This window comes from Haemaphysalis longicornis, unplaced genomic scaffold, assembly GCF_048455015.1.
Source record: "Haemaphysalis longicornis isolate Haplotype H1 unplaced genomic scaffold, Haemaphysalis longicornis Haplotype H1 scaffold_3, whole genome shotgun sequence".
NCBI classification, from domain to species: domain Eukaryota; kingdom Metazoa; phylum Arthropoda; class Arachnida; order Ixodida; family Ixodidae; genus Haemaphysalis; species Haemaphysalis longicornis.
Window position 1 is genome coordinate 158,222,258 of NW_027526335.1, and position 72,089 is coordinate 158,294,346.

General features: G+C 44.8%; 1 protein-coding gene across 1 annotated transcript; it reads right to left on the minus strand.

Annotated features, from left to right (window-relative positions):
* Positions 1-13,157: 13,157 nt before the first annotated feature.
* LOC144175185 (feruloyl-CoA synthase-like) lies at positions 13,158-45,238 on the minus strand. The gene is made up of 10 exons (XM_077704289.1): positions 45,094-45,238; positions 44,226-44,375; positions 27,746-27,947; positions 26,964-27,067; positions 23,239-23,441; positions 22,459-22,627; positions 19,285-19,569; positions 15,937-16,081; positions 14,537-14,806; positions 13,158-13,362 (listed from the first exon to the last, which is right to left on the minus strand). The coding sequence occupies exons 2-10, from the start codon at positions 44,346-44,348 to the stop codon at positions 13,241-13,243; spliced, it is 1,623 nt and encodes a 540-aa protein (XP_077560415.1). The 5' UTR covers positions 44,349-44,375; positions 45,094-45,238; the 3' UTR covers positions 13,158-13,240.
* Positions 45,239-72,089: the final 26,851 nt, after the last annotated feature.

A 72,089-nucleotide genomic window follows, 5' to 3' on the forward strand; every position in this document is an offset into this window, starting at 1 on the left:
TAAAATTCAAATTCAAGGGTAGGCCGGGTAAGTATGTGGGGTATCAATTAGGGCAATCCTGCTAACAGTCATGAGAGTCATGGAAATGCTTTTCGGTTCCAGTTATGAGATATTTGTGCTGAATCATGGATTGAGTTGAAATTCAAAGTGACGCCACTAGGGCTTGTTGGGTATCAGGTTAGAGGTCTCGATGAGGGAAATCGCGTGGAATAAATAAAGAAATGTGTCCTCCTTATGATCGTGATATATTTATGGCTAGTCATAGAGTGGGGTAAACTTCAAAGTGACGCCGATAGGGCGTGTAGGATATAAAAATATTTTCGCGGTGAAGGTAGGTAATACGAAGCTAAATCGTAATACGAAGCTAAAGGAAGAAAATTTTAGGGTCTCTCGTAAACTAAAAGATGTAATGCAATCAGAACGGGGTACTTTCTACACTGCAAGCGTGAGTAACATAATTAAAGAATCGCCCTCCTAATTTTTGGCGCAGTATGGCCCCTAAACGCTCGGAAACTAGCACGTTCCTAGTAGATAACATTTGTGCCTCAGATTCTAAAGAAATCTCGAATTCATTTAACAAAAAATTCAAATCCGTTATTACAGTTGAAGACTAAATACTCCGTCTTTCGATAAATACAGAATGCTGCCGTGTCTTGAGGATAATATTATTACCGAAACCGGTATACTTATTATACTACTTAACTTAGATGAAAAAATCTCCCGGACCTCATGATGTGCATGTCTAAAAAGATACGCGGAGTGGTGCGCCAAACTTCTTGCTATTATTTTTAATTTTTCTCTTCCAACTGCCGGAAAATTGGAAAGTCCTGCCGGAAGATTAGAAAGTGCCCAAAATTCAGCCCCTATTTAAACAAGAGTATAAAGAGTCAGTTACGAATTATCGTCTTATAGCTTTAAGCAGCATTTTTGTTAAACTATGAGTAAATGTGAATCACAAACACATATCCACTTTCTTACAAATGCATTCGTTTCTCTCTTCAGCACAACATGGTTTTAGGAGCGGCATTTTCACTGTGACCCAAATTGTCGAAACCGTACATAACTTCGCCATCACTATCAATGACCGTAAACAAAAATATGTAATGTTTATAGATTTCGCGAAAGCGTTTGACGAGATATCTGATGCAAAACTAATGATCAAACTACGTGCTATTCTTAAAAATTATAAACTTAGCAGTTCGATACAATTATACAATACTTCACGTTACCAATATGTCATCTTCAGCGACACTTCTTCTAAAATAGTACCTGTCACTTCCGATATGCCCCAGGGTTGGGTTCTATGTTCGTTATTGGGTGCAATGCACTTCTTAAGCGACCCTGAACCTGCGTCCATCGGCGATGTCCGCGCACGTGGAGATGGGCGCGCGCAGCCTGGCCGCTGACATGCCACATACCCACGTGGGGGATTGGCCAGGAATCTCCTCGTCTTCCTTGGCAACGGGGGGAGATGGGCGCGCGCTGCCTGGCCGCTGACATGGCACATACCCACGTGGGGGATTGGCCAAGAATCGGGCGTGAGAAGGGCTAATGCACCTGCTTAAAGGAGTACTGACACGAAATTTCAGCGCTGAGATCCGCTCTAGCAATCAAGTACAACGACAACACAAATAGGTGTCTGTGAATAAATGCATCTTTCTTTCTTTGTAGTTGTGTGTGTGTGTGTGATCTTTCTTTCGCGAACATTACCGAACCGCGCAAATTCAACTCGTGCATTCGCCCTTTCACATTCTTCCCCTCGGGGAAATGCGGGGAATTTTTATTTATTCTTTATGTTAACAATATTTTCGGTGAGAATGACATGAAAATTAGATTGTACGCTGATGATTGTCTGATTTATTCTATTGTGGACTCTTTGGAAGATTGATTAACCTTATTTTAAAACTGAACGATGTCATTAAGTGGTGCAACACATGGAAGATGTCTCTTAATTATGAAGGAAGTGCTGTTATGTCAATCACAAACAAGAAGCAACCCCTTCTTTTCAATTACATAGCCAATAATACCTTGCTAACGCGGGTAACTGAGTATAAATATCTTGGTTTACATATATGTAACAACGTGCACTGGGATAAACCCATTAAAAACGTTGGAAATCAATCAATGTACAAACTTCAAACTTGAAAACGTATCTTAGAAATGCTCCAGCAAGCACAAAATTACTACCCTCTAAGAGCATCGTGTTACGCATCCTCGATTACAGAAATTTAATTTTGGACCCTTTCACTGCGGCTAACTTGTATAAAATAAATGACGTACAAAATAAAGCAGTCCGTTTCATTTTTAGTTGTTATGGCGGCGCCTCCGGTTTCGAACTGACGAATTATGTCGTCGAACAAACTGATATTAAGAAATTTGAAAGCCTACGTTGCTTTTGAACTTTTCTTTCTCGTTTTTCACTTGATATATGCATAACGTGTTCTGACTTCTTGGTGTATATTGTGTGCGACAGGCATTGATATGTACTCTACTTTTGGCAGCGTGTGTTGTTGCGATGCCTGTATCGGTTTATTTTTTTTTTTCCTTTTTGTGCCCTTAGGCAGATCTTATCTACTCGCCACTGCGATTTGAAAATAAGTTCAATCTTGTTTTTTTGCTCATGTTTTGAGTTCTTTTTATCTGATTTGTTGAGAAATGTACACACTCTTCTTTTCACCATGCTACTACTCCTTAACTGAGGTCAGCAGCATTTTACATAAATGAAAAAAACTTCCAGGAGACCTTCTCTCAGCTATTACACCGACCAACCGGACTACGGGAAACTGAATTAGTTGGTTGACAGAACGCCATCAGTCCCACCAAGAAAGCTTTCGCATTAAAATGGCGCTGGTGTTCCAGTGTTCCTGCTGCTGTCTCAAATAACCATTTCACTGCGCTTGCTGCCAGTTTGAAATGGTGCGGTTGAACGAGTTTTAGAGCGGAGCTCTTTAAGGATAAGCTTGGTCAGTCGGCGTGAGCAAAAATGATTCAAAAACTGCACTTCCTGTAAAGGGTGCACCCCCGAAGATAGGTATTATAACAGTGAAGCCGGCTTCGTGCCTTCTTCAGTCTGAGCACAAGGCGCATAAGGTTGTGCGCACCCTTTTATATGCCATTTTAAAAGTTGTCCTCTTTTGCAAGCTAATACAAGGCAAGAAACTTAGCGCAGCTTGTACTAGTCGTGCAAGGCTGGAGAAACAGCGTAGCTGCGGTCGGCCTCGCTTCTTCCGGTTTTGCGAAGTTTTGCTAGGCTTTCATAAGTTTTGTTCGGTTTTGCGGTGTTCTTGTTTGAGGTACCTAGTGGTTAGGGGTGAGGCCAGGTGTAGCCGGAATATACCGGGCCGTTCCGGTCGGTCCCCCACGTTGACAGCAGGAAGAAGCTAGGTCGACCAACAGCTCCGGGGTTTCTCACTCTTTTAACCACTTCTGCACCCTGGGACATTTTTTAAAGCCAAGTAACTCTAACGAATACTGCCTTGACGAACAGAATGTTTATACATATGTTGGCGAGCAACCTGCATGCTACGTTTCCAGTAACGAGAAACGGCAAGTGTTCTAATGGCTCCACGCCACTCGAGATTTTTGGGAGCGGTTCAACTCCACCGCAGCAACCTCAAGTGCAGCGAGATGTTTGTGCTCCCAACGAGTGGTTTTTCAAATGTCCTGCACCCTTTTTGCCAATATATCCAACTATGGGAGCAGACCACTGAATAAATATTTGAAAGGAATTGTTCAAACTTTAATGATTTGGATATTTTGGCTACTTATATCCATCAACATTCGGCTTCTTTTGGGCTCGGCGGGGTTCCCCTGCGAGAACCTGGAATCCGTTATCGTCCGGCGGAAGTTTTTTTAAGAAAGCCTGAGTGGTGGCTCGAGGCAGTCGGATGGAGATCGTACAAGGTGGAAGTCACTGGGGATCGGGAGGAGGGGGGGGGGGGGTTGGGAGGGCGTCTGGGGGTGAAGCAGCCTTAGGGGATGTCCGATGGTATGCTAGCGGTGACGTCATAAGTCTCATATCCTGGACCGAGTTTTCTTCCTTCGTCTTGAACCTCAAGGTCACCCTGACTCCTCCTTCCTGGCCCCAAAATGCGTAACTGACTGCCCCGGCGAGGCTGGTTTATCTTCGCCCCTACCTGTACTCGTTGACCTACAGTTATGTCTAGCCACGCCTAGGGTTGGTATTATTCCTCAACCTAGAGCACGTTTTTATGCATACTCGCCATCCGCCTTCGTATATTGGCTTTTTTTTCTGTGTGATTTTGTAGTTCGCGGCGCGCGCTAGCCGCCCAGCGCGCCCGTCTCTAATTGTATGACCTTCCACGCTTGGGGCCTGCGCTCACGAGTACCTATGTCTGCGTTTTTAGGGGCGAAGCTCCTTAAGTCATGGGTCTGTTCATCCCTTGTGTCTCGTGGTACGTGACCGCCGCATGCTTTCGGAGATGTCGCAAAGTGGGCCGTGTTGCACGCTCAAGAACCGGCTGCAACCGGCAGCGCAAACTCGGCACCGGGAGCGCGAGCTTGTCTGTGTTCGCCAACGGAGGCGCGAGCGCGCGTGCACTGCGAGGGGGAGATCACGCAAGAGATCACGCCACGAACGCAGGCAGTCGTTTTCGGAGATCGAACGAGACGCAAGGACCTTTGCTCGTTTCCTCTCGTCTTGTTCGGGCACAAGTTCGCCCTAAATAAAAGTTCTTTCTTTACCGTTGTGTCCCATCCCACGTGACAAATTGTGGTGGAGGTGCGGGGTAGTCCTCGATGGCGCAGGGTCTTTCACCAGGTCTGGGCCTGGGAGCATTGACCCCGAAAATAAAATTTGATTTGTACAATGTACGCACAGTCTTACGTCTTTCTTAATGATGTAATGGGCGAACTTTCACGGGAGAGTTACGGTTACCGATGATCTCCCCCTCTCGAGCTTCGCCCCACTTATCATCATTCATTCCGTGGATATGGCGTGATTTTTTTTGTTTGGTCAAGCGTTAACTGCCCCTCGGCATTCTCGTATCATGCTGTCGTAGTAAATTCCTTTGTTTAAACGACTTTCTCTATATGTGTGAACTCTATCAATAGCTCCAGAGTTTTAGGCGCACGTACACACGCGCAGGCCACCACCGTGCTAAAATAAATTATTTTCCTGCGTTCTTACCGCGAGCTGGTACGGGGGTTGTGACAATAATTGGAGTCCACGACAGGGCTGGTCTGCCAAATGTCGGGGTTTCTGGGGCCTGAGAGGTTCATATGTAGCGGAGATAATCGACGATTCGCGTGCTTCTTTTGTTAGGATGGCACACGCAAAGTTAGACAGGTCGCTCGTCCTGGAACGATTGTGTGACTTCGAGGGAAAGCACCTACTCTCGTGTTTGGATGGCGAAAAAGCCAGCGACCGCGAGTAACACTATGAGGACTACAGACGAGCATCAAAGAGAGGTTATCCGATAGTCGGATATACTTTTCGAATCAAACAGTAAGGGAGACCGGATGACGGACTTGGGGTGAGGGGTGACAGGGATGTACTTGAGCGAGAAAGGCAGCAATGCGAGCGAAAATACGCAGAGTACTTAACGAGGCAGCGCAATAGAAACAAAGAATTAAGCTGGGGCACACAGGACAGCGGTGGTATTGTGTGCTTCAGCTTACGTCTTTGCTTCTATTGCGCTGTATTGCTAAGATGAATCACCCACTACACTCTGCTTAAATACCCAGAGGAGCTCAGTCAACGGTCTGCACAGATAAAACAAGGACCACAAAAGGAGACGGACGAGGCCGAACTAGACTGCAAACGGAAGGAGCCACAGTTAGAACATGAGGGGTAGATAAGAAATTAAGAGGAGTTTGAACCGGAACTCCAGAGAAAAAACTGCCAGACGCAGTTAGGAAGCCAAAGAGAGTTTGAGCCGAAGGTCAAGAGAAAAGATCTTGAGGCGGAGATAACAAGACAATGAGGCTTTCAGTCTGAGCTCGATAAGAAAGAGTGTGAGGCGCCGATAAGTGAAGGAGGAAACGGAGACGGATACTGAGTTGTGGACGCGAGATGCAGTATCCAAGCGCAGTACCCGAAGATAGTTTAACTCTGCGTACAGGCACTGCAAGAGCGCCCGAGTTTATACCGCCATTGCACGAGCAGTGCAATGAGGCGGGTGCGTGCCTGCTGAATTTAAAGATCGCGGCCGAGAGTCAAAAACGTCGTAGAGGTCATTGGGTGGAGGCCCTGAGCCTTCGTCGTAGTTGTGAGGTGTTAATTGATTTCAGCTCTGTTCCGACAACCGGCGGTTCCGACTATCAGTTGCTACAGGGTAAAAGTTTTTTATTGAGATTTCTGAAAGTCCCAGAGGCCGGCCGAGGGGAGTGGTGTTCGTTATGCGCGAGAAATGTGGTGGCCAGCTGTGGCGGAGTTAAGACTGCCGCGGGAGAGAGAGATAAGCTCGTGTGGTTGTGCGCGGTGCCGGCCATGCCACCACACCTGAGGTTCCGGAATGTTCTGGGTGGTTGTCGCTTTGTACACACTCGAGGAACCTATTTGTCACGCGAACCGTTTCCTCAGAAGGGTTATTTGGTTGAGCACGTTAATACAGCTTGCCTTAGGTAGAGTGTCTTGCATCGTCGGAAACATTTTGTATGTTTGGTTATGCGGTAGTCCTTCTTTCTGTGTGTAATTCAACATGCCACCTCTCAGCACGTGCATGAAGTTTAGTGCAAGTTGAGCCCCTCCTTTGCGTGTGTAACGATTCGGGCGCCCTTAAAGCACGTCGAAGGGGCCTTTTGCGTAGGATGTGTTGTATTTTTCGCTGGTGTCCTCGACAACCAGGTGTGCTGTGTTGTCTCTTCTTTGGGGTTGTTTTCGCGTATGTCTAGTGTGTGTCAGTGGTGAGGACCAACGGCGCGCGAACACCTCGCCCGGTGGCGTGGGCGATGTGGTGGCGCGTGAAGTTGCGAAGTGCGGCCGACGAAAAGTGCGCTGCTGGGACTGTGCTTATGTCCAATTGTGGGTGCTTCAAAGGTGCGTCCGAACTGTGGGAGCAAAGGAACACTGACTCTCGTCACAGACAATTTTCCATTTAACCTGTTTACAGTGTGCGCGCTCAGAGCGTTGAGCTTGTGTGGAGGCCTGCCGTTAGTGGGGTATGGAACATTATCGTATACTACTCCTTAGGGGAGAGCCGTGAAAGCAACGAACGGCCACGTCCTCGATTTAGTTGTTCGGGCGGGCGCCATCGCGGTCTCCGTGCAGGGGACGGACATTTTTTCTCGCTTCTTACTTGCCTCTTACACCCTAATAACCCCATTTTGTTAGTGTTTATTTTTTAGGGACGAAGAACTTTAGGGCCTCGGGCGGTCGGCGTCTTCATTCGTCGTACAGCCTCAGTACAAAACACCGGGACACTCGTTTTCCAACGCCTCGGGCTTGAACATTTAATCTCCAGGGGAAAAGAGGCGTACTAAAGGAACGCACCGGGATACTCGGTTTCGAACGCCTCGGGCTAGAACGCATCGTGCTTCAAAGACACGACACTTTTACAGCAAAGCTAGGTACCACTAACTGAACTCGGCAGGATCTACGACTTGGAAGCGGAGGAGCCTCACCAATACCAGTAGCGTTAGGACGAGAGACAAAAACCAAAGAAATACATTATGCCTATTGACTGGTATTATCTATGCGATGGCTGATTGTATATAATAAATGTACTGTCTGCCACAGAATAAATCGGACCAAGGGAGCGGTGCACAATAACTATCGGCGCGACGCCTCCCGGTTAAGCGCCTGCTTTCGAGGTAGGTGAGGGCGCATGCGTGTTCTAGTGATGTCAATGCATGTCAGTTTTCTGGACCTCGGCCTCACCACTTCGTTTTTCTTAAATGTGGCACCTGATGGCGTCTTTCGCGGTTGTCCGAGTGAGTGGCAGGACTTGTGGCAGCGGTCGAAAGCGTGTAACATCTAAGCGTGTAAGATGAAAGCATGTAACGTGAAAGCGTGTAAGCACGTTACTTTATAGGAACGCCCTGAATAATAAATAAATGAACCCCAGCCATCGGCGAAAGTTCGGCCGCGCCCTGGCGCAACTCAAGCAAAATGCCAAGCGTCTGTCAGAGATCGAGGTCCTGCGGCAAGGCTCATCAGTTCACCATCCACTAGAACGCATGAGATAAAGGCCCACGGAGCACCCGCAAACAGCTCGCCAACCAAATGATGACACCAAGGTTTGATTAAAATCGTTTTATCTCCCCTCCCAGTCTTTATTGTTTATTAGGGAAGAGAATACATTCCCCCATTTGCTTTTTTAGAATCTTCCTCCTCCGGTTTCACAGTCTCTCATTTTCCAGATAGCATAAATACCGGTAAAATATTCGTCATGAAAGTTCTCCCCTTTGCTGTTATTTATTTCCGACGCCGCTTCGTGCACACTCACCGATTAACCAGGGCGTAACTATGGGAACATGCGCATTGGAGCCCCGCTATCAGCTCTGGCAGTTTTGTCTTCAAAAAAATGCCATTTCCCCTGCTTTTATGTTTTTGTTTTTTGGGAGTTCCTACGGCAGTATGCGTTCGAAGGTTGAGTGCAATAAATGCGTTCGAAGGTTGAGTGCCTAATTAGTTTTACGTAGATAAAAAAAGGCACAAGTGTTTCAGATACAATTGATTCAAAGAGTGTTTTGTTGCTTTTATGTAAAAGTTGTGTATTTATTTTATTTTTTTGCACATTGCGGAGTGTGTTTCTTTGCGGTGAAGGTAGCCATTCTAGTCCACGTCATGCGGAGGGTATCTGTACATCTTTACAGTTCTCTACAATGGTACAGTATTGCCTGTCCAGGACATTTACGGAAAGTGGTGCTACTGTGGTAGGGAGTAATGCCTTCTACGGACGTCATTCTTCGCGGGCAGCTCCTCCGCTTTCCTTCACGTTGTATTTTTTCTCCTCCAGATTTAGTACCATAGGAAGCGCTAGTCGAAGATAAAAATATCGCGGGTTTTTCATTTCCAAGTGTCAATGATTGCAAGGATTTTGCCATTCTCTGAATGTTTAGAAAGTGGCCGTATTCAGTCTCAAGATTTTTATTTCTTGACTTCCCAAGAATTTTTTAATGGCGAAGCCCTTTAGGGGATGGTGGTGTCGGCGTCTCATGTCACCGTCAATGTAGTCACTGGTACTAAAACACCGGGACACTCGTTACTCCTCGCGCCAGAACGTACGTCGTCGTCGTCACATATCATCGTCGATGTAGTGATGGTTGTGAAACCCTAGGAAAATCGTTTGCGCTCTGCGCTGGAACGCAACGCTACTAAAAGAACACGCCGAGACACTCGTTTTTCAACACCTCGCGCTGCAACGCTTCGTGCTTCAAAGACAAAGACTTTTACAGCAAGGCAGTATATTTCCATCCCGCGACGGTTTCATCTCAGTTGGCAAAAACGTCAAAGTGACAAGAATACACTTATCCGCTTTCATCTCAGTTGGCAAAAACGTCAAAGTGACAAGAATACACTTATCCTCTGCATGCTTCGCCCCTCCCTAGGTTTCATTTTAGGGGAGGTGGTCCGTAATTTTTGGAAGTTTAAAACAAGTTATGTAGAATTTGACTTCTGTTTGAAAAGGCTCCTGCCGGGTGTGTGTTATCTGAACCCGGCGCGTGGCACTACATTTGCTGAAGCAAATCATGGTGCTCTTATTACCTACGTGTTTGTTTTCTCAATTTTGTTATAATTTCAGATGGCTATTTACATTATTCGGGTATTGAGTGGTGTAGTGTGCCTCCTCGTCCAAACATTTGTAAGCTCTGCACCGCAATATATTTTTTTTATACAACGCCAGTTTGCAGCAAATGGTGAAGTGTATTAACATATTTAGGCCACCTAATTTAGCGCAATATCTCACCAGTGTACTACACGCCGATACATTATATCAATATTTGACACACACACTCCCTTAAAAAAACTGGTTTGTAAACACGGACGAAATAAAAACGACACGGTGGATGCTTCGAACTTTTTACAACGACCAACTCCGCCCAAGGTATTCGCTTACTCCATGCTGGCTGTGCTTAATTTTGTACGGGGTATCATCTCTTCTGAGGCCTCAGTATCATCTAGAATAACCCATCTCAACAGACGGTGGAGTTGGGGTGGGCCTCGGCTCACGCTGGCCTGCCGGGAAACAAACTTGCTCATGTCCTTTCCCGCAATCTCACATTAAGGGCTGGTGTGGGCATCGTCCCCAGCCACGGCGTGTGCTTCTCTAGAAAGCATCTAATCCCGTTCAATGACACTTTGGAGCATTGCCGACTCTATCTTCGTACTTTATCCCCCGCCTATTACTTTCTCACGACTCACTACACCCGTTATTGGCGACTCTTGGAAACAGGCACCTTCAAATGCAGAGTTTGTCTACACCACATTCACACCTCTTAAATCTGGTCTTCCAACTGCCCCGTATGTTCCACTGTCAAACGCTCCACGCGGGCTTGCCCTTACGATCTCTCCCCTCAAATATCTAGCCGCGAGCTAAGGAGAGAGGCGTTGGGTTGCTCTAGCCAGGAGATTCAGGAGGTCCGGGTACGCATAACTACCGAAGTCGCAGCTGGCCTTCTCCCAACCGCTAACAACCCTGAGTAACCCTGGCTGAAATAAGTTTTTCGCTACCTCTCTCTCTCTCTCTCTTTCCCTCTCTCTCAAAAAAACTAAGAATGTGACGGCGAAAGCGTGGTTAGACGTTTGTATTGCCTGCTCTTGCACTTATTGCCGATCTTTAGGGGCCGCGCCCGTCCCCAGTTCACGAGACCCACGTACAGCACCTTGTCAAGCCTGTTCCACTCTTTCACCGATGCTAGAGGCCTCCGTTTAATGTGCTGTTGAATACCATTTTCAACTTTGCGATCGCGCATACTACCACGTGACCAACCTCGGAAGCTTCCTCTGCTCGCTAGCTATCGCCAGTAGTCGCCTGTTGTTCCTTGTCAGCACCTTCACATCTCTAGACAGCTCATTTTGCACGTGCGGAAGCAGCCGGTGCTTATCTCGGGCAGCTGTTTTCTTTTGCCAATGCGCGATGTTCGTACCCTTTGTCCGTACCCTTCTCCGGCTCTCTCCTTCCCGGCACTACAATTTTTCCTCCCTGGCAGGAGAGTTCCGGCTCACGCTTTCTAGGCCCTGCCTCGCGCGGCTTCCTGGCGCAAAATACCCGGCTGAAGATTCCCCTTAAAAGTTACTTGGATTATTGTCGGTACGTCACAAAAATGTTTCGTACTTCAAGCCTTCCATGAAATGTAGGGATATAAGGCTTTCGCACTACTACACAGGCATGGTGGGAGTTTCAGAATGAAGCGATTGGGTGCCCTGTACGTCAGAAAAGTGCACGTTGGGAACATAAGAGCTGTACAAAGCAACCGATACAAGTGAGCAGTTAAGAAAAAACACAAGGCAGTCCTTCCCCGTAGATGTAATGACGAGCAGAGCGTTAAAGTCAATGTCACTTAGTAACAGTGGCCACGATGGCTTTGTTGTCTACGGTATACACTGATCTGCATACTCTACAATTCAGACAGATGCTTGGAGAATGACAAATTCATGCACGTACGCCGCTAGGTGGTTGGTTGGGCCGGACTTCTCTGGCTTTGCATTACCAAACCTGCAGCCAATAATGCTGAACCCGTCATTTTGTACTCCCGGCACATCCACATTCAAATAACTAAGACCACTGTGGTAGTGCCATTGCAACTTACCTAAGGTCCGACAAGACTCAGTACGTCGTAAGTTGGTTGAGGTAAATGAATAATATAGGACAGGACACCTGAGACGCTTTGCCTCCGCCCCGTGTTCCTAAACGGATCCGTCTACAAGCAGGTGTTTGAAACAATTAGTCATGTGATGAATTGCCGCTGTACGGTGTCCCGTGGTTCGACCTGTATCTGCACGATGCGCGGTTTCTCCTACCCTTTCCCTAGTTCCCAGTTGAAGTGCGCACTATGGAACTCCCCGCGCTCTGCAAGTCATCGTTATTAAAAAACGCGTGCGGCCTCAGGCATTTGAAGTGAGGACAGCACAAAATATGTGGTATACCTGGTTTAAGGCAGTGCGCTCTAAAAGGTAAATTAAACAATGATCAACACCCTGCACGGAGACATTCCAGTGTAAGAAAAACAGAAGGCTGCGCGGGTGCGCATTCTATAGTGTTAAGACAATTATCCAGAAAAGTGCAGCAGCGGTTTTGTTGACGCCCGGAAAGTTACAGGTGGGAATCTACAACCGCCTATTCGGGGAACGGACGGTCGTGAAGACTACAGAAGTGGGCACACGGTGTCAACTACTTACTCAGTAAACGGGTGCCGCCATACAGGTGCCCAATAGACTCGTTAACACAAACACATTGCCGGCAGGCTTGTCTGTCATTACAATACCACCCTTAGCCACAGGTAACGCAGTAAGGTTGCTCCAGAAGAAGGAACGCCAGAAGAAGCAGACTGTGGGGTTTTAAGCCGTTTTAATACCGTTGCAATTTTTATTGCCAAGGTTACTACTTTAGCCAGTGTATGTTTCTGCGAAATATGTAATAAAAACATTCAACTACGTCCACTGATCGGCCCTTCGATAGCTCCTGCATGAAATCCAAAGGAAAAACAGTATTAAAATCCTCTCAACGCACGAAGAGCGATCCCAGAGAGACAGATAGGTAACTTCCTACTACGTAGGCGCTCTTGCCTGAACGAAGCATGCTTTATGTATGATTGCATCCAAAACTCAGTTCATAGCCATAGTTACCTTCATTGTTGAGACACATCGACATCAGATATACCGATGCATGCCCCCTTTCTCTCAGATATCAAGCCGAGGTTAGGCTATTGAACATTTTCAAATAATTGGAGGGTGCCTGTCAAGTTCAATGAGGCAGACTTTCCGTATACTTTTAAAGCGTAGCTTCCGCTTTCTGACTGATGCGTCACTAACACCAAAACGCCCTACTCGAAAGCTAACTTACTCTGACGATGATGATGAATGATCAAGTGTGAAGTGAAAGAGAAAAAAAAACGCGTGCAGTGCCAGGAATAGAAGCTGGCTCACTTGCGTTATGAAGCCGGTGTCAGTCTGATTGCTCCATTTTGAAATGGTCGAAGCGCGTTGGGAAGCTCGGATGACAACCAAAGTATCCGTCACGATCAAGGTTCGAATGTGTCCGTAATCAACGCACACAGAAATATGAAGAATACGATGTTGCATTTTCACTACTTCTCATCAGAGGTGCGTACTTATTCACTTCGCGCGTAAGAGAAAACGAGCAAGAGCTGGCCGGTTAACTTTCAAAGATTCGGTTGTGGGGAGTGATTCCAGGAAAAAGACACCACCATACAAGTGCTTGTGCACTGCAAGGTTTTCTGAAACAAAAGAAAATGAAGGATGTAGAACAGCGGCACTTCAAAACATAAAATGTTTGTGGCAACTGGTGAACAAACGGTTCCATAGAAAGATAAAAGTGGTTCCAAAACAGAGAAAGCAAATTGGCGTATTGCAGCAATATCTCGTACCTAATAGCCGCATATACATTGTGGGAAGCAACAATTAGGTATTAGCCCTCCTGAAATATTGCAGGAATAATTAGAATAATAATAAACACTGAGGGTTTTGTGCGCAAATTGTTTTTTTATTACAGTGTTCACTAACACGGCAATATCTTTAAGCAGTGGCTGCAGCAATGGATTACGGACTAATTGAAAGTGTATTTAAACGTTGCATGGAACACGATGGGTTAAGCACACCAGGAAAGCTGTGAGGAATGCAGGAGAGATGTTTAACAACAACACGTCATCCAAGTGTAAAACTCAACAAGCAAGCTAACTTTACTAGAAGATAATCGTAAGCACAAAGTCCGTAACAAGAGAGCTATATAAACAAAACACAATAAAAATACACGTGCAACTTCTACGATAAAACTATTGAGAAGATCTGTCGTCTCTAAGAGACGTGGAGCACTTTGTTCAGTAGTCACTTCATAGGAGTTGGATTACAAATGGGTCAGGGTTTTGCCAATACGTCTCAACTACAGTTGTTGAGACGCAATACTAAGCCATCAAAAATGCAGAAGACATCTGCCAACAAAAGTTTGCTTAGTTGAGTTTGACAGACATACATATAATTTTGCCTAAATGCCAGGTGACACGCCGTATCAGCGCAATAGGAGACCTGCTAATGTTAGGTGTTAATATATGGTTTATTTGGGTTGGAAAGGCAGAAAGGTCACTGTGTTTAAATACTAGACAGCTGCTCTCCGCGCCGTAAGAGATCAGGTTGTGTAGAGTTCGTGTTCACTTTCAACCAACCTTTGTCTGGATATGCAAGGTAACTACGATTGCCTAAAACTGAGCACTACAACTGCAGTATTATACTGCCACTTTATATTCAATGCAGCTTGCACAAATGAAGGAGTCTGCTTGCGGAGCGATTAGCCGGAAATGGCAGCATCGGCTGTCGTTTTAGTGTTGACTTAAGCCCAGTTTAAATTTGAACACAGCGTCGACGCACTCCAGCTAAAAAACTTTCATTGTCTCTCACCTTTTACTGTCACTTTGATCCTCTCTGCGAGGTCAGATCGGTCTAGCTGTCTTCCTTTCTCCGAGAGAACAACTGCTGCTGCTGCAGCCTCGCCGTATTCGGAATGTGGCAGCCCCACCACTGACACTTCGTCGATCTCGTCGTCGTGCTTGCGGAGCAGCAGTTCTTCCAGCTCGGCAGGAACCACCTGGTTGCCCATACACTTAATCATTTGCTTTAGTCGCTCGGAGAAGTACAGTCTGCCGTCTTCGTCGTAGTAGCCTGCGTCACCTATTAAACAGATGAGCATGTCGGAATAAAATGGCCCTTCAGCTTGCATTTTAGATATATAGGTTTAAAATTACTGAAGGCACAAAAACATAATTACGTGTAGGAAGGTAGACCGCGCGTTTTATTGTTACCTGCTCTATTTACGGCTGAGGACATTAGAAACTGAACACTGGCCTAGCGAGTGTCAAACTCGACCAACGCAGCCTAGCTGAAAACTTGTGTCGATTTGTCATCTGAATTAATTGATTTTTGGAAATGCGCTCAAATATTCTAGAAATTGAAGGAATATGCCTTAGTGCTAATGGAAGAGCTCACGTCTTTAACACACCAGTATGCATAAATACACTCGTAATGCTCGTTTACAATGGCTTATAATAGAACACTTTCCATTCATTGCTGGATCAGCTGAGCGACCACGAAATTTAAGCTACATGCGCTGACACTAAAGTATACGAAGTGTGTAAACGTGTATCTAAAGCTTACAGGGTAAAAAAGTGTTGCTCAACCCAAGGAAAAGTACTTGCATTGTGCATGCGAGGCGGCCACTCAGTTAAATGTCCAGAAACCAAGAAACCACATGAGCAGCAGTGCCGTTACTCAGAAACGGTTACAAAACCACACACTGAAGCGTTATAGCACGGTACAGAAGAGGACGGAAGGAAGCACGAAAGAACCCGAGCCCTGATGTTTTTTTTTTCTTGCCGTCGCCCTGCTTGTTACCGCGCTGTATTATTTTCTAATCAATTACCAGGAAGCCCCACTGGTTGGTGCCGCATGCGACGATTTATTATAGGGATGTGATAGGCGCTGAGTGTTAGTAGAACTAGTGAGCTTTGGTTCAGTAGAAAGCCCCTACCTCCTGCATATTATGTGTATGTGTGATCATCCAATCCAACGTGAATACAGGAGTGCACAAAAGACGTTTATCATTGCTCACAGTTGATTATTGCTCCATGGTTCATCTATTTATTCCAAAAATACTTTAATGCTTGGACACGTAGCTTGCAGTATTTCCCAAGGGCAGGTGCTTTTTTGAGGTTGTTGAATGTGCTCAAGTGTACCTCATAAATTGCATTTAAACGGATCTGGAAAGGTCGTATTTGCTCTGTAAATATGTCAATTTCTCTCACCGGATCTCATCCAGCCATCTTGTTCAAAAAGCTCGGCGGTCTCCTTCGGCCTTTTGTAATATCCTCTGACCATGGTAGCGTTGCGGAAGCATATCTCGCCCGTCTCGTGCGGGCCAAGCTTTTCCCGGGTCTCGATATCAACCACCTGTAAAAATTATGCCAGCTGCTTACTGAATACAATAAGTAAGATTAGGAATTACACTGTGTTGAAGAATTAGAAGAAAAGAGTGCGATTCTCCACTGGGCCTCGTCGGTAGTACCGCAAGAGGTGTAAGCTGCAGCCCATTACTCATGATTTGCGCTGCTGCCTGCGGCGCGAGGCCGGCAAACCATTCTGCATTTACCGAAGTTGGAGCGTTCGCTCGCTTGAGACAGTGCTCCTGCATATGGCTTTCTACCGCCTTGCAATGTTTTCCTGCGGTCGACATCACAGGAAAGCGTCATGCAGTAGGTCCGCATCTTTGCATGGTATTTTTAAAATGAAGTGCGCAGTTTTCGCTTCCTACTTATAAAAATCTCTGCATTTCGCCTTTTAAAAGAGAGAATAATTAGGATAGTAACCCGAGGTTCTCGTGGCTACGGACCCGATTTTTGTTTTTGCTTTCTGACATGGAGTGTTTTTTTGGTGAATAGAAAATAGTGGGCCTGAAGATGGGGTATACTAGGCAAAACACTTCGCACTATTACCACGGGGAGCAGCCTTCATTCCCGTCAGGTTTGCTAAGCACATTGTTTAATCATGAAGTTTCTTCGAGAATACACAAGTACTACAAACCAAACGTAGAAAATTATTGTGGTATAGAAAGGCCGCTGAAGAGACGCTAGGTAAAAGAAAACAAAAACAAAAGAAAAAATGAGAAAGGCTGCGTCTTGGTGGTGTCAACGGCACCCGACAAAACCTGAAAAACAAAAACGCGCCATCAGAACTGAAAAAAGGCGTAGAAATAGTGCGACCTACAAGCTGAACAAAAACGAAATAGTGAGAAAAAGTTGCGGTTTTGCGCATTCTTGAGCGCAATAAGACGCAACAAAAAAAGGACATCCAGCTCCGTTCGACGAATTCAAAAAACAAAGATCCGATTAACGCCACCCCATCAGATCGAAAGCAAGTATGACGGAGACCTTTGTCGTACTTGCTTACGTTGTACTTACTTACGACAAAGACCTTTATCGCTATGCATGTCCTTCGAACAGATGAAGCTCTCGCGCTCCAATTTCTTATTCACATGTGCCTAATGATACCTCTGCTTTCAATAAATTGGCCGAACGTGAACATCGCGCTTGATAAGCTTGGTATGTTGGAACCACGCCACTAGTGCTTCTACTTCAGAAAGTTGATCACTATCACCTCGCTTCGCGGAAGAATACAAATCTTTCGTATAGCTGTGGTAGCCGTTTGTCGCGGGAACGTTACGATGTGGTATGTCGATTTCTGATGAATATCAGTATAACTCTATTCTCTTATAAAGGAGTAGTTCAACAACTCATTCGCTGATTTATGTTGTTATCTAGGCTACACGCCAGTGTTGTGAAAAGTCGTTAAATGAATTATCTCTGCTGCCATACATTGTCGTTACTGTTCATTATACGACACTGTTGTGCTGTATAACCTAATGTAGCATGTGCTTTCTTAATACTGTAGCAATAGCGACATGACAAACAATGTTTCTTAAACTGTCCTAGGGCAGAGCAATTTCTACTGATTGATTTTTTCAGACCTAAAAAAACAAATCTTGAAGTTAGCGGAGAGGGCTTGAGCTATGAAATTTAGTTACACTACACAACTCAATATGTTTATACGCTTAAAACAATGTTGGGTTTGCTATCACAGCCCTGATGAATGCGTCTTCTGCGCGGTGTGCTTTCTCTGTCCTGCCAAAAAGGAGGTTATGAACTCATCATCTGCATATGTTCTTCTCATGTACTGATGCAAAATATTTCATGTACCCTTGTGACCAATAACGAAGAAGTTCAGGTTTGAATTTTGGGTTGGAATTTGGAAGAATATTGACAGTATAGGCAAACCGGCGGACGTTTTATCTTCGCGCTAGTTGTCAGAGATAACACCCGCGCGTTTTGTATGATTCGATGGATCATCATGTTGCTGCACAGGTAACGATTGTTTTAGGATAAGGACATCTCCGACGCCCGCGTGGAATTTTCCCCGCAGTTTGCTGGGAATGGCTGCTCGCATTGATGGTTCACAGCATTCAGCTGTTTGGAGTGCGCGTTTACTTTCACCGGCCGCCCATAAATTGAAACGCAGTGCTTCAGTGCCTTCCTCAAACGAAAGAGTAGACAGACCACTGAAATAACTTACTCTTCGCGAATAAACATAACTAACCACAGACATCCAAAACCACTGCGAGTAACAAACAACGAAGGAATGCCGTGTCCAAAACACCGGAATGTCGGAGCAGCCGCCTATTCCATCGAAAGCGGCAATGAAGAAGCCACACACACCCTTGAACTTTTCACTAATCCCCCATCTACAGTTACTGTAAAGACCGGCCCAATAATCACCTGTACTCAGGACCTCTCCTTAGCACCCCCTAACCCTTCAGGATACACCATATACACTAATTCGATGCAACCTATTCGCGCCATTCACACGGGTAGGATTCCTGAAAAACTGCATAAGGATCTACGCAAAGCCTTAACAGAGCTACGTCCCCACACTGTCACACTGGTGTGGATTCCTGGTCACGCTGGAATCCCAGGCAATGAGTTAGTGCACAGCCTCGCCCCCGAACTTCTCCACCGGGCACCTGGGATTCCCTGGCCTTATCCACCGACGTGGGACACGACTCTCAACTAAAATAAAGGAATAAAGCTTCCCTACAACAACATCAGAGAAACTCTTCGTACACTTCCTGTTCCAGACAAAACTCTAACCACCACACAACTACGTGATCTTCAAAGCATACAGTTAAATACCCTCCTTACACCTACTCGTTCCTTTCTCTACCGTCTCCGACACTCCCCAGCATGTCCGAATTGTCCCGAACCTTACGCTCATCTGGAACGCTGCATTTTCGCATGCCCCATTTTAGTTCAATCCCCACATTTTCCCCACCCTCCTCCTTCAATGTGGCGAACTTGGCTAGCCCCCGACCAGCTCACCGACAAGTTGGTGTTGGTGCAACTGGCCCGGGACATTCTCGGCGCTTAATGTTGCGTTTGAATAAAGTTGTTTCCTCCTTCCTCGCCTCCGGATTATAATGCAATATTAAATATTTTATAACGCACGCTACTTGCGAAAGGGATTCAATGATTATTGTCCAGGCAGTTCTGAGCAGTACATAGTCCACAAACCTGCAAATGAGCATAATGACAGAGGGAAGGTACCATAAAGGTGACTCTTGTTGTTGGCAATCCAACGTCGCTTCCACGCTGTGAGATATCTTGATCCGTCGGCTGGGCAGCCACAAGGATGCATGCCTCTGTCATGCCGTACAGCGTTTGCAGTGTACGCAGACCTCCGAAAGTATAACGGGCTGCATCGGCCAGCCAATCTGTGACTACAGATCCACCAATGCTAATGTGTCGCAGCGAAGGCAGCTGACGGCCCATTCGCTGCATTTCACGCACAAAAGATTGCAGCTGGGTAGGGAATGTCACTGTGACAGTGGCCTGCGAAAAAAAAAAAGAATGAGTGTAACAAAATCTTGCATTCTTTAAAAACAGCCATAAGAGGCTTACTTATAGTAAAAATTGTTTGCGGCGGCAGTCACTCTGATAGTGATGTGATTTCACTGCAAGCCTCAAGAACATACCAAGTTTGCTGGCTCTCTCCGCTTCTGACTTGACGACAGCGAGAATTCGAGCTACCATCCTGCCTCTAGAAATATTCCTTCTGTACGACACCCAGTCGCAATAAGATCACGCACATCGGGCGACGCCTTTCATGGCCAACACTACTCGATCAAAGAAAATTCCAGGTCTACTACGGAGCGACCAACAGAAGACGCATGATCTGAAAAAAAAAAAAACGTCCGCCGTCGACTGGCGGTCAGAGAGCGACAACTTAACTGAGAGAAATCTGCAGAAATTCAGCGAATTGTCTGTACATGTGTAGCATTCTTATGCCGCTTGTACAGACTGTGAGTTTTTCAGAGCCATATTTCTGGTTTTTCTAAATTCTGCCCGACCAGTGATCTCCCTTTGCACTAGTGTAATGACTACAGGTTGCACTTCCGCAAAATTTGCGTTTTGGAAGAAATGCAGGGTGTTACATGTTTCACCATCTTCACAATTTTTCTATTTTTATTACTTTTTGAAAATTCTGTCCGACCAATTGTCTCCATTTACAATATTACAACGAATAAAGGTGGAACTTTTGCTAAATCTTCAACTTTGTGGAAATGCCGGTTGTTACGTCTTTGGTAATTACCGCTATTTTTTATTTTATAATTTCTGGCTTTCGAACATTATGTGCGACTAATTATCTCCGCGCTATTAAAACGACTACAGGTGGAACGTCCGCGAAATTAGCATTGTTGGGGATTGCCGGGGGTTACAGCTTTCGCAATTTTGACTGTTTCTATTTTTCTTATTTTTTGTGTTTTAAAATTCTCCTCTACCCTGTTACCTCCATTTTGGTTATTATAGCGATCAGATCTAGTACTTCCGCGAATTCTGCATTATTCTGGAAATGCAGGGCATTACTCCGCTCGATATTTTGCAATTTTGTTTTCTATTTTCTTATTTTGGGGTTTTTCAGAATTATGTCACAGCAATTATTTCCACTTGCGTTATTATAACGATTAAAGGTACAACTGCTGCGAAATCTGCATTTTTGTGGAAATGCAGGGCGTTACACGGTTCGCCATTTTCGCTATGTTTGTTTTCCTACTTCTTCATTTTTCATAATTTTATTCTGCCATTTTTTTCTATATACGCTATTACAACGCCAAAAGCTGGAAGTTCCGCGAAATCTGCATTTTTGTGGAAATGCAGGTCGGTATACGGCCCTGGGAGGAAGGCACTCGCTCAAAAATGCTATGTATTAAAGCGGTCGCTTGTGCAAATGAGTGCGCACCCCAGCCCAGAGTCAGCGGTAGGATTGGCTCTGGTAACGCTGTATTTGTACAGCTTGCAACTTCATTTGTGTGGTATCAAGACGAAGCTCAGAAGACCTAGCCCCTCTCTATATCCGACGTGTCTGTTGTGTCTCTTTGCAACGCCTACCATAACGCTTTTTAGCGTGGTGAAAATGAGTGCACAGCAAAGTTCTGGGCCTATCAGGAAGTAAAAAAGGGAACGTGAATGATGGATCCTAATCGCGATAATGCTGAACTTCAAAAGAAACGCGGCCAGTATAATGGTGTGCAGAGACTTTATGCAAAGCACAGTTAGCAATGTCCGCCGAAGCCTTGCGAAAAATGCCTTCTTAAGGGCTCCCAATCTCAAAACGGGGGAAGGCGTGGACAACAAGGTGCACCCCAATTTGCCTCGCAAGAGAGATGACTTCCCGGGCATTTTCTATGTATTTTGTGTTGATCATCCTTGAACATTTTTAATGGGAGCAAATCCACATAACTGAACAAGCCTAGTTTTTTAAGCCCCCCAAAACTGAATTTCTTCCTCTAAAGAAGTGTACTACCGAAAAACGGTGAAGGTCGCAGATTACATATTTAGCTTAATAAATATGCTATTCCTTCTCAACGCATTAAAGTGCACACTACAAACTTTAGCCTAGAAAGTCTTTTCAGCATTTTTTAAATAAAAACAAATCTAAGACAGCTTCAAATATTATTCCTATTAGAACTTGGAGCTTTCCTGCTTCAAAATTGTTATGCATAACTAGCTTCTAAGGAATATGCAATTCTGTGCGAACACATCAAACTAGAAACGACAAAGTTTCACCTAGAAAGTCTTTTGAGAGTTTTTGTAGAAAAAAGCACATCTAATACAGCTTCATTTTTAGTCTAATAAAGACCGGGGACTGTTCTGCTTGAAAATTGTTAAGCTCATACCTAAGAACTGTTCTTAGATTCATGAAAGATAATGAAAGATAAAAATTTTGTTTTGATCTCCGGCTGAGCGGCACGATTTTATTGCCTAAAGAACGTGTACAGGTGCGTATTCTCACACCGCTCATACCCCAAGCAATGTGTAAAGTTAAGATACGCTAGAAAGCCAACTCCCTTGTTTAGTGACAACTAAAAACAAATATCAGGTATGGTATTACCATAAGAAAAAGCGTAGGGCACTTTATTGTATGATATGCCAGCAGGTTCAAGAATCACCCGATACTGTTACGACGAATACGGAGTACCTTACTTCTCCGCAGAGGAGCACTGTGTACCTCTTTGGGCGGGTTTATAGCATCACTCGTGTGGCGAAATGAAAGTGTCCGAAATTCTCTTATTTTTACACTGCTATGTGCTTTTCCCTATCCACTTTCCCTAGGGACATGGAAAAAGAAAATGTATGTCGTGCTTAAAATAAAACCTACCATCTCCGTATCTGACCTTTGAGGAACATCAATTAATAAGCAGTTGTGGTGAAAATTTACACCTTGTGTTTGTCGATTGCGTCCAGAACTTGTCCAGGCGTCGATTTCGCAGGTACAATGACAGAACATGCCCCATTGAGAACCGGCATGATTGAGAGCACCAGCCCGGACATATGCGTGATGGGGCTTGCCGAAAGAAAAATTTCCTCGTCGGTCCACGGCATGTGTTCCCTGCGCCAAATTGAGCACGGGGATATCAGAGGTGTTTAATTCATGTTGTTTTTGTAGGGCGTGTCATGGAGTAATATGCCAAGTACAATAAAAAACAAAATCAAACATTGGAATGCTAGAAAGATGACTTAAAATATGTCGCAATCGAGTAGCGTTTGTGCGGAAAATTACCGCTGTTTAAAAACGCGGTCTTCTTCTACCGCGGGCTGTATTGAATTCGAGTGTTTGGTTATATAGGTTAAACAGATTTGGTTGTATTTGGTTGCATTCCAAATGAACAACTATTCGTTGGCACTTTTTGCCCCCCTTCGGCCTTGCGCCATAAAATCGAAACATAATCATATTATTCATCATCATTATCATCGGTTAAATAGGAAGAGCAATGACGGTTGAAGAAATTTTGAGGGTACAGTTTGAGAGAAAACACACAATCAGTCATGCTTGATGCTTCCACTTAACGTGAGCAGACATAACCCATTTTAAAGACGACCGTTGCTTTTTACGCTCAGGCGTTTCCGTATGATCACCATTCTAAGGGCAAAAGCGTCCATTCTCCATACAAAAGTTGGCTCTTCTAATAGTCGGTTGGTGTTTCTAGTAATACGAATTACCTTAAGGTATAGAAGCAGCTGACGAAGTTGTAATGTGTGATCTCCACTCCTTTCGGCATGCCTGTACTTCCTGATGTGTAACAGACAGCCATCATCGTGCTTTCGGGATCCAGTACCGGGCACTCTTGAAACTCGCGCTCATTCAGGGACGCAAATGAGGCTGCTGACACAAAACCGCCGGCTGGTCCCATCGAGAAGAAGCCCTGCAGAAGTGCAACGTACAGGGACCTATAATTATGCTCGCACTGATGGGGAGCGGCCATCATTGTGTCCATGAGGTTTCTGTGGCTTTTATCACATTTGTTAGGGAACAATATTGCACCCTGAAATTCTCGTCAATATGACATATAAGGTCACTAAAATATTTGTTTCCGCAAGAAAAAGGATAGATTTTGAATGTAACATATTTCTTGCGACCAAAGTTGTTGCCAACGATTGCCAAAACGGCAACCTAAAACGAGGGCAAAAAAATTGCAAGCTCACACTACTCGTAATTGTATGTTGGACGGAAAAAAAACGTATATACGTCGAAATTCTCTCTTATATAAAATGAGAAAAAGTAGAAGAGCAAAAGAAATAGAGTAGGTTTCGGAGGCATTACTTTTCTTTAAGCCTTCATGAAATGAATTGACTGGAGACCGCTACGGGAGCCAAAAAATTAAAAACGTCTGCAGCAACCAAGCTGCGAGGGCAATGTTAGTGATTCTAAATAACGGTTAATCGAAAAAAAAGTGAATAATTTTTACGTAACACAAGTCTTGTAGATGTATATCCAAATACAGTTGGTCAAGAAATGGAAAAGCCAGAATCCGTACTATAAACCAACAATTCGTGCTATAAACTAACGCTGGAATTCGTGATAACAAACATAAGTCCGCATTATACGCGGACCACTCACAGAAGGAGCGCAACATGCAAGCACGAACCGGCCAAACAATGTGCGATGTAAACAAATAAAGCAATTCTTTGATGCAGTGATTACGATGACTGTGTGAAATTGCCATGCGTGATCTCTCATTGTTATGCTAATCATTTTGCCTTAGCGAGTTTTGCCTGTATCGGGTTCTAAGAGTGTTGCACACCAGCGTTCACTTTGCCAAGAAGTAAGGATATTTAGAGGGAGAGTGCTCTGCTACTTGTGCAGTTCCCACACTCAAATACCCTTGTAGGCGTCGGAACCTATTTCGAACTGACATTTTCAGGCCGAAGGCAGAATGTATAAGTAGGTCCCATTTTATATTTCTTTCCGTTATCCTCCTTTCCGTCGTCTCTACGTTAGCATCATGGGAGATAAACACGTTCTCATCATCAACAAAAGATCGCCACTTGTCGTATTAAAATTCCAAAGAAATCATTTAGTACGAAGGATATATCCTCAACCTACGCTTCTATGTCGAAGGCCGAAGCGCATTTACTAAGCACAAATTTCGCCGCTGAAGTTACAGAGGGTGGTGGGGTGGTGTTGGGCATGTGTGTTTGTTTAATTACGAAGGACTTTGATTCGAATACCACGTTGAACAATTTTAACCCAACTTTAATTGCAGTTCAATACTTAGGTTAATTTACTAGAGCATATTTGAGCAATAATAAATCTCATTTGTTTATTTTTTTGGCCTTGAACCGTTTTCTATACCATTGATGTGCAAGGAACGCCGGCTTCCTCCCCTACCGAGTTTGTCGCGCTACCGATTTTTCACCCTACTCATTTAGGCTTTTGCCATAAGAAGTTTTCAAAATGCACGCAAATTTTTACTTTCTGTTTTATATAAATAGGACAGAACTCTAGGTCATGCTGCTTGTATAAGCAGGAAAATATACGGTACATTCAGTAAATGAAGCTCGAAATTGTAATCCTGCTGCGTTTAACAGCAATGGTGCATAAGACTGCCCTGGTTCCACCGAATATGTGCATAGTCGCAAAATACTTGCGATCGAAGTCAGTATTTTCCCGAACCACAAAAAAATGCAAATTAGGTGTGGGTAAGAAGGATATTCACGCAAATTTTACATAAAAGGTGGCATACTGCACCTAAACGAAACAAGGTGCACGTATCTCAAAATGCTTTTTTTTTCAAACTGTGCACATCGCTGGCAGAGGCAGGGCACTTGAAGTTCACTTCTTCAAGCATGGCATCTCACATGTGCCATTCTTGATAGCTGTAATATAACAAAAACTTCGAAGCGCCAATAAAGCATTACCATACAGCTCAGAATGCATCGACAGTTTGGAAATAGTTGGAAAATACGCGTGCCAAAAAAACTTGAAATGCCTGCTATTTTGTTCTGTTTCCCTTCAGGCAGTTAAATACCGCACAATATACAATCTGATAAACATGTCTAGAATATGGGAATTTGTCAGCGAAGTGCTAGATACTTCGAAAGCTATTAAAATCAGCCAGGCGTTACAAGCGTCCTGAACTGCGCACACGACTGGTTTATTTTAGCTCCGAATCCTACCCCTGCTAGAAGGGACGCAATATTTTTGCCTTTGGCTCGCGATAAAAACAGCTACAAAAATTCAGCACCTTGAGTAAGGTATGCTCCCGGAAAACATGTCAAGCAACTTGGTGTTGAAGACATTTAACCAATTTAGGTCAAAAGTGTTGTTTTTCGGAGTGTTAATTATGGGGAACATGATTACAGATAGAATTTACGCGGTAATGCAGCCGAGGCAAATAGGTTGTTAGCAATGAATGTTCAAGAAACTCTGTCAACTTTTTACCGATATATTTTCCCCTGTTGCTTCAGGCAATAAAGAAGTTTCTGAAATCAGACATTCAGTTTAATTTTTTGCAGATGGGATACGATGAGTAAACTTTAAATCTTGCTTTTCCAAAATATTTTTCGCACAGGAAAGAGTTTCAGTCTTTTTCTACAGACGGCTGCTCAATCAGGTTAAAGGAACAATGAACATGCGGTCTGAAGGACGAATCCAATATTTCAATGGGATGGCGGATTGGGGAAGTAGCACTGGCTGGAGAGCATAGCATGAACCACTGCTTACACGTGTTCGCACAAAACGTGCTTTGAAGTTGTTTTTCTTCATTTTAGCTATTCCCCAGGTTATATTCTAATATCTGTTTATTAAAGTATTGGGATGCTACCTAAATCAACCAAGCTTTCTCCATCGACCTCGACAACAACAGTGCCTTGAATTGCACTAGCCTATTTTTCAAAAGCTTCAACTGCAGCGTTGTTGTGAAAATTATCAGTGTATACACCGAAAGCTTCATTAAGCGAAGCAGTCGGCTCACACGCGACCAAATCTGTCATTCGAGCGAAATACTGGGGTGCCTTTTCCTCCCCAATCCATTTGGTTTGCATCAATGCTGAAGAACCGAGCATATGTGCGCTTTTCGTAGCGTACACAAGTGAACTGCTACACCTCGCAGTTTTTATTCCCCGCATCTTTCCGCAGATATCTCTGTAGTCCTAACTGGATTCCCCAATTTCATCACCACAAACTGCCCTTCACCATGAATTTTTAAAACCGGCGGCTCGTAACTTATAAAGCTAAATAGACGCAACCTTCCGTGGGTGGCAAAGCAACATATAATGCTTATGGTTGAGCTCTCCGAATAAAGTTACGTAAGAACCCGACACCCACGTATGTCGTTATTTAGTCAACGACACCGCACATAAAATATTTCCGAATTTTTGCATGAGGTATCTAAGCATCTTGTCTGGCAGAGGCGGCGGGTGCTTTTTGCATTGGGCAAGCATACCTTCATTCCTAAAGAGGCGGTTGCTTTGGTGACCTTTTCCGTGAACTCGACATCAGTGAGGATATGAGTGCTGTCGCTGTCTTTTGCTTGGTAGCGAAGTTCATCTGTCAAAATGGGTGGTTTGGAAGAAACTCTAGCCTTACAAGACTACTTGCAATTTCATAACCACCTAATGTGGTTGTAAACATGCATGTAGCGACAATGAAAACGCCGGCACCCTCGCAGCAAGAATGAACGCCGTCTGCCTCTTTAGTCCATTGTAAAAGATGCAACAGCGCAAAATAACACGCGGACATAGAAAGACGACAGGACGACAGAAAGACGACAGAAAGACGTCCTGTCGTCTTTCTCTGTGGGTGTTTTATTTGGCGGTGCATAATCATTTACAATGAACCACCAACTCGCCCAACAGCAGACTTTGCTACTCTTTATTTCGTTCTCACGCGCTATTCTCGCTGCCTGCCCGCAGTGTTCTCCTCTTCTGCGGTACGTGGTACAGCGATTGTCTACGCCAAGCCTTTTGCCGCGGTTAACTCAAAAGTGCTTTTACTGGGTGCATATAGGGAAATTTCACCTTCTTTTCCCGCCTAGTTTGTCGCTTCAGTGAAGTGAACAAGAGCTTAGAGCAATATATTTCCGTGTCTATTTTTCCGAGAGATTAATAGGTAAAGTAGCCAGGCAAGAGAAGTATTTACATTAGTGAACTTGAAGGGAGCATATATGACAGTTTACATCATAAAGAAAGCGAGCACGAAGTAGATAACTGTTTACAAAACCCTTACATTCAGTGAGTGAAGTTTTGGCCATAACTAAGGTTGCACCCGCGATTGCGCAGGCGTACATGGCCACCAAGTTTTCTATGGAATCACTCAGGTGGATGCAGACTCTGCCTCCCGGCAGCACGCCGTGACGTTGGAAGCCAACAGCATAGCGCTGGAGCCGCAGCAGAAGATCACTGCGGGTCAGGCTCAGCACATCGTCAACCTGGAGTAAAACGATGGCGCAATTAAAAAGTGAAGGTTTTTATTAACAATAATAACGCGCGGAGTTCTTTTTACAACCGTGTTGCTGAGAGAATACAGCTGAAAAATTGGACACACAATATAAGTTTGCGGACTGAAATTAGAGCTTCATACTGTGCCCTGGATCGGCAGATGTTCATTATTCGTCACTTCTACGGTATATGTGAAGGAAGAGAAAAATATTAAATAACTATTTATGAATTCAGGACATCATGACATTCCAGGCTTTTTTAACGTTTTTTCCGGAGTGAAGGAGAATCTTTGTGAATGAATTAGAAAGTTCGTTCTCGACTGCAAACGAGAATTCTCCGGATCTACGTTATAACTGGGGAGACGCGTAATGTGTCTGAGGACGCGGATATGTATAGGCAGAAAACGTGGCCCTACGCCTCCAAGATGACCCTATTTATTTCGAACGTGACCACACGGTGACAGGCTGCACCAGATGCCCTGGAGACGCGAGTGTACTACACGTCGATGTTAGCCGTGACGTCCTGTTTTACAGCGATGCCGTATATAGCTAACTTCCGGCGGCGGTCTGTATACGTGCATCCCTTTATGCGTCCCGTCGTCACGAAAATTTTGCCTCTAGTGTCTCGTAATTGTTTTGTGGCTCTCAAGTTAACGTAAGTTTGTTTTGAAAAAAAATTCACGCGGCCATTGACAGCTCGCTATGGCCCCTTTATCATTACGTCGGGTTTTAATTACTAGTCTTCATTGGTTGGTTCACAGTGAAGTTGCAAACATTACATAATTATCGTCTGGTGCCTGTCCCTGGCCGCCTATGAAGGAATTATGGTTGCATAAGAGGGCTATTGTACCGCTGCTTTATCAAACCTGTACGCCGAGTTTTACGTACTTTTAATGATTACATAGGTCACAGTGAAATTCTAAACGTTAAATAAATGCCACCTGCTCTTAATACATGGCCACGCGAGGGAAACGGGCAGCGCCATATTTATCCGCTAGACTAAAACTGTAACTCTTCTAGGTATCACTCAGCGAATGTATACTCAATGGCAAAAAACAAACAAACGTAATTTCTTTAATAAATAGATGCGTGGATTGAGGCAAAACATACCACAGCGCCACCGTTCGTCTTCTTTCACATAGTGCTGAAGAATTTCGCAAGGGCTGAAGAATTTTTCGGGGTAACGCTATGAATGGGTACCCATAGCTTTACGTACAGTGAGGTAATGTTCCTTTCCATGTTACTCGGTTCAGCGTGGTGGTTAAGTAAAGGTGGGCCTAAACATAGACATGTAGCGTTAAAACAGCAGCTTTTGCAAGGCTCTTAGTTATTGCGGATAAAGAAGGAAAAGACAAAAAGGCAAAATGGTGCAAAAACCTGTTGATGATACCGTACGTTAGGATACAAAATGGGCATTATCAAAACGATTGGCCAGGGTTCTGTGTCACAGTAACGGATACAAGCAGAATACGCGAAAAGGAAACTCAGCAGAAAAAAAACTCAGGGACACTAAACCACGCATTATAGCGGGCGAACATTCGTGATCTGCAAGTGATGCCCCCCGCATTGCTTTCTTTGATAAGATGCTTAGATGCCCCGTAGTTTTCTTTAAAAAAAATTCATGAGGCATTCTACTATGTGAAGCTGAATGGCCGGCGAAGGTTTTAGGCACACGGCATTGAGATGACGAATAATGTAGGAAAACGGTATGAGCGAAACTTCTTTCTCTCGAGCGCGAAGGACAATCTTTCCTAAGAAAGGATTTCTCGTGGCTGTGGCTGAAACTTCCCGGAGCGACAAAACACAGACACTGCTCGGCGTAGTACTGTTGTACAAGGGAAAGCGCAATGATCATTGATGTAGCCAGCGCCTCCTTATTTAAGTTTCTGATTGCAAGCTGCCCTGTTCCTTCCCTGATCCCATTATCATTACCGCAACACTTTTAACAAACGAGCGATTCCGCACTTTCACTGCGGAAGCCGCCAGTGCCGCGCATTGGCTCGGTCGGTGCACCAAGCGTGGTCGGTGGCGCTTGCGTCGGCGCCCGAAACCATGCACGAGGTGCTTGCTCCAAGGTCAGAGGGACGCTACCGGGCGCTTGTGGGTTTGTGCGTGGAGCGAAAAGCGGCGGTTAATAACGCGAAAGCGTTGATAGAGTACAATATCGAAAGCTCGCAGTTTGGTGGCCTGTACGAAACACCTAACTTTAGGGGCGCACGCAGTTCCCGCTGTCTGCGGCGCCAGTCATAGCAGTGCGCCCGTCACAAGAAATGAAGACAAATAAACAGTCGTCCTGCGTTGAATTATCACTTATTGTGACATGTTTTCAATTGCATAAATCCGAAACCTCGCCAGTCCTCTCGGTTAGCTTGAGAATTTCTTGAAGGCAATGTCGCAGCAGTATGTTTAACGGTTCCACCACAAGGAGATGCAACGAGTAAGATGTCATGGTATTGGCTCCACATCGCATCGGCAAACCACTCCTTTCGTGCTCTTTGGCCCGGTTGTCCTTGCGCCATTAATATCCCACCATTATTCAGCTCGCATCCGCAGAAGGCTCGAAGGTGAACCTTATGAAAATGAACAATCGCTCCCTTACTGGATTAGAATATGCTAGGGAGGCTCGTACTTACTGCACTAAAACTATAAACAAAGAGTGAGGGACACAGACGACTTCATTTTCGGCCGGAGATTCGTTTTGAGGGAGCCGTGTTGGGGTAGCCCCCTCCATTAGTCATCAGCCAGAATTCTTTTGAGATAAGCATACGATTCAGCCATCCGTACTGCTGTAAGTTGTGGCTCCAAAGTGGAACTGAGAGGAAGCACGTCATCGCTATCAACATGGGCTCAGACCCTTTTTTTGCACAAGTCTTGGCCTCCTGACTGAAGTTGCCCGTCCGATATACACCACTAGGGATAGCCAGTTTTCACTACCATTTCCTCCAAGCCAGCGCATCGTGTTAACCGGTGTCAAGAAAGCGGTCCTGCCCGTTGATCGCTTCTCGGATCTGTGTCACACATCGCTAGATTTGGCGCCAATGGCTTTTCCCACATGGAAACATAGTACAGCGAGCGACACCCTTCGCGTGGCACGAGTAGTAAACCGCCACTACTACGTTGGACACGCGGGGCACGACATCGCTATTAGCATGGGCTCACATCTATTTTTAAAGCAAAGCTTTCTACCTCTAGCGGTCAACGGTTATTTTCTGGCGTGCGCTACAATAAACTCCGAACGCGGTGGAGGCGGGGGCGCGGAGGGGAGTGGGCGGAGAAGTTTACTCATGGAGCACCCTGTCGATGGCGCGCGGCGAATTTACCCAGCTTTTCCCGCGCGGAGGTGTCTCCTCACCTGCGTTCACGTCGGCAGTACGGCTTTGTCATCCGCTTTAGCAACGATTGTTTTGGGCGTGTTTGGCGCAACTTGGCGTCCATTGCGGACCTCCTTCGCACAGCTGGATTAACTTGTTCGACAGCAACTCCTGGGTAACCCGCACAAAATTAGGTGGTCGTGCGGCAACGATCCGTTAAGGATTGGTTTCGACGGCATGAAAACTAAATGTACTGACCACATACAGGCTTCTGGTCGCCAGAGAAACGATAACTTTTGTGCACTGCTTGCCACGAATGGGACAGCGTTTTCTAAATTGGTGAATACCAATTCGGTTGCGTTTTTGTAGCAGTGGTTGGGGGGGTGGAGGACGCTTTGTTGGCGCGAATCTCAGGTAACGGCTGGCTGGATCTCGGGTTTCACTTTATGTAGATCCACGTGTGTGAATGCAAGTGACGTCGCATGGACAATTGTGGTGTCATTTGCAGCTTTGCTTTCCAACCACCTTCACAGTGTTGATTGGAGGCAATGTTTTTACAGGTTAGTTACTTGCGCTCTGCTTCATGTTACCGTACCTCGAATAGATGTGTTATTGCGGTGTCGTGCCCTGATACTTTATTTGAGTGTGCAGCTTCTATAAGGAGACGGTGGTTTTCTTGTGTTGAATGTACGTTTCTGGCCCGTAGGTTGTTAACGGTGTCGGGGGATGTTCACAGCAACCCTAACCCTGCTTGTGGCATCCCTGGCCCTTCCAGCATTCATGACAGTCGGCCTTCTCAGGCCAGCATTGATGGTATTTTTGAATTGTAGAGCGGTTGGAATTAAGGCAAGCGCAGTTTTTACACGAACTAAACGAAGTGAAGGACCAACAAGTTGCAACGAACACCTGAATAGACGCTTTGCTAGGCAGGGTAACCGTTCTAGAGAGCGGTGGTTACTAATTGAAACGAACTCCGCACAGCGCATTATCTGAATCTAATCTTGCTGGTTCCCTAACACGAGACATCGCCCAACTAAAAGTACAACTAAAAGACGCCAAGAACAGATCCTGCAGAAGTAATTTAATTATTCATGGAATAACTAAGACTGCAAACGAAAATTGGGATATTTCGAAAAAAAGCATGCTCTTTCGTTGAAACACAAACGGGCGAATGTCTTAGTCCCTACCGTATTGAGCGAGCGTATTAAAATATGATTACATAATTAATTAAAATTAAAACATGATTGCATAATTTGAGCCGATTTGAACATGCCGGAAGTTCAGGGGTTGGATCAAAAAGGCATACCCACTGACTCGTGTGCGCTGTCGGCTAGTTTCCACGAGTTCATACAAGCAAACGATCTTTTCCAATTTGTAACCAAACCTACAAGGAAAGGAAAAGCCCGCGCTACCGGTTTAGATTTGCTCCTCGCAAAGAGGCTTCCACTGATCCAAAATAGTGTAGTCGTCTCTGGAATTAGGGATCATGACTGCGTCCTTGCCTACTTAACACCAATCAGATTCTAAACTGCGCACAATAGCCCAAGAAAACTTTTCTTTTATAATAAGGGAGATTATGTCTGCTTGTCTAGCAAACTTGCATTCTTTTTTCCGGAGTTTATTCAAATGAGCCAATGCTTTGATTGCAACACTTTATGGGACGCTTTCAAGAACAAGTTACAGCAATTAATAGAAAAATATGTTCCTAGCAAACTGATCTCCCGCAAAAGCCGCGCCGACGAGCCGTGGGTGTCCCGGGACATACGTCTACTTATCCACAAAAGCGCCCTATTTTGCAAATAAAGAGAACAAAGAAAGAACCGAGCGTAATAGATGCCATAAGGCTCCTCGGCAAATACAAAAGGGAGTTTTAGTACAGTGTTTGTTGCCCTTGCGTATGGTAAACGTAATTTTTGCGTCACGTTACGTAAACACCCCGAGAGGAGTTTTAGTAGAGGTGGTAGAGCGTCTCATCAGTTTTGGGTAGCGGCACACTAATGCTTACGAAGCCATCTGTCGAATGTTTTCTGAAATGACTTTACGGCAAATCTGCAAGCGGAGTGCCGGAGTGCTTGGACATTTTCCGACTATCCAAACAAATGTAAACAAACGCTTTCCCGTTACTATTGAATGCAACCCAGTCATAACACGACAGTTGAAGCCCCGTGGTACTTCTTTCATGCAATCGCGAGAATGCCCTAAACCGAATGCCCGGGTGTGACGCATACGTTTTATTCAATCCAGAGGTGCGTTTCGCACGAAGACAACGTCACAACATGCGTGGCAACTCTGAACCGCAATTGACAGGCGATCGGTTCCCTCCTCCTGCCCGTCGTAAATTCGGCCCTCACCTCGCGCGCGGTTTGCGAGGACGAACAGCAAGTCGCTTAACTCTGGCTCAACCCAGAAGGCTTTTAGCCACGCACACTGCACATACCCGGTGCGAAGTTGAGTCGTACGTCGCTCGAGGAAGATAATTGAGAGCATGGGAAGGACTACCCACCCGCAGAAGCACAACGTCGCATTTCATCGCAAAGCGAACGCGTCCACAACACGGACGCACGCACGCACACACAAAAACACACACACACACACACTCTCATGCAAGCACGCACACACAAACACACACACACACAAACACACACGCACACACACACACACACACACACACACACACACACACACACACACACACACACACACACACACACACACACACACACACACACACACACACACACACACACACACACGCGTCGGCAGCTGTCTTGGCTGCATAGCTGCGTTCGGAGAGTCAGCGATGTCACGACGATACAGAGCTGGGCGAGAGTGACGTGCTAACCACTCGACGTATTTACAAACACAAGGCCAAAAAACTTGGTTTATAGGAAGAAAATTACTGTACACAGAAGAGCAGAACCGTGGATGTTTATCGCGCTACACACAAAACACAAGTTAGCCTGAATGGGAGTTTCTTTGCTGGAATACGTCTTTTAAACTCCTCACGACAGGCGGCCTGCTCCCACGTGTGGTAGTATGATGGTAGAAAAACTGCCAGTTTACACCGGGGGCCGCAAGCCGTCGTAAATAAGCGCATTTACCACGGTTGTACCTCTTCACAAAATGCAGTATCTGGCTGTGATTACTGCGTTTGTCCTAATGGGAGTATTAAAAACTCCCACGCCACCTCTATTTCCTTCTCCTCCTCCTTCACCCCTTCCTCCTTTACGCGTCCTTACAAAATGGCTGCCAGTTGGTGTCGTGTGTCGTGTGAGCTCCAGCGCCCCCGAAAATTTATTGCCAGTGTGAACTTGCGGCCGGACGAACGGATGTGAAGTGCTTCCCAACAACCGAAGCTCGTTGCGAACATTGTGGAACCAGCCTGGACTTACGTGCGACGGACTGCAACGTCGCCTCCGTGTCACCGACCTTCGACCCGACGGAATACGCCAGCGAGCCGACGCGAGGCCTAAATGCAGTGATCGCTGAGAGTGGTTCGTTAAAAACAACGCGGTTGTGCCCCTGCGAGGTGGTTGAAGGTAAGATTTTCACGTTTTTTATTGTACGCAACATTTTGGCAGACTTGTGCCCCTTCTAGCGTCAAATAAACTCAACGTGTTTCCCGCGCCACTGCACGGGCGATTCTCCGCCACTGGAGGTGAGCGTTGTGCGTCAAAGACGGCACCATGCCCGGAACGTCATTGGGGAGGCCGAACGGCGTGAAAGCAATGCGTATTTGCGCGGGTCTCGAGCAGAACACTCACTGGTTCACACTCGCAAGCAGAATGAAAACTGTCCGAACTCTGGACAGCTGTTAGGTGTTTTTGTTAGGCTGTGTCTGTGGCTTACTGGCAAGCGAGGGTGAAGTTGGCCGGTCAAACGTCGCAGGACAGCCGCTTTTCTTGAGAAGTAGGTGTGGTGCCAGCCGCGCCTGCTACGAGGAGGGTGACTGCGGCGTGCCGCCGGCGATTAATTGCTTTCACTGGAAAGGGAGAAGGTCGGGGCTCCGTGGGAGCTCTCCGTACGCTAGGCGCGTGTAACTATAACCAGCAAACGCCATTCGAGGGAGCATTCTGTAGAGTCGACAGACGACTGCTTATTTTATTATTTTTTTTAAGGGGGGCACGCGCAGGCGTCACACCGACCGAAATTTTTCCTTAACTTTCCGTGAGGGGAGAGAGGGGCAGTGCGGGTGGTAAAACCTGAAGCTCGTTCCCAGAACACTACACGCAAGGAAAAGAGGGAAAGGAAGAATTTTGAGAAGTTGGTCGCCACAAGGGTCGCGCACCCATTTGAACAGTAGAGCACTTCGTTTTGACGAACTAGTGAGCGCAGGTGTCTCGGACAGAAGTGCAATTTTGCGTAGCTTTAAACAAACATTCAGACATTACGGAAAGTTGGACACAAGAGTGACAAGTTCAGCGTCTTTACAGTGCCGTTTCTTTTTTTTTTTTTCAGGTCAGATGCCCAATATGCTTATGTATTTGTTACCGCAGATTTAAAGCGTTTTGCTATCCCTCTAATGAATGTGCTGCTGTGGCTTCCAGAAGAACGTGCCAGGGGGTGCGGCAACGTCAGCGTTTGGGAGGCAGGTGCAAGCAAACAGCGCACCGACACCATGCTGACCTCATTGTTTGCAAATGGCTTAAATTTTTTTCGTTGAGTGTTGTAGTAGATAAAGTTCTTACCAAGATACCTTGTGTTCTCGATGTAGGTGTTTTGTTGATTCAGTGTTTTTATTGTCTTATTAACGTGTTCACACGTGTATCGTATCCATGTATTTTTTATGCAATAAATTGACTGTGCAGAAAACAAACTTTTCACGTTTCGGAATTCAACGTTTGAAGCTGAAAAAGACTAGAAATTACGTGATCCCCAACGCAAAATAAAAATGCGGCCTGTGCCCTTATTAAGAACTCCCAAATGCAGTAATAAATTCCACTGCAGCGCATATATATGAAGCGCACAAAAACACACAAAAAAACCTCGAATGCAGGTCGACACTGCTCCCAATGCGCCCCCTGAAAACTCCCAGTTGGAGGAAACAATACACTCCCAATGGTACCCCTGGAAACTACCATTGTAGTGGCAGTAAAATGAAACTCCCATATGCTACTAAAAAAACTGCCGAAATAATGGGAGTAAGGCGAAATTCCCATTGGAAGGAGTTTTGAAAACTCCGAATTGGTACTGAGTTATGACACAAGCCATTTACTCCCATTCCGGCTTATTTGTGTTCTGTGTGTACTTGCCGGCCGCCATGTTGGAAACGCAAGCGGCCTCACATACGCACGCTATTTTGCTGAAATAGCGTCCGATATTATTCCTTCCGCTAAACGCAGAAGCGGCTTAGCGTGCGGCGCATGCGCAGTGCGAACGACGCAAAAATAGCGTTTGCTAACTGTTTGCGTTGTGAGCATTCTTGACCACACTCCAGGCCGTGGAGAATTCCAGAGGACAATTCCCGCACTCGGTCTTCATCTGTACATACTCATCAGCACCAGCCATGCGGTACTGTTACATCATCTTCGATGGACATGATCATCTTCATCGTGTGTTTGGGGGTGTTTGCTTATCGAATGCCTCAAAAACGCCCTTCCTAGCCCTAGACTCTCAGCGTACGGGGTCGTACATTATTCTCAAAGTCTCTATAGAAACCGGGAAGAAATTTGCTAAAGACAAATATTTCTGCTCTTTGGGAACTAAGTTAAACAAAATAATTGGCTTCATACCACGGTGTGAAGGTGGTTGGAAAGCAAAGCTGCAAACGACACCACAACAATTGGCTACGTGTCGTCACTTGAATTCAGACACGCTGCTCCGCAAAGAGTGAAACCAGAGATTACGCAAGACGTTGCATGGGACTTGCACCAAAAAGCGCCCTCTACCTCCCCAGCCACTGAAACAAAAACACAACCGAAAGGATATTCGCCAATTTTGAAACCTGGTCCTATTCGTGGCAATCAGTGCGAAAAAGGTAGCGTTTCTGTAGCGGCCAGATGTCTGTATGTGATTCTACTCCTTCTCGATGTTCGAGGCGTGAATTCTCTTATTTAGAACAATTCATTTCTTGCGATCTTCAAGTAGTCGTTATGACGCAAAGGCAGCCCAGTTTTACGTATCTCCCGTTTGTCCAGAGTCCTTATCCGAGCGTTTCGGTCGACCAACCGGACTTGGGGAAATGCAGTCGTTGTCTGACCGGGCGCTAACGGTCCCACATTTTTCTTTAAAAATGCACCAGGCCAGATGAATACTTTTTGAAAGTCACACAATAAAAGCATCATTAAGAAGAGAATGGCGAGAATGGGGAAGAAATCACGCGGATACTGGCTCGCGCACAGTTGTTTCAATAGGCTTTACACTGGAGGTACGTGTGTGGGTGCGTATTGGTACGGGTGCATGGGAGACGGCTTTATCAATACCAGCTTGTCTAGGTCCATTACAGGACGAAGGCCTCTTCCATTCACCTTCACTGGCTCCTGTCCTGCGCTGCCCGAGTGCAATCTTTGCCTCCCAATTTACTTATTTCGTCTGTCCTTAAAGTTAAGAGCCCTGTCCTACTTTAATACCCATCTCTCGGTATCCATTCTGTTGTCTACCTCTTGTCAGTGGGTCTTACTTCATGGCCAGTCCAAATTTATTTATTCATAATTTATTATTTTAGTAGTGCATGCCGAGTGCACCACACCCCTTCATCTTCTGGTTCGGATTTGTTTCTCGGAGTTGGGATCAGCACTGACAGCCTATTCAAGGTAGTTATATTATGCTATTGTTCTATTTTTTTACCTATGTGAAGAGGGCGCATCCGGCATGTTTGCTGGAGAGTTCTTCGATATAGCTCTCCTAGGGAAACAACGCGCTATACAGGGTATCCCAGCTATCATGCTCCAAGAACAAAAAAAAAAAGAGAAATTGCGTAACTGGAAGAAAACCTAGTGCATAATGTTCGCAGTACTGTGAAGAAGCGGAGAGTAAATTTTTCGTTAATGAGCTTAATTAATTAATTGCAATTAATTATCTAATTCGAGAAATACTGTCCTAATCACTAGAGTGTCAATGAGGGACTTGTAGGTAACCACAAGGGGCATCTAACTGTGCTATTTTCAGCGACGAACTAATTGCGTACTCATTTATTCTGACTGATAAAGGAAACCCGCGAAATATAAAAATTACCACGTGACGACGCTTACGCGCGCATTGTGAAGCAGCGTCCCCAAACAAAGCTGATTGAAAGCAACTGCTTTGCGTGTTATCCGCCCGAAGAGACAGCGCATCACCTTGATAATAGCATGCATGGAAGGAGCAGCGGCACAAGATTCGCGGGACGCGTGTGCAGATAAGGAACAAACTCGGTCGCGATTTCTTCTTTCTTTCTTTTGTCTATTTCATTCTGGCTAACTCAGAGGCAGCCTGTTTGAGGGCGTTGCTTTACGGTGCGCGCGGAGGCACCGTAACGTGGTATTTTTCATATTTCGCGGGTTTCCTTTATCAGTCAGAATAAATGTGTACGCAATTAGTTCATCGCTTAAAATACCGCAGTTAGATGCCCCTCGTGGTTACCTAGAAGTGCCTCATTGACACTTTAGTGATTAAGACAGTATTTCTCGAGTTAGATAATTAATTGCAATTAGTTAATTAGGTCTCATCAAAAAAAATACTGTGCGCTTCTTCACAGTACTGCAAACATTATGCACCTGGTTTCTTTCGAGTTACGCTTTTACTCTTTTTTTAAATCTTGGTGGATGATAGCTAGGACACCGTAGGAACTACCGATTTATTTATCATTGCTTTTGATTTATTCATATGACTCAACTGCGAAGATATCTGATTGTATATCTTCAATCAGGTTTTGCAGTTGTTCTGCCCGTTCACTGAGCAAGGCCTTGCCGTCTGCAAGCCTCAAGTAACTCAACCATTCCCCCTTCATTTGTAACCCAGCGTTTTCCCAATCAAGCGTCCTGAATACCCCTTCCAGACAAGCTCTGAACAATTTTGGCGCAATGGTATCTTCCGGTCCACTCCCTTTTGTATATAAAAAAATTCGCTTTGATTGAGAAACATTATCCTCCCCATATGTTCTTCATATAGATTCTTTTCGTTCATCAGCTCATTGATGTTTTACCATTGCCGCGTGGTGTCGTGAGATTAAAACCTTCTCTGGCTATTATCACAATACTAGGAATAAATATGCATTCTGAATTGAAGTCTGCCTCCGGAGCAGCAGCACCAATTAAGACATCCGGCTGGCTCAAGATGTAATTTGCTGGATTGTTCATGGGGCATTCGTCACCTGCTTCGTTCGTCCAGCTGAAAAAAAAAACATGAATAGGCACTGTGCTCCACACAATTAATGAGACAGCTATCAATAACCAAACAATTTCTGATTTCAAATGTGAGGCGTCCGCGATAAAGTTGTCAGAATAAAATAGGTCACAAAGTCGCTTACATTTTTAAAACAAACAGACGAAAAGCTGGAGAATAATAATATTGTAGGCTGCGAACAATGCACCGCGAAAAAAAGGGGAATGTAGTTATTCTTACAAAGTGACACTTTATTTAAACTGCTAAATGTGGCACAGCTTGCCCCAAGCTAAGTGATGGTCTGTGAATAAACACCTAGCCCAAATCATTGGATTGGGAGCTGCTGCATTTGCAGCAGCCTGCGTCAAGACCTAAGGGCCTGTAGTCACCCCTACATGGCTACAGAAACGCGCAACGCTGCCTATTTATGCACCAGAACAGAAAATGCAATATACACATGCTCTACAGTGAGGGCTACTATCATGTGTTGCGAAAAACGCTGCCGACAACAGCGCATGCATGTGAGTCGTCATTGTTTTAAAACACGTGCCGGATATCCGTGTTCTCGCAAAGTGTATTGGCGCTCAGTGACAGTGCTATAAATGGGCTGCTGTTTCGAGATGTTATCACCTTGCCCTTGCTCCTCGATTGTCTCCGATAAGAAACCAAGTGCAGTCAACTCTCGACGGCAGACGACTTGGCACAGAGTAGCATGTAGGTTCTGTGCTGCCAATCTTCCCGGTCTCTTTTATCCGCTCGTTCACCTCTAGACGTTTGTTCGGAGCGCCGGATGGCGGCTATCAGGGAGTTTTGGCTGAACGTTTTAGACGGTCCGCTCTGGTGTCAGCGGCCGGATCAGCAGCAACCACTGCGTCAGCAGTAGAACGTTTTTTAGCTAAGCGATAACCGTATCTCCCTCGACGGGAATCAGTCGCGTCACTGGTCACGTCCTACGCCTGTGTAAACATAAAAGTCACCCTAAAGTACAGAAACGTAATGGTATTTCGGTCACCCAAATAAAGTAAAATACCGTGTTTTGTGCTTATTTCTCCTTTTTATAATAATGTCGTCACTGACGCGGTACGATGGTCCTAAATAATTTAAAAATTGTGGTTGATCCCTCTTCACAAGAATCGGTAAAACACGAAAGTGAAAGGTGCCTTCACAAGAGCAGTTGCATATTAAAGGAACCTCCTTCATGAGCGAAGGGTTCGCGAGCCTGACCCCGCCAGACGAAGTGACGCCGGCACGCAAGAAACAAAATGGCCATTCGCGCTTCCGTCGACGCTTTCCCTGCCGTTCTAACGCTCGTTGAGGTGTGTGGCACATTTGTCTATTCGGAAGCTCTTTCGCGGTTTCTTCGCTGGCGTTGCAACTGACTAAACGTAGTTCGCCGTAGCGCGCTCGCCTCGCGGGACCAGCCGTATTGGAAATCCACGCGGTAAAGTTTCCGCCATGGTCCGCTAAGATGCTCCAGCTAGAGGAGCGGGGTCCCGCTCCGGTACCGCTGCTAGCACACTAGCACGCCACGCATTAGCAATGCCCCTCCCGCTTGCTATCGGAGCGGTGCGGACCGTCAGAAATAGTGAGCTAAAACTGTCTATTATCATTGCGGGGTGAGGCTGAGACATTGAGCAGGTCATTCCGCCGTATAGCTTTCCTATTTACCTAAAAAAAATAAGAGTATGTTTGTTCGCGTTTTGTTGAAATTCGTAAAGCTGTGTTGTATTTGGTTTGGTTATGTTACGTTGAGCAACGCGCATGTTTAAGTTGGACAAGGTCATTTTACTCCAGCTCAGGATTTTTAAGGCTCCTGATGCCGCGAAAAAAAAAAACGAAATAAAATTTAAGGTATGAAAGGGGTAGGCTATTCTATTTTGGGATACCATAGTATAGGCAAGACTGGCTTATGCTGAATTAGTTTTTAACGACGAGAGTCTGTGGGATATCCTACTTAAACGCAAAAAAAAATTCGCCTGTCACCTTTTTTGGCTACCTGTTAGTCTCTTGATTCATTCACACTGCCAAACGTTAGGACTCCTTTTGAACCATGCGTTTATATGACAAAGCATTTACAAATAAAGAAATCTGGATGCCTTGTTTATTCTTTTTGGAACTTCTTAACCAACAGAAAACTTAAAGTAAATATGAGGTAATACATAAATACATAAAAGTACCTGCAGAGCTATTTTAATTAAAATATATTTTGAGCAATTTGTGCGATACCAAATTGTAAAAAAACGCACTGAGATTACTATTTTATCCACAAACTACAATAAAGGGCTAGCGCATGAGTCTTGCGCTTGTGGCTCGAGCGCTTGGCGGAAAGTGTAAATAACAATAGAAGAAACGCCAGCAGTGGAACACGGGAAAATGAAATCGGTTTTAGCAAACGTCCATTCATTTTATCGCGTAAAAAGTGCAACTGGAGAGGAACAGCGGGATAGGTGGGCGGGAAAGAGAACAGAGGCATTTAAATGGCAAGGATGGCAGAAGACTCATCTTCGGCGGCACTTGCCGCGAAGTGAGCTGATAGGCGGCCAATGTTTTGCTACAAGATGTTGCAGAAAGACCTGCGAACGGACACTCGCATAACCAGGTTCATTCCTGTGTTGTCTGTCGGAAGGTGAATTAATAAGATACGCTGGAGTCAGAATGTGCACAGTCGTAAGGGTGGGGCCGATGTCGCGTTTTCGGTAATAAAATGGAATACGAATAACGCAGACAGGGTGACTAAGATGCTGAAAGCCATGGTCACGAAGTCGCAGGTAGTTATCCAACCAACTTGCACAACCACCGTTTGACAGTTATCAAGACCATAACGTCTTCAAGACGTGTTCGACGATTTAACGATTCTACCGAATGAGGCATACCAGACCTCAAGCGCGTCTTGACTGCTCCCTCCATGAGGTGAGATTCTGGTGGAGACTGCAGTTGGAACCGTTTGTGTGACTGGGGTCTGAGGTTTAGGTATCCTTACCCAAAAGATTTTACGTTCAGTAGGGTTGGGACTGAATACCAGATTCCAGTAAGAATCGAGATCAAGCTGCTAGCTTTTCGGAGTCCATACCATGTGTTTGCAATGATTAATAGCTACCGGCAAAGAAGTACACGGAGAAGACGTGGGTATACGGGAAGTGGCTAAACCCAGTGCAGTGGCGGGGTCTTGTGTATCATAAAATAAAACCTACTTCAATAAGAACTGCCACATGTTTTGTTACAAGTTCGATGTAGCCTAACTGCTTAATTTTAGTGGGCACCGTGTTTTCGCAGTTGGTAATTGTTTTCGGTAGACAAAATGCAGGTTTTACCAAAAGCGTGCATAAAAGGCCCTGCGTTTTCACGTAAAGCAATCAGTGGCTTTTCTTTCTCAAGGTCTCCAAAATAAATGAAACAGGTTGAGTGCTCAAGACCTATTCTCCGTGCATACATAAAACAGACGTACGTTAGAATTAAACACCACCTCTGAACAAGTGGCCTTTGTGTGATTAATTTTTCAAGGCGCATTGAGGATCAGCTGCAGACACGGTGAGTAGGCCGGATCGAGGGCACCATGGATGGTGGCAAAACAGGACGAGTGCTGGCCGCAACTGATGTGTTTTGAACACGGGTAGTGTTCGTATGCAATGCACGAACCAGACGAAATAATACTAATTTAGAAGGTAAATTCCTCGATTAAGATACCTTCCTTTAGAGCCTTTGAGAGCCATACGGCGATTATTGCTTGCTTTTACTTGACACGGACACCTTCTCAGACTTTTGGCATTGCTTGTGCAAAGTTCCAAAATAACTAGGTGACCGATGAGCTTCAGTCCAGCTGAGCGCGCCACGAGTAAGACGCACAACTATTTTTCTTTCAGCTAACCTTATAAGCGTGTTTTTTACGCTGCGACGAAGTCACATGCCTCTACAGTGAGGCGTTCTAGAGCGCGAGGCTGCCCTGGTGTGTGCGCTATTAGCACGAGATTAGAATGAAAGTCGTGCGCCGTTCAACACATACATTAAAACAGCAAATCGATACGTCTGATGGTTTGAATTGCATCTTGAGTAGCCTAGTGATTAGTAGGCACCATTTCAAAAAAAATGTTTGCACCTCAAGTGATATCTCTCAAAATATCTCAAAATCTGACATGCAATCTGAACAGATAGGTATCGGCAGGCACCATTTTTCCCATCCCCAGTCTCAGGAAGACAGTAAAATTTGTTAAAGGTTTTCGTTGTGCGAACTGCGGCAGCAACGTCTGTGTTTGTAACACGGTCTCACTTTTGTTGTTCCGTGCGCCTGCACGTCCACTTTCCTCGGGCTTCTCCGGGCTTCGGTTCCGCTTTGAAGACAAGGTACCACACTGTTTAAATTCCACTTTTCTTGAGTCAGCGAAATGGATACGCTCAATATAGCCTTGACCGAATCATCACTGGTCATCCATTTCCACACACTGAAATAGTATGTACCTTAAGACGGTGAAAACTTGAGAAACGTCTACGAGCTTTTTTTCAGGGTTCCCTCAAGAGATAGTTGAAATTGTACGGCAAACGAAAGTACGTATTAGCAAAATGTTGAAGGGTCATTTATTATTACATGTGGGAGCGTAGGTTGCCACACCACCAAAACTATGCAATTACGAAGCGGTGTTAAGCATTTGAACTTACTGCTTACCAGAGCGAGTTTTTCAGGGTTGATTTGCAACCTTTCAGCAACAAGTGAGTAGAATGAGCGGGTGGGGATCTCGATGTCTGGATAGGGAGAGTACACCACTCTGTCTTCGATGCGAGCCTTCATCTTCCACTTCAACTTGAATTTGGTGCCCTGCAGAAGAAAGGTTCATTTAATTATCTACAATGAAAAGTGCCCGTAGCGCTTCACCCACGCCTAACGGCCTCACCCACATATAAAAGGGTATTGAACTCTCCCAAAAGTCGAAAGAAGGTGTTACGCCACATAGTGACTCGAAATAATATTTCTGCAGGAATGCAACTGCGTCCTTACTATTAGTTAGAGTGAGGCTCTTTTACATATAGCCACACTTCGTTCCAATTTCAAGAACAGTTGAGGCCCTGGTACGCGTATTCCTCTTACGGTATTTGGTTTTACCGGCGCTCGCTCTTTCAATGAAAACATTTTTTTATGTAAACACACTAAACAAGTACCAAACCATTATTAGGTATTTAAAAGGATGCATTTCGTACCCAAGCATGAGCCTGAAACCCCAGTAACTTATGTTTCTGATTGGGGCACTCTCCAAGATACAAGTTTAGTGCATAGCATCGTACCTATATGATCGGGATATCGCCACAGTTTAAGGTCACCCTGATGCAATGCAGAATTCAGCAAGGACTTCAGCACATCTCGTCACTTCTCTATTTAGTGACTTGAGGAACATTAATTTACAGCAAGTAGTCGGTTAACACTGTTTCACTAGAATTCTAGTTTCTTTAGACAGATGGGCAAGAACGCTTAACACAACGTTCTCCGAAAATGGAAGATTAGTAGAATGTAGTAAAAACTGGTTCATTAGGGTACTGACCTGCAACAAGGGGTACCTGGAACGCGGTTGCTTTCGCTGTACTACGCCGCCGAGGTCGGCAGCAATCTACCCACAGAAATATGGTGGGGCAGGGTAGGACCAAACCGAGACGCAGCTTTCGTCAACACGGCTGTCGTATCTCAGCCGGCTATGTACTTGACCCATTCAGTACATTGTGCTTTGTGCTGTGTACACAAAGATTGTGCTAAAGGGGCTGCCAACTAGGCGGATGGACGGCAGCCGTAAGATAAATTACCCCTTGTATGCCCTCTCCTAATATGGTTTGCACGTTGATAAAGGCTTCTCGGCGGCCAGAGAAGGTTGAGGTTTCACATATGGCGGAAAGGAATTGTTTGGACAACATGTTGTAATTGCTGTATTCTTTGTTTTAGTTTTATGGGACCGTGTCGTAAAAACGCAATATTTTCTATGCATTCCTTTTCGGACAAATTATACTTTAAAGGGGCCCTGAAAGGCGCTTTGAGCACACTAAATGAAGTAGCGCAATCGTTAGATTGGGTCGTCAAGGTCATCTGGGCCAAGTATTGCTCCTTTACGCGCAGCGGAAAGCTCACACTTTTGTTGCAAAGTTTGTCGCTTTTTTCTTACCCTTTCCTGGGTGTTTTTGGACGCCGCCATTTTCACATGTCTACATCATCGATTCCCAGATGTTCGTCATGAGCTAGACATCCTGCTATTGGGCGGCTTTTTCATGCACTTCCGGCAAAGAGATGAGTCGTCTGCTCAGCGTCGGCTCGCCGGCTGATCTGCCAGCGGAGTGTCGGAGTGCTCCGACATTTTACGACAAACGAAACAGTGTAAACAAACGCTTAACCGTTCGTATTGAATGCAACACGGCCATAACACGACATGGATATTCTCTTACCTGAGTACATTCCGTAAAGAAAGCGTTGAAACACCGTGGCACTTCTTCCGTGCAATCGCGAGAACGCCCTGAGCCGAATGCCCGGGTTTCACGGATACATTTTATTCCACTTCAAAACAATCCAGACATGCGTTTCGACCGAACAAAACGTCACAACATGCGTTGCAAGTCTCCTCCTCCTGCCCGTCGTAAATTCGGCACTCACCTCGCGCGCGGTTTGCGGGGACCAACAGCTAGTCACTAAACTCTGGCGCGCAAGCCGAGATGGCTTTTAGGCACGCACACTGCACATACCCCATGCGAGGTTGCGTCGTACGTCGCTCGAGAAAGATAATCCAGACCATGGGAAGCACTATCCACCCGCAGAAGCACAACGTCGCCTTTCATCGCGAAACAAAGGCGTCCACAACACACACACCATCGCCTCCTGTAATGCCAAACGCATCTCAAACTTCCCAGTGGGAGTGAGTGGTACGCCTGCAGTGCCCACATGTCGCGAGGTGGGGCCCCGAGCTGAACCGGGATCACGCAACCGTAACTGACTTATGGGAGGTTTGTGCCTTGTTGCCAAGGCAACTGATGTTTGAGATTGTCAAAGAAATGGCGCTCCCTCCAGCACTAGAAAGCTCAGAGCCGCGCCGGAGCATGTTTTGCCAACGTTGCCGCTCTCCACCACGTGTCGCCCCAAGCTTAACTGGTCACATGATTCAAGCGTTCTGTGCACGGGCTCGAGTGTCGGTTTAAAATGTCTTTTTCACATGCCGCCGGCAGGAATTACCACCACCGCAAAATACGACCCAGCACCAGCGGGGCCACATCTGATACGGCGCTTTTTGGATAAACAGTGCGCGCTGCATGAAAGGGAACGAGCGCACGATCCACCACGAGCGGCTGCGAGTTCGCCGCCGATTAAAAGTCATGTGCTGCCCTGCAGCAACGCGCACCGCGAAAGGGCAAGGCCAGGCCGCCGCACAAATGCGGCCAGGTTTTTCGTTCGCTTTTTCAGCCTTGAGCGGAGTGCGGGATTCATGGTGTCAACTAAGCTTGCCCGTAGCAGACGGCAGTACATGGAGGAAAGAATACTCAGTAGAGGCCCCTAGCACCCCAATGCATTGCGAAAAGTGTGGCGGAAGTCACGTGAATTTTTTTGAGCCCATAGACAATGTTGCTTACTTGTTTACAACTGGGGCGACCAAATTTGGGCGAATAGAACGGACAAATTTTTAAGCCGCTTGGAATGTGGCTGCCTCGCTACGCTTGCAAACCAGCGCAGTCGCTACGACAAACGTTTTTAGATTAGGCCAGTTTGAAAACTCTGGCGCCGGAGGCGTTTGCGTTCGCCATCCCGCGGGCCTGTTGCTATGACGACGACAAACTCTACTTTGCCAGGCTTAAGAGCTGAAACATCGTCCTTCTATCTCAAAAACGAAGGCTGTTTTTCGATTGAAACTTTGGGTGAGGATTAGAAAGGGCAAATTGAAGGCGAAATCAACAGCTTAGAAGATGACATCGCACCGAGGAATTAGTGACGAAGCTGTTTTCGCTTCGAAGCGGGAGGGCAGGGCGACGCCATGTTAGTCAAATCAAACCGGAGACAGCAAAGTATGATGGGATAAAGTGCTGGGCTCAGTGGGCTCAAGTCATGGCGGGACTCGGCTTCACAAATGTGACGTAAGGGCCTCTCCTAACCTTTTCTTTCCTCCATGCGGCAGTATGAGCAGCGCCATAGCGGAAGTACGTCACCGCTGAAGCGTGCAGCATCATGGGAGGGAAGGCTCGCGCCGTCAACAGCGAAAGGAGGAGGAAACGCGGCGCGACGATAATGCGCGGTTTTTTATTTACGATTTCTCAGCTAATACTCATCGCTTTAACAAAATTCTTGCGGGAGGAGATTGCTAATACATTGTCTTATTTGGTTACATGTACATCCATTCATCGGCGGAAGGTATTTCAGGACCCCTTTAACGCGATGTATTCCTTGCCGAGTACCCCCACACACGACCGTGTAACGCCTAACCTTTCCGCATAACTGGAGATTTGGCGGAAGTTTCCCCTTTAATCGCGGTGACAAATGGTCGAATAGGATTTTGAAAGCCGAAAATCAGAAAAATGGGAAACCATAGTAAAAATGGCCAACCGTGTAGCGCTCTGCATTTCCACAGAAATGCAGAATTGGCTGAAGTGGCAAATTAGTCATTATAATAGCGTTATTGAAGAGAACTGATTGGACGGCATTTAAAAAAAACCTAGCAAAAAACAAATAAATTGCCAGAATTGCAAACCGTATAACGCCCTGCGTTTGAACAAAATGCAATTAGGTAGGAGTAACACCTTGTGTCGTTATGATAGCGCGAATGAGATGGTTGGTCGCACAAAATATTGAAAACCAACAAAATAAAAATATAGAAAGAAACACAAAAGACCGCAATCTATGTACTAGCCTTGATATAAAAAAAGTTGCTGATTGGGAATACGTAAGATCTGTAATCTTCCTATTCGCGCAAATGAAGATAAACGACCGTACAGAAGTAAAGTAAGAAAAACCAGAAAATGTGGCGGTAAAGAGCTTATATTTTCACGTAGGAGCAAGGCAAATTGGACAGCTGCCGCGGTGGCTCAGTGGATAAGTCGTTGTGCTGCTGAGCACCAGCACGTGGGTTGGATTCCCGGCAGCGGCGGCCGTGTTTCTGATGGAGGCGAAAAGCAAAAACTCCCCTGTCTACGAGATTGCGGCGCACGTTGCAGATTCCCAGGTGGTCAAACTAATCTGTAGTCCTCCACTGCGAGGCGTCTCATCTCCTGCCTTGCGTCGGCGCGTTATATACTGCAAATAAATGATTTTATCACAAACGTTTCGTCAGTAGGTATGTAATTCTGTTTCACTAGAAAATCTACGTAGAAAAATTTGCAAGGAAAGAGCAATGTGTACCTTCTTCTAAACCACACCCTGCGCCAAATGTCTACTTTACTGCTCTTAAAAGTGGTAAATACAAATATCCAAAACCCCAACACAAGAGCGAGAGAACCATGTATGTATTTTTCGCAAGCAAAACTTAACACACAAAAAAGTGTGGTTAGCAATGTTTCTGCGGATTTTGCGAATATTTCTTTGAGTACCGTTAATTAATGCCAACTCAACCATTTACAAGTTTGAAACCAGTAAATCGCTGCTGAAGGCGATGTCCATGGCGCGTCCGCATATAGGCTCCTATTTCCCGTTCTCAATCGAAACACTCAAGGAGAATCCTCCCGAAGACTGCACGTTCCTATTTAGTTCGCACGCACCTAGAACCTGCAAAAACTAGCTAGGTCGACAATGCACCCCGCAGCACTGGCTGCAGCACTCTTGTAAAAACCATAAAATTCGCCTGCCTATAAGAGTATAATAAGGCCAATAATATGGGTGGAGAACAAACGCCATGCATTTTCGGGGGCTGCTTTCAACTTGCCCCAAACTCGACGAGCGATAATAGGTTCTTTTACTGGCTCCAGGTAATTAAAACGGGCCACAAGACATCAATACTGAACGTTCATTTGTGATTTGAGGTCAGCGGAGACCGCAAGTCACACATATTGTGAGCGGCCTGGGTTTTGTCCCTAGAGCCCGCAAGCTGCGTAAGGGTCTGATATATGAACTGGTGCGCACGGGCAGTGGTGCCGCGACAGGTACATGGTAATGCGTCCATACCAAATCGGAGTTGGTGATCGACCCATAGTGACAGAGTGCCAGGTGTAATAAGCTCTTTACGGCTGTTACTACAAAAAGATGTATTCAACGGGCATATATTTGCACTCACCCTTTGCCCCCAAAATCAAATTTTTTGAAAGTTAAGGGGGAGGGATACCAGTCCTCATTATTGTCTGCCTAAAGAGAAACACAAACACACACAGAGAGAGACAGAGGTCTTCATTGTTTACTGGAGTAGGCGGCGATTACCAATTGATGAGGTGGATGTGGAAGTTCGAGGAGACAACAATGGGAGACCAAAGAAAACTAGATATAAAAAAACAGGCCATAGAGGGCAAAAAATGAAACTCTAAATTGAGTTGAATGAAAACGTAAAGAAAGTGGTGCTGAGGAAACAGAGAGCATCAAACTAACAAAAAAGGGGAGGCGCGGGCGAAAATATGCACATGACGGCGGAAACACGTACAGATGCAGTCAAGGCGACAGTTTCAGAATCCCAAATGCTTTTCTACTCCAGAGTCCCTTCAAAACACGCAACAACATTCTCGTTCCTAAATATGTATCATTATTGTTGGCTCAGGGTCCATAAAAATCATAGAACTGAACCCCTCCTCCACGTTGTATATGAGATATAGGTAGAGGCTGTTTCTCACGCAACGGCAAGTCCCGGTCACATAGGCAAGAGCTCGGTTGTCCCACAGCGCACGTGGGGCACAGTGGCGAATTATCCCACTCTATGCAAGCAAAGTTGTGTCTAGATAGGATCGAGGAGATCGTCCCCGGCAACAGAGCGATGTAGGCAAGAGCGATGTAGGCAAGAGCGATGTGGGCAAGAGACACGAGCGTAGCGCACGTAGCTGTGCCTACTCAAATCCTTGGGATCGTACAACTGCCGCAACATCTTTAGCGCCTAGGAAAACTCATCAACTGCTTCGTATTTTAATATAATATTGCTTATATCACGGTGTCGAACCAAAATGTTTTCGGGTTTACGTTGGGTTCGGGTTGAAGCCTTTCGGGTTCAGTTCCAGATTCGGTTCCAGAGCACCAATCGTTCTGCTTCTAACCAGTTCGAACCGGTTGAAACGGGTTCTAACGGGTTATCATCAAAAACAAGTTTTTTTTTTTTTTTCATTTAATTTTTCAGTGCTGCGTTTTCGTTCCTTTTTCAAGTCGCTATAAAAACAAATGCACTAGCCAGAGATCCCCGGGTGTTTCTTCTACATTTCAATAAACGTTGAAAAAAAAATCTTAATGTTGCTTTCTTTGCACCAATGTTTTGACATGGCAAACTTGAAAGTTTTCCACGTGAGGTCAACGATTACAACACTAACTCAACCGAAATAAAAGGTTCGCAGGGATACTCAAGGCTGCTAATGCCTGTTACTCTTTACTACGTGCGTTAAGCATTACTATTTGTTTCCACCGGTTTATTTTCTACTAATTTAGTTTTGTTCATTTATATAACTGAATTTGTTCTATTCTGGCCCATAAACCCGCACTTTCATACCCTGCAGTTATTTCACTCAAGAAAAAAAAAAAAATGACTGACGATTGAATACTCCTTAATGCAAAATTTGAGTGCCGCGGGAACTGCAGCATTCTCAGCTGCGGCGCATAGCGTCTACGTCTGAGGAAGGCACGGCGTCATCAGCGAACGTGTGGTGGTGCGCGCTATTCTCTTGCAATATATTGTAGCGCCTTGCCGCCTGAGAGCATGTCTCGCACGGACTCCGCATAACGCCCTCCCCCTCACACTTTCTTCACACTTTCACCCACCGCTTTACTGCTCGCTGCATCTTCGATGCCCTCTTCGTTCTTCCGCTTTTAAGTCCGATTCTGAGGGCCTACGCGAAACCACTGGAGCGGGCGCTTAAGAGCCGTGCTCTAAATCACTCCTACGTATTTGACACGGTGCCGCCTTGGGATGCAGTCCCCTGGCAGACCAGTGACGGGCAGCACACCGTCTCCCAATTATCACCCTCGCCGCAGCCATCTGACAGGCAGGCATGTAGCCTTCTTGGGAGGCAGCACCTCCCCCGTGCCGCCTATACCCCCTCCCCCTCCCCCCCCGCTTTTCGCCTCCTCATTGTCTTCATCTCCTGAATCTTTTGGCAATGAACAGCCTCTCTCCCAAGTGCCCATTGCCCGGCCAGTCCACTAACAGAGGACCGTTTCGTCTTCCACAGTTTTTTGCTATAATCGTGTGCCACCGTTGTGTGGCTTTTCCAAGCACCCCGCACTGGGTGGCTTGTGGCGGTCTGCCCATCGACTCCTAATCCCGCATCCCAGCCGGAAGCTTCAGCTGGCAAGCGGGGAGCCTATTTGTAGGGCAGGGATCGCCTATGTGTAGAGGAGCCTGGCAGGCTGCAATGTCATTTGGTAACATCCAATGTCTACCTGCGTACGCGCGCGCACAAGTATTTCTTCACGGTGGGGCAAAAACTCGCTTTTTGAGAAACCTGCTTGGTCTGTTGCGCATTTCATATAGCTATAGTTCCAACGGCGGTTTAGCACGAGATCATTAGCAGTGCTAGAAGTCAAGAACTGTCCGGCGTCGGCGTCAGCCTCTACCTGAGAAGCGTGGGAGCTGGTGCTTGCAGCGATTTAATCCTCTCCCACCTCTTCCAAACGGCTTACCCAGAGCTCAAGATCTGACATACAAGACCCGAACAAGGGCCGCCCTTACCAAGGATGTGCTCCCCGAGTGGCGCTCCTGCGTTAAACTGGTGGCACGTAGTAACCCAGAAAGACGCGACGGCTCCACTGCTCTCATCGACCCACCGTACTCCTGGCTGTATTGCGAGGACTTCACAATAAAGCAGGACATTATACACCCCTTGTGAGACTGTGGGAGCCTCCCTGAATTGCGAGCCCGACACGCCCCATAGGTGCCATCATACGAAGAATGGACGACGCCCATGAACCAGAGTCAGGACAAGGAGAGTGCTCTCCAGGTGGGAGTTCGCAAAAGAGTCCGGTGCAGCCCGAAGAATTAGTGCATACAGAAGCCCTGCAAACCCTTCCAAACAACCCACTCCTTTCTTAGGCCACTGGCAACCCCTTTTTTTAATAGAGATTCACTCATACATTCTCCCCACCTTCCACGTGCTAACAGGCCGCTTTGAAGGAAGGATTGGCTATAATGACTGACTGCATATAGGGAGAAACCGACGATTGAAGCGTGCTAACGGCACTTCAGGGATAGGTGACAGCGAGTGGGTTCTGGCAAAGGAAGTAGCTTTGTTAATTCCGAAGCAGTAGTGTAACGCCCAGCATTTTCACAAAAAATGCAAATTTTGCGAACGTAACACATGTAATTGTTATAATAGCGTAAACGGAGATAATTGGTAGGACAGAATTTGGAAGAAACAAGAATTAAAAAATGAAAAAATAAATTTTTCCCTACAATGATATGATAAAATAAAAAATGTGAGTTTGTACATTTTTCCGAAGACCGAAGAAAAAACAAAAAACTTCCACTAAAGTACCTTGGAAATACCCATAAAAATAGCAAAAGTGGTCCAACTCTTGTACGTCTTCCATTGCTCAAAAAGACCTTATTAGTAAAGTAAATGCGCTTCATCACTATACTGGTATATATGTTTACATCACTGAAGAAAAGAAAGAAAACAAAACTGAAAAGGAATATACGTTATTTACTCGCGTAATTATCGCACGTTTTTTTCCGAAAAATATGATGGAAATTTAGGGGTGTGATCATTATGCGAGGTAAAGTTTTCGGGAAAACGTTTCAGCGCAGAAAACACAAAATGCAGGCCAGAATTCTTCCGATAAATCTCATGAACATATTATACATAACAAATAAAAACACAATAAACGACACTGACTATTGAATGACCACTGAGTGATGTAAAATGCAGTGTTTTTATTACGGAACACGCCGGAATTACGGAATTACGAAACGCGCCGGAACGAGTTTGCTGCGAGGTGAGAACAGGTCGACCAATAAGTGTCTACTGCTGTCACAGTGTGGGACATCAAGACGCGGCTGCCGACGACACAGCAAGCCGAGCGCGTTTTTTATATGTTTTATCAGTACAGTATGTGCATTTAGTGAGTTTCTTCCGCTGCAATAATGAACTCACGCTTGCCGATATCGCGAATATCATCAAGTCCGCGGCAATAACGTAGCCATGTCCGCTTTGAAAGAGGAGGAAACTAATGTAAGCAAGTCCATCGTCGTCTACACTTGGCACACATACTACATATGGCTGCGGCGATCAGGGTGCGATCATTGAGTGGAAATACAAAAAGCCATAGTTTGACGACAAACCTCAGGGGTGCGATCATTACGCCAGTGCGATCAATATGCGAGGGAATGCGGTATTATTCCAATTTTTTCGATACTGATTGCCATATTTGGCGGCAAAGAGCTTACAGTCTACCGAAGCGGCATAAGAATGCTACGAATGAGTAGCTAATTCTCTGAATTTCAACAGATCTTTCTCTTTCATTTTGGTTGCTTCTTACAGTCTTACCTCATATATACTGTGAAGCCCCGTTAAATCGGATTTCACGGGATCTAAGAGATTGCCCAAATTAACCGAGCGTCCGAATTATCGCGAGTACGATCCTAACATCTAAATATTGCTTTCAACATCCCCAAACCTTTATTTTTTTACATAGCTAGTCACTGTCGTTTGCTTGCAACACAAAAGTGTTTGACACTGCAGAAAAAGACAATTTAATAGTCCACTGGTTTTTCGGCTTCGCACTATGCTTTCACTTGGTTTTGAACTCGTGCGTGGTGTTTTTTGTGTGTGTGTGTGTGTGTGTCTTCCTCCAAGATGTACACAAGCTCGTTTGTACCCCGTTCCCATCTCGCAATTTTTTCAGATGCGTCTTTGATTTGTGCGGCGAAACCGAATTACCTATACGCGGCCGCGGGAGCATTCCCTCCACTTTCCACGCCTGAACTCAGCAGGAAAACCGAAGTTACTGAATTCCGTCTGAATCTGTCCAAATTAATGCGTTTTGAGCAATATAACAACGCAGAACATGGATAGGAGCAGACGGCGCGTTGGAAGCACCCGAAATTCCGAATTAACGCAGGTGGGGGGAAGGAGGAAGGATTTCAGATAAGATTGAACAAGGTGTGGCTGTTCGACCTGCCAAAATGGCTCGAACATTTTTATATCACTGTGCGGTTAAATTTATGTAGAGATTTACCAATACTTTTCCTAGCAAATATATTGTCTTAGTATAAGAAATTTTGGAACGTGACGAGGTGGACCATCATCGCTACCGTCCCGTGCGTCTCGGAACAATTTTTCGACGTCAATTAAAGAAAATATTTCTAACGGGCAATTATCAATTTATATGCTCGATTTGCCACCGTGCGCACTTATTCAAAAAGCTTTGTTGCTTGAAATAATATATATTTTTCGGAATAATAGCAAATTCGGAAGAGCCGGGTTTTTTGCGATTTTTGAGCCTAAACTGTGCAGAAAGTGCTGCTGTCACAACCTACAAACTTTACTCAATTGTACTGCGCACCTTTATAAATAAACACACGGGATATTACACTTGCATTAAACTTGGATAAGATGCAACAGGCCCGCAACTTTGAAGAACTGTTTGAAAAACACAAAGTTCGCTGCTAATGAAAATCAAAACACAGCTTCGATTCTTCTAAAATTCTCCACAGATGTAGGCCTTTACATGCCCGTTCATTATTGTTAAAATTATGTTCATCGTTTTGTTACTGGAGCGCGTAAAGTGCGAGAGAGGAAGCCTAATACGCCCTGCTCTCCACGACGTACTGTAGTGATATTAACGTCCCTGAGATTTGCAGAAATTATTAATGTTTAATATCAAAAGAAAATGATCCCTCTATAAATACAATCAGTAAAAATGAAACAAAAAAACTTGAAGTATTAAGGTCCAGTCTGCCACTTAAAGACGACAAAACTCTGGCGTTCAGCGCCAGATTTAAAAAAAAAGCTGTTTCAATGTCTGTGAAAGTTTCACAAAAAGTTCACATGTAAATTTACAGTAAAACACATTGCACCATGTAGAAAGTCGGCAGAAATGTATCACCCCTTTACTACAAAGGTAGCAACGCTGGAACGTGCACTGAAAACCCGCGCAGCAAGGGAACGGTGGTCTTCTGTTTTAGCTCATATAGCCAGCTCTGGATTGCGGAAAACACTGACATTCTTCCTTTTGATATGGTATTTAGTCTTTGCGAGCTAATTCATGTCGCAAAAACACTGGGGCCATGCACACCGCTATGCTAAATGCCAGGTTTATATCGCACATAACAAACTCCTAACGACGCAGATATCAGTGTTTCCGGTTTGAGCACCCCGGGAAGCCCATGGCTCACAGGAAACCAGGCTGTCGCTGTACACACTTTAGTATCGATATAATTCAAGGTCTTGATATTTTTAATGAAAGTACGGTCGCTAAACTGGGAAAGTTTCACGAGAAACAAGAGTGCATTTTTAAATCTGTGGCAGAGCCTAAGAGTACCGCGGTCTTTTACCCTCTCTGCACAATTTGTATTAAGCGGGGATTCGTTTTTGAGGGTTGCAACATGGACATTAAAGTGGGAATTTCTCTGTTCTGTTTTCAGTTCTATTTGTGGAGGGACCATTGCTTTTTATTGAAAACAGATATAGTTTATACAAATCTGAGGGAAGTCGCTATCACTACAGTTCGTTGTGGAGAGCCGGGCAGATAGGGCTCCTGTTTCACGCTGTAGGCACCCCAGGGACGAAATAATGAAACATGTTTTTTGGGTTAATGAAACAAATATGGAAGGGCCTACATCTGGGGAGAATGTCAGAAAAATCGATCACGTATTTGTTTTTATATTAGCGTCTGAACATTGTGCTTCTCAGTTTTTTCTTCAATTTTGCACGTCAGTTATTTATTTATTTACACATACTGCCAATACAAATTAAGAATTATTGCAGAAAGGGCACATACATTGTGAAAGTGCAAGATTTATAAAAAGGGTACTCACTAAAATATTGCAATACGAGTAAGACAAAACCGAAAGCAGTACATTTTATGACTACATCAGTACAATTATAACTACATCAATACCATAGGACATCAATCCCAATTAGTACAGAAAAAAGAATAGTGAGCACTTGAAACACTGCACAAAAAAACTCAGTTTGTCATTCCAAAGACAATAAATAACATTCAAGCAGCGATGAAAAAGTTTCCAATGATTAACTGTTTGTTATACTTATTGGCAAATTATTCGACTCACTAATTGCTAGTGGAAAAAAAGAATATTTCAGACAGTCAGAACGGCACTGATATTCATTCAGTGTCTGTGAATGCCTTTGTCGTGTTGGCTTTGTTTCTGCGTATGACATGTACTTTGAACTGTCTATGTTTAGCTGTTCGTGAACTAATTGATACAGGAATTTCTGACGTGCCAGTTTAGCGCGGTTTTTTTTATTGTTAAGAGACCTGCTTTTTTTAAAAGTTCTGTGGCTGAGTCTGTTATTCTCTACTTGTTATAAAGAAATCTTATCGCTTTTGGTTGTCTTCGTTCTAGGGCATTTATGAGATTGTTTGCAAAGGGAAACCACGCGACGTTTGCATATTCTAAGACAGGTCTGACGAATGCTTTGTAGGCGAGAAGTTTCGTTTCATGTCGCGCATAACCGAGACTTCTACGAAGCAAAAACAGTCGTTTTAATGCAGCTGTTGTGACATCGCTAATGTGGATATCCCATGTAAAATCTTGTGTTAAAGTTAAACCTAGATATTTGTGTTCAGTCACTACCGGAAGTGGAGAGTTATTTATAACGTAAACGAATTCACATACATTCTCTTTTCTGGTTATCCTCAACAGAGCAGATTTTTTAACATTCGGGGTAATTTGCCAGAGAGCTCACCAGCTAGATATGTACTGCAAGGCATTGTTCAATTTTACATGATCTTCTGGGGCGTTAATTTCTTGGTAAAGTATAAAGTAATTGGCGAAAAGCCTCACATTAACACCAATGAGAGCAGATAAATCATTAATGAAGATCAGGAATAAAATGGGCGCCGAAACACTGACCTGTGGTACACCTGACGTAACATTGGCGATGGTAGAACTTTCGCGATTTACTTGCACGTACTGCATTCCGTTACTCAGATAATTGTCTATCCAGTCAGTAAGTGGACCTGTGCCTATTGTTGCTTCTAATTTTCTTACATATTTTTTGTGTGGCACCCGATTGATAAATCCAATAGAATTAAATCGGTTTGTTTTCTGCAGTCTACATTGAGGGAGATGTCGTGAATTAGTTCAACCAGTTGGGTAACTGTGGATAGTCCTTTGCGAAAACCGTGTTGAAATGGCGATAAGATGTGATTCTGCTCAAGGTACAATGTTAAATGTTTAAAAATTATGTGTTCCAGTAGTTTGCAGGTTGTGCTGGTCAGTGAGACGGGTCTGAAGTTTTATGGGTCAGCTTCGCTACCAGATTTATGAACAGGGACTACCTTAACTGTTACATCCTAACTGTACATTTAACTGCTACATCTTAACTGTTACGTCTTAACTGTACAGAATGCAATTATATTTTGTGCATTTGTCTAGAGGCGTACGGACCATACTTGAGTAAAAGGTGAAGGTGGTAACTTAAGTACTTTTTGTAATACAAGCTCAAAGTTGGAAAAATAGCTTGCACCTCTGCGTCTAATGACGACGATGGTTTAACGTGAAGCTGTCTCGTGATGAATTCTTTGTTTGGCCAACCCAGCCCCGCGAGTTTTAGCTACTCTGGCGGTGGCGGTACGCACCACTTTTCCAGGATACCCACAGCAACTCGCGGGTGTGCACTCCGTAGAGTAACGTTTGGGTTTGGGGTTGGTGAGTTGGTGCTGTATGGCGCAAATTGGCACCAGCTGCTCGGCGTACGCTTCGACGATGTCAAAATGGAGTAATCACTTAGACACGGGCTTCACAATGCGAGGGACCCAGGTTCGACTCCGGCCACTTCACCCACGATCATTTACCGCTATCATCCGAGAAAGCAGGCTTTCCTGCATGGCGTATTGGCGTACAACGCCATCAGTGGAGACAGGGAAGCTTCGCTTTAACATTTGGCTGTTAAACGAATATGACACTTTATTGCGAAAAATTGATATTCTTGTGAACGACAAAACTTTTATGGAGAATATAAAACCGGCCTTAATTCAGCATAAATTTACGAACTGCCCCTCATAAAAATTTCGCAGATAGACGTCAATAAAGCTGACAGAAGCGCGCGGGCAGGTAGCGACGGGGGCCCACCTGTTCCAGTTTTAATCTTTTTACAGTAACAAAAAATTTTCTCCAGGTAAAATATTGGTGATTTTGAGCCTTACAATAGTCCGGTAATGATGTAAATACCTTGGAAGCAAATTCGAGAGGTTGACCAGGTACCTTTTGTTCGTGGCTATCTGAAATCCCCTAAGGGGCCGAATTATTGGGGTTTTACTGTATACGTGTTTTGAAAACCCTTGGATGAATATTAAATATGCATTAGACAAATCTTTATAAACGCCAATTAGGCATTTGTCATTCTTACGCTGGAAACAACACAACAGCGCCACACGTGCAAAAGGAAAAAAATATTTTAGAGCGTTCAGGTTGTTGTCATATTTTGTGCGCAACAAAATGTCTGGATTGGCCGCGAGGGGTAGCGCCGCAAAGTTTCCAAATGCCAAGGGCCCCGAAAATATCTAGGTCTGTGCGATCCACCTTAACCCGCCCGCTGATTCGTCTGATCGAGATTATTAGATACACAAATTCCAATAATTCACATTAGCTCACCCAGTCATCTCACTAATCGACCACAGATACCCGCTAACAGGAATTAGTCGTCTTTAATCCGTGCGCCCTTTATTTTTAAGGTTGAACAAATTGAAGAAGGTAGACAATGGGCGTCGCATCTACTTTAAAGGAGGAGTTGAGACGGCGATAAAGTTTATTTTAATTGTCACCCTCTTTTAGAGTATTAAACAAGGTATACAATGTCCCTGTTCAAGAAGTTCCGGTGACTTAGCGAATTTCGAGGGCATGTGTGTCACTGGTGTTTGTATATATCTTTCAACGAGAACAAGGGCAATATATGGATTTATTGATGATGATGTACCTGAGGGCCTTCACAAGGGGGTACGGGTGCATTAAAATGACAAACACATTTGAAAACTTTACACAATATTAAGCACCGTGTACATAGGAACCATGAAGAATAGCTCATCATATGTTGCCTAGGAATATGCGTCTAACCTAATGTATTATAAACAAAAGAAAACTTGGGGAGATAAGCAATATCTAATGCAAAGTAATAGTATATACGTACAACTTTACTAAACATTCACGGTAATAATAAGAGAACCTGATGGATCGTGGAACTTCAGATTACGCACAATATTTGGTGATGCTGTCGGGCAAGTGGCAAAGATGTCCTCAGACGCTAGGTAGAGCACTATAATAAAAAACTAGAAATTACAGTTGTGAAGCTCCGGAACCGGTTCAGAGTGGTTCCTTTGATTCGTTACGGTTCTGGTTCAGTTACAAAATGGTGACGAACTTCCGCTTTGGTTCGCTACTGGTTGCGAGCAAACGTTCCGGATCTGTTTTGGTTTACGGTGCGGCTCCGGTTTCGGTTCAATACCCTGCCTTGGGTTTATAGGTGAAGCAGACTTGAAGGCACTCTTTGTAGGCCTGGTCTTTCCAAGAAGGCCTTCCCACATTGGTAATTGTACAGTGAAACGCGTCCATCTTCGGAGGGAGTACAATTACAGACAGTGGCTCTTACTCGTGTTGTACTGGAACTATCCCCCAAAAAATCATATTTAGGTATAGTCTCAAACATTGTGCCTTGTTGTTTTTTTACTTTTCAAAATTACATAGTTCGCGGGGAAGTTGTAAATATTGTGGGATTCTTCTGCCTTCTGTCTATACATAATCTTCTACTAAAGGGAAACGGACAGCCCCATCTTTATCAACTCGAAAAACTCAAGCTTGTCAAAGTTTCTTCCAGGTTGTTACTAGGAAGTATGCTCAATGGGGAATTACAAACAAAATTATTTTGCTTCGTGCACACCTTACTACGAAGCCCTCAAAGCATATTGTCGCTCACGTTGAGGTTCGGCACAACAGCTTTCCAGGTCATCGTTCGTTACAGGGTCGAAGGGCACGGCACTTTTTGTACTTTGAAAATTTGGGTATAAGCCACGTTGAGGCGCAGACAAAGCAGAACTCATTCAAGCCCTCTGTTTAGGCCCCGTGGATAACAGAATTTCCTTGAAGGCATGTTGCATCGCGGCTCTCTTGAATAATATTATTTGCAAATTCTGATTCAATGTTTCATGGGCTTTATCTAAGCGGGAATACAAATTAGGCGCCTCCACGGCGTCACGTCGTTCTCATTGTATCAAGAATGCCTTGGCCCAAAGTTGTTAAAGTACCGTGTATCCTTGAATGTTCTAATTTTATCATAACTAGAGTTGCCCTGTAGGTTTCTTCACTTGTCGTCTAGTTTCGTCGTATTTATTTTACAAGTAAAATGTTTCGTAGCAGAGTTTTGAAAGCCTATTGTGCTATTTCTGGCCGCATTACCAAACACACTATAGTTATCCGCAAATTCAGTGTGATTAAACTCTGATTTTGCTCTGCCACACTAATAGTCTCAAATGGGGCTCCTAAGTTAGCCTTAAAGACCGGCTGTGAAAATGTTTTCCATATTCTCTCCTTGTGTGACATCCCTCCAGTTGGTATAACTACACGCCTGCGTTGGGGGTGTAAACTCCTGCTTTTCGATATTGCGTGTTTATTTACGACTCTGTGGAGTATTTCAAGAGATGATTTTTATATGTCGCTTTCTGAGACACTGTCCCGGCGTTAGTGTGTGGCGTCATCGACTTCTTGCCGATGGTGTCGCGGAATATTCACCCGGCGGCAAAAGCACTCGGGGCACGCGAACGTGTGGCAAAATGCAATGCCACGCCATCTCATGTTGCGGTTCTTGTCTAGACACGGATGGGTTCGCCCTGGTCCAACCACCGTGTACAATTGTCTTTTCCTTCGATTCAAGAGGCAAAGCTGACAGAAACGAGCGCTACGGGCAAGTTTGTATGCTCAAAACATCTCGCTGGCCCAATCGTCTGCGGTGGACGTCGATGGTGAAGCTTGTTTTGCTCCTTCTGCCTGGCTCTTACAAAACGCGCATTGCAATGAGATTTTGATCTTTTAGCGAGGGCGTTTGTTTGAGTGCCTAAAGGGGGAATTGTGGTTTCTGCAGTCAATAGAACTCATATTTCAAGCTATAATTTGTTTTTTTTTCAACGCACGATGCGCCGATCTCTGCTCGTGCTTTTTTCGTTAATAGTACGTGTGCAAGGTGACTTTCATGACACTTTATTCAAATGAAATATTTCTTGCCGCAATTTCTTGCCGTTTTGGAGTGCTCTGACCCTCGCCGTTCGCTGCGGGATGTGTGAGAGCGAGGAATATTTGCAAAAAAAGGGACCCCTTTCGCCAAACGCTGAATGTGATCGGTTTTGGCGATTCAAGTGAAGTAAAATACAGGATAGCCAGTGCGGTTGGATGCGCTCGTGCACGCAATTGTCTCGACACCAAAGGTGCAACGTCAGATGGCGCGGCGATGCATTTTGTCATGTGCTCACGTGCCGCGGATTATTTTGCCGCTAGGTGTGCGCGTCGGCTATGGCAATTAAATTGAGCATAAATATAAAGCTTCAATGTAAACTACCACCTAAAAGAAATCTCAGTGAAAGCTGTCTGACATCTTGTAGCCTTTGCTGCCTTTTGTGTGAAGGACAGCAATTCTCGGTTGCGCAGCGGTATTCAACGGGGACAAAAGAACCCCAAGAGCTCTAAGGGGTCCGAATTCCTGCGATCGCGAATATGCCATTGTGAGCCTTTTGAACTTCTTGATTGCTATCCTGTAATGGATATAAAAATAGCTGCATTATTATCATCGTTTATTGAAAATATACGTTTGTTCAACAATTACGTAAGTCGCCTGTAGTCGTATGTTGAAGATAAAAGTTTTAAGAAAAAATTAGTATCTGTGCACAAACCAGCGCAATAAAGACGTATTTTTGGGATATTCTTATGAAATGTTTATCAGGGGAGAGCACCGTCAAGCCCCCAATATTGCGGCAATTTTTTCCACATCCATTGTACATGACTGCAATGAAAGTTCTACATGAACATCCACTTCAACATAGAGAATAAAGAAAGGAATGCACGATAGTACTTAATATACAAGCGACATTTATTGCCTCACACTTGTGGGAAAGCAGAATAGGAAGGTGAAGTTGATAAAAACAAAGTCGGTACATCAACAGAACTGGTTTAATTTATGTGGCAGCACAGAAACTACGGCTTTCAATTGGCCCCTTCTCTCAACCAACATGCGCCTTAGCAGACGTCGGATTTCTTAGTGGGCCCGACTAGTCGGCAAAGAGTTTCGTTAGGATATTTTTTGCAGCTTGTTAGAATACGTGTGGTCTCATTAGGATAATGCTGAAAAGAGAAAGAAAAAACATTGTGCCAGTACGCAAAAGGGACAAAACACAAATACATTTGAGTTAGCTGCCTTCTCCCCTTTAAAGTCATTCATAGGCAAAGGGAAATAAGTAAAGGGCTACACACGTTTGAGTTGTTTGCTTATGGATAAAACAGTGTCTGCTTCTTTCTTCTCCAATTTAATACAGTTGAAACTCGTTTATTAGTAGTCGCATGATTTGAACCAGCGGATAATTCGAACTGGTATATTGGTCCCGTTGAACTAACGTGTTTTTAACTGCGGAAAACTCTCGCTAATTCTAACCAAAACACATGCCACGGGTAACTCGAGCAATATTGCCCGTCTGCACAAACTGCGTTTGGTGATATTCGAAGCGAAAGGGCAAAGTTCCATAGGTCACTAGCCTCTACAGCTTCCCAATCTCGTAACTGCGTGCTTGCCTCGCACACACTGAAGTAGCCGCCATAAACCGCACGACCTTCTTGCTACCAGAGTCCGTCAATGCTTTACTGGTCACAAAACTTCGGCGCTCGTTTCATATGGGGACCGCGAGCGGTACTACAGGCGCCACCGCCGCACGAAGGGCACCCAGCCGCCGCGCGTGCGGCATATTGGCCAGCTCTTGGCGTACAAACGCTCGCTGCTTTTGGTGTCTGCGCGCTGATTAGGTGTGCTTTTTTTCGTAGTTGTTAGCGATGAATAGCCCATTCATTGTGTATATCACCTGCCTTCAATGGGGTTTTATTTTTCGAAGTAAATTACCGTAGACTTCTACCGCGAAAGGCAACGGCTTCTGCGTCCTCTAGCACAAGCGCTGCGGCGTCGTGTTTACGGAGTTTTAAATTTCTATTGCTCCTTTTTTTAAAGAAAAAGTTGTAAATACCACACATACGGTAGCTGCGTAGTCACGGACTGCTGCGAGCCTATCGATAATACAATAAAAACAACTGAAACCAAGTACGCGTCGTTCGGACAGCGCTTAATGAATCCGTTGATTGCTCTGGAATGCACAGAACGCTAAAAAAGATATCCCGATAGTATTGTCGTGTCGATGAGTGCGTACACACTTGAGGACATGTTAAAATGGTGCAGAAACGCGAAGGATCTAAAAACGAAGAGATATATGTTGCACCGTGTGTCTTTCCACTTCCACGCTTTGCAATCCTTGCAAAAAAAAAGAAGCGAAAAAAGAGCAATCAAACTGTTCTATCACACGCAACAAAAAAATTTCACTGTTATGAAGGGAGACAAAAGAGCGTGGTCCAGCGTACAAAAATGTATTTTTTCGCGCTGCGATGTACAGCACACGGAGGAAACAGAATACTGCCACGTAGCCAAGAACGACGAAAGCTTTCCTGAACGAAATTTATTAAAGCGAGCTCCTGCTCTACAAAAGACTAGAATGAAACATCGAAGAATGAAATGAAAAATGAAATGTCGAAAAAGCACTCCGCAGTGTGACGTGCACAGAAGAACGTCGATAAACTGAGTTGCGCGGCGTATGCTATACATCTCGTAATGTTTTTACTTTCGGTTCTATGGAAATATGATCGAGAACATTGTTGAAGAAACAAAAAAATCAAGCTAGCGACAAGGTGACACCCTTTCCATATCAAACAATATTGCCCGACAGGACGTACGACAAAAAGAGCAAACGGGCGCTCCGGTTGATACGCCAGATAAGAAATCCGGAAGCGGTCACGCGCGGTTACAAAACAAACAAAACGAACCCTAAGGAATCATTCGCAGAAATATGAAACGTAAAAGCACAAGGACGTCCCAAAGCTTTTTTTACACGCGAGCCTAAGCGCAAGGTAATACAAGTTTGCAAACAGGTAATGAAGCTCCGCTACTAACTGACTGATCTGACAAAAATCCGGCTTTAAGCTAGCCTTGTAGAATTCCAGGTCTAGGATGCTCTCTAATGGGTATATTGTTTTTTTCATTCTCACACACAGTGCATTTCAACACACTGTCACACACCTATAATCGAAGCTGAATTCTCCAGTTTCTTGAGTTGGCATGGCGCGCCTCCATTTCTCACGCAGCTCCCTGTCGCTCGGTCAGCAGAACAAGGAAACATTTTCTGTTGTATAGTTGTACAGGTAACGACATCCCGGGACGCAACATGTGTTCGGCATCGTCGTTATACTACTTAAGTCGCATCACAACAGCGCAAGATGCACCTTACATTTTTTTCCCGCACAAAACAAACACAACTCGCCGCGTCTCCAGCGTTCGAGCCAGCACAACGCCGCCCGAGGAGTGACCTCAGTGAGATGGTGCCGGCACCGCGCGGCGGCCAAACGCAGCTTATAAAGCTCTCTCATTGAGTTAAGGAGCAGTTTCGTGACAAGTAAAGCGTTGAAGGACGCTGGTACTACGGATCATAGCCCGGAAGTGCGCGTCCGCTTTTTCGAGTTAGCATGTCAGGCTGACCATTGCTTATGCCGTACTTTCGCATCACGTAATTTTCAAACACACACTATGACGGACGTGCAATACCGTTTACTTTATCGCGCATGCGTTTCTTATACTGGTAGCGGGCGCTGTACCCCAAATCAAAGCGATCCCCGTAGTTCGGACTCCGCCTGATTCCAACAGATATTTTTATCCCTTTTGGAGTTTTGAACTAACGAGTTTTGACTGTACAACGGAATGTAGTGAATGTTTATAAGAGTGGAAATACGTTACTAAAGACAATCAAGACAAGTGTGCTGAGCAGGGTACATGCTATGACATTAGGCAACCTAAAATAAACCATTTAGTTCTAAAATGGAACTAAATATCAATGTACCTGTAAATGAGAATTCGTTCGCAAGTAGGGACAAATTAAGAACACTTAGCGCCATGATGACCAAATTCGTTTTCCAGATCATGCAGGACTATGCAGATGCTGTTACTCTCAAAGTTGCCGTCATTGATGTGTATGGACTTCAGCCTTAAAATTCAACTGGTCATCGGGGAACTGCTGCCACTGTTGCGATCTGCTGCCATCTGCTGCCATCCGTACATTGTGAAACCATTTCGCCGGCACAGCAGGCAAGTGTGCTAACGATCGCTTTACGCCAGCAACGTTGCGGAATCAAAAAATAATTAGAATCATGCATCCGTTGTGACCGGTGTGCTAGACGGCACCTGAATAAAACAGGTAGGCGCGGTGGAGAACTCACTGTCGAGGAGCTGCCGTATTAATTGCGACCTGTATGGTCCTCGTATTAATGCACGTCAAAAGATTGAAAAACGAAGGCCAAGGCAGGCACAAGCACAATGTGCAACTCAGAAATGGTTCAATATATACTGGCTTCGACCTTCAAATCACGTATTCAAGAACACGTGTCATGGAAATTTTCTTCGGGTGCGCACTTGCCCAACTATTTGTAATGTTTGGTGGAGCGCAAGACGTTGCAATCAAAATGAACTGATGATTGTATAATCGACAGCATTTGGCAGTGCGCGGCTCTTAATTTAATAGGAATACGCGCGTTATCGCGCATTCCTTCAACTTTACAGTGCTCAATTTTACGTGCGCCTACATGAGCATGAGCATAAAACATGTAAAAAAAGGCGCTGGAGGGCTAAAAAAAAACAAATCACTGATGCAGTGCTATAAAGGCCGCTGTTAGCTCGACATTCTGTCCACTGGATAGCGCCGGCAAGGTGGAGAGGTGAATATCTTTGCTAGTGGCCACAAAAACAGAGGTGTGTTGGCATCCGCGCTGTTCCCTGTATTTTAATGCGTAGCATTCCGTCATGAAAAATTTTACAAACATTGAATTCAATATTTGTTGACAAAAGTCGACAAAAGCTACCAACATTGAGTAGACTGTCTACTTACTGTCTATAGAACTCCTAGCAACAGCCTACCAATTTTTTGTCATCCATTGGCCACCGTGTTTGAACTGAAACGTTTCTGTAGACTTTCTACAGAGAAGTTTTTGGTAGACTTTATACTCAATCGCTGTTGCTAACCGAAGCCTTTTTTGACAGAATATTCAAACTGTGATGGAGTAGTGAATGCCGACCATTCGTAGACCTTGCTATCAATACAGGTTAATTGAAGGTCGTCATTATTTCTCTTTACAAGTTCGTGTAGTGGCAGCAAAAAAAGAAAAAGAAAATAGTAGCAGGTAACCTAAACGTGTTCTTCAGGGGATATTAGCGTTCACAGTTTTCGGTGGCATACATTCGCAAGCTCACTTTCTGAAATGTCACATAACACAACCCCACCTCAGAAACGTACTATAGCCGAAAACGCACAAACGCAAAGAAACACGACTCCGTCACCGTACACATTCTAGCAGTGCACTTCACACGCTCACTTTCTGAAATGTTACAAACACAACCCCACCTCAGAAACGCAGTATAACCGAAAAAGCACAAACGCAAAGAAGCACGACTCCGTCACCGTACACTTTCTAGCAGTGCACTTCATGTATATATAGCCGCCATCCGCGGGATGCCGATGCCGTGGTGGGGCGTGCCTCTGATTGCATGTTTACAAAACTGCGCGTTATTATTTCCAAAATACAATACCGGGAAACACTGGGACGTCAACAATTGCCCATATATTCTTGTTTACTTTATAGTTGCAAGCTGTAACCAAACAAAACGGAAAGCTGGAATGGGGTGCAAGAAAGTCCGTCGCCAGCACGCGCGCCGCGTGTTGGCTGCCTCCGGTGATTGACGCATTTCTCCCGAAGGTACGCAAAAAGGGAGGGGCGCCGGTGGCGGTTGGTCGAGAGCGGTCAAAGCATCTGCGCCGGCCCCATTAGGTGAGCATAGAGGGCGATTTTCGATTATCGCCGTTGTTAGAAACGCGCCCAACAGTCTGTCGCAAAATATTTACGCAAATAATTTGTTCCTTTCTACCATGTAGCACTTAGCTTGCGTAAATCAAAACACAGTGACGAGCGATTGCGAGTGGTTGATGCCGCTGGCTGGCGCTTGTTCGGAACCGTTGATTAGCCATGTTTATCACCGCGAAGAGTGAAAGCGAGCAAGTCGTGAAGGACCAACCCGTGCGGCTGAGGGACGAACTGGTTGTTCCGCGGGAGAAGCGGCGCGGCTCGAGGTACGAACAGTGAAAGCTGCCTTTTGCCACTTTTTTTTTGTTGTAGTGCACAAGTGTGAGTATATATGCAGAGAGAGAGGGAGAGAGAAAGATACGTGTGTGTGAGTCTGTGTGTGTGTGCGTGTGTGTGTGCGCGCGTGCGTGTGTGTGTATGTGTGTCTGTGTGTGTGTGTGTGTGTTTGTTTGTTTAAAACCTGATTCAAACAAAGTAACGTAATTTAGTTAAAGTCAAGTAAATAGTTTGTCCCCAAATATTGTGAACCTTGTCCAGGTATTTAGAGAGAAACCAATATGAAATAATTCAAATCGGACTACAGGACGAAGGAATCAGATGTTTGCGTTCCATTCAACTTGCGACAAAGCGTCTCAAAACACTTTCAGTGGTCATCGTACAGAAGCCCGTCAATAGACAAATGTCAACATAAATTAGATATACTTTCTATATACCACCATCAGCCGACAAATGTAAGCTTAAACTAAGTAGACTTTCTATATACAACAGTCAATACACGAGTGTCAACATAAATTAGATATACTTTCTATATACCACCGTCAGCAGACAAATGTATGCTTAAACTAAGTATACTTTCTATATACAACAGTCAAAGACGAGTGTCAACATATATTTAATACACTTTTTACAGACAACTGTCGATATAATGTAAGAGTATGTAGGATAGCAATAAATTTGGTAGGATGTCAACAGAACGTCTAGAGAATGTAAAGAAGCATTTTGGTAAGGGTTCTTTGCCGAGTAGTTTCCCCCTCCCCCCCCCAAACTTGGAGCCGTGTAGCGCTCTGCATTTCCCCAAAGAATCGTAATTGGCCGAAGTAACACATTTAATCACCATAGGAGTATAAGTGGCGATTATTCACCGAAAAGAATTTTGAAAAGCAGAAGAAGACAAAAAATAAAACTTTTACGAAAATGCACTACTTAAACAAATAAATATGCACCATATAATCTCTTCCAGAAAACGAAACTAAGCTATAAGAAAGCGCGGAAAATAATACTGAAAATTCGAATAAAACACAGCGACACCGGGGTAAGGCGGCCCAACGACGTAACTAGGCCCAACGACGTAACTAGACGAAAAATATGTAACTATAAAAGTAAACGCAATTGTTCGCTATAATGTATTTTTATTTCAATTGAAATACTAATAACAGAAAACTTAAACACAATCAAGTAACTCTCGTTACTGATCGCAAGTTCGGTTACTCATTTCCAAACCGCGCTATATAGAACTCACAGTGTGGACACGCGGAGTAGAATGCTGCGAATTACTTGACACTTCTTTGAATGTTGTCAGATATATTCAGCAGCGGAATCAGATTCCTAATAAATATTACCTACTTGCCACAGGTTGGGAAGCTTCTCAGAGAAAAGTATTAACTGCTGCAGTGCCCATTTTATTCACCTATTTTGAAAATGTATTTTCTGACGCTTCTTACATTAGTCAAGCGTGTATAAACCAGGCAAGTTCAACGATTGATGCAGTGCGTTTCATCGTAGAACGTAGTCAGAGAGACCTAATGCGTATGCGTCCAAGTATTATTGGTCAATCCATAAGGAATTTTAAGTGCACTTTGCTACTGGGTCCCCGTCTGTGAGTTTGAGTCTCGCATGTCCACAGGATCACAATTACGCCGCTCACTCCACATTAGTTGAGACCGAACTGACGAAATTGGGCCGCCACATCATAGATTACGCTTCTTATGCCACTTTCAAGTATGTCATGGTTGTTCTTTAGTACACGGTGTGTCGAAAGCTGGGGGATCACGACGGGAGGGCAAGTGTTTTTTTTTTCTCGTTGTCAGTGCACGGAACAAATCAGTCAAGCCGACCTTACTTTTGGATGCATGCCACGATATTTACCCACCACTAACGTGACTCAGCAACAAGGAGAGAAATGTTCCTAGTCTTCACAACTAAAATTATCCTTCAAGTGAAAATCTTCGTGGTTATTGTGCCATAACGTGAAAATATTTTGAAGAATACATGTAATCCAGACAAGACACATCTTCTATTTTTGTATTAAATCCCCAAAACTCCTTACCCAGCATGGAGTGTTTTCGGGGTAGTATCCAAACTCGCGTTGTAGAGTAGTGTGATTGTAGCACGGGAAGGCGCACCCAATCGGCGGTTCCGTCTACAGGAAGGCACATAGGGAAAAGAAGTTACTCATGAGGACTGATTAAAAATATTCCAAATCTAGCAAAACAAACAGCCCTTTTGAATAGCACTTCAACCCTTTGAAATGCTCATAAGAACAAAGTGAGTGTTAATGCTAATATATTCTTGCAGCCATTTTTGTAATATTTGACGAGATAAATTTAGGCACGTACGTGTAGGCGAAAGAACAGTACTGAACCTACAAACCTGCTTCGCGAGGTTACACCATAAAACTCAGGGCAGTTTATGAAGACGAGAAACAATTTAGAAGACGATAACAGAAATTTTGAATGGCTAAAGCAGGACTCGATATTCTACAAGAAATACCTACAGAATCATATACGGCGTGTTGTAAGAGAAACTGGGCATCTACCCTAGAGAAGTGAAAACACAATTATTCTCTACCGAACAGGGATATCAAGCACCTCCAGATTGCACTCTTGAGCTTAGTCTTTGTCCGGAATGGGTTCTATACAAAGGTAGTGAATAACGGCATAAGCTATAGCCCAAATCGATACTACTTGAGGGAACAGGGTGGGTTTATGTAAGGCTATTCATGAATTGATCACATTCATGCCATAACTCTGTGACTAGAACATTTCTTGCAATTTGGAAAACTCTTAACGAGGCACTTTTATACTATAACAAACCACTAATTCTGCAGACCAGGACGTAAATAGGACATATTAAATCTAATATGGTTTATTCCGACGACACAAAAACGGAATATACTCTCGCGTATAGCGATGCAGGGAAGGTTGCCAGGCAGCCGGCCGCCCATTCCCTACGATGATTGTGCGCAACTGCCCCACGCGCGAGGAGCGGGCTGGGCGTGCCCGTGTGAGCGGCTTTTTTCTTGCAATTCTCAACGCATGAGAACGTCGGGGATAGCGACACAGGAAAGGGAGCCAGACAGCCGGTAGCCCGTTCTCTAGCCTAATCTCGCGCAACTATCCAGAGCGCGAGGCACGAGCTATGTCCGTGCTTCTGAGCTCCTGCAGCCCTGCTTCTTTTATTCACTATCGTCCTCAACACACTCCCTTGCCGCCAATGAATGAATGAATAAAGCTTTATTGTAAAACTACCAGCCGGGTTACGTACCCTCAGTTCAGGGCACCTCTATTACTATAACAAATTTCTTTACGATACCTACAAGGTGGCGTTGGTCGTTTAGGGCTGGTGATTGGAGTGCTTCTCTCTCTTCGGTGAACGGGCGCCAAGCTGCGCAGTCCCATGCACCGCGAATACAAATGGGAAACCAAGGGGAAGCCCCGATGAGCCGTGTGTGTTGATAAAAACAGGTAGTCACAGGTGGCACTATGTACAGAAGTTTCAGGATGAGCGCGGTGACGGCGGTGTAGCAGTTAAATGAAGAAGAAAAAAGTTTGTAAAGCTGGCACCAGCTTTAGTACATCGTTGCACACCTTGAATCCACTAACAGAGTTGACGATACCGAGGTTAAGGAAACAGTTACAATGTTTTCTTGAATGCCAGGTAGGAGCATCTTCGGTGTCAAGATGTGCAAGACATCAAAGATGATGGTGTTGCGACCCGCCACCGACATCGACAGCATCAGGCTTACAGGTAGAAGCTCGTCGGATGTCCCTCATTTCAGGCAATATAGTAGAGATCCAGAAGTCGCTCTT

Bases quoted from the DNA above. Each gene is read 5' to 3' on its own strand.
- LOC144175185 (XM_077704289.1), bottom strand. From the start codon at position 44,348: ATGAAGGCTCGCATCGAAGACAGAGTGGTGTACTCTCCCTATCCAGAC. The intron at 19,570-22,458 runs GTGTAAATTTTC...TTTTTTTCGCAG, and splicing joins ACGCAATCGACAAACACAAG to GCCACTGTCACAGTGACATT. The intron at 13,363-14,536 runs GTGAGAGACAAT...CTTTTGTTTCAG, and splicing joins GATCAAAGTGACAGTAAAAG to AAAACCTTGCAGTGCACAAG.